The 70,899-nt window shown below is 49.1% G+C and overlaps 1 protein-coding gene across 6 annotated transcripts; it reads right to left on the bottom strand.

The window, feature by feature from the left end:
* Positions 1-28,217: 28,217 nt before the first annotated feature.
* WIPI2 (WD repeat domain, phosphoinositide interacting 2) lies at positions 28,218-69,597 on the bottom strand. Of its 6 annotated transcripts, none has more exons than XM_024241264.3 (13): positions 69,288-69,595; positions 66,640-66,693; positions 60,251-60,333; positions 45,304-45,473; positions 43,321-43,417; positions 42,793-42,890; positions 41,981-42,073; positions 37,279-37,349; positions 34,008-34,115; positions 32,597-32,761; positions 31,728-31,835; positions 30,192-30,322; positions 28,218-29,098 (listed from the first exon to the last, which is right to left on the bottom strand). In XM_024241264.3, exons 1-13 carry the CDS (start codon positions 69,359-69,361, stop codon positions 28,986-28,988), a joined length of 1,365 nt encoding a protein of 454 aa, XP_024097032.1. In that variant the 5' UTR covers positions 69,362-69,595; the 3' UTR covers positions 28,218-28,985. The 6 variants fall into 6 exon arrangements, with proteins under 6 accessions (XP_024097032.1, XP_024097033.1, XP_024097034.1 ...); XM_024241265.3 differs by having other exon boundaries at positions 30,225-30,322; XM_024241266.3 differs by lacking the exon at positions 66,640-66,693 and having other exon boundaries at positions 69,288-69,597.
* Between the last annotated feature and the right edge of the window lie 1,302 nt (positions 69,598-70,899).

Here is a 70,899-nt window from a genome sequence, read left to right as displayed (position 1 = left end):
CAGGGGGTTCCCAGGGTACTGGAGAAGGCAGGTGGAGGAGCCGGCAGGCCTGAGATGAGCAGGCTCTGGGGGCCAACTGCCTGCAGCTGCATCCAGGGTCTCCTGCTACTGTGTGAGTTAGTACCTCTCTCCATGCCTCAGTTTCCTCATTTGCAATGGGCACGATAAAAGCCTCCTTCTCAAAGGGCCATCGTCAGGCAGAAATGATTCCTGTGAAGCACCTCCGGTGGGGCCTGGCCCGTGGTCGGATCTCAGTCGCTGTGAGATGTCAGTGTTAGGAAGAGGGCATGGAGCAGGCCTGGAGCTGGGCCAGGGACCCCTGGGGAGGGCTGCAGAGAGTGGCCACCAGGCAAGGGCTGGGTGTGGCGGATTGAAGCAGGGTCTCCCCGTGGCGGCGGGGCCTGCCAGGTTCCTGGAGAAACTGCACTGAGTTGGTGATGAGATAGGAAAGCATGTTAAAATGAAATGTTTAATTAATTAATTTATTTATCTTTTATTTTATTTTACTTTATTATTTTATTTTTTTGAGATAGAGTCTCCCTCTGTTGCCCAGGCTGGAGTGCAGTGGCGTCATCTCGGCTCACTGCAGTCTCCACGTCCCGGGTTCAAACTATTATCCTGCCTCAGCCTCCCCAGTAGCTGGGATTATGGGCACGCGTCACCATGCCTGGCTTTTTTTTTTTGAGGCGGAGTCTCCCTCTGTCTCCCAGGCTGGAGTGCAGTGGCGCAATCTCGGCTCACTGCAAGCTCCGCCTCCCGGGTTCACGCCATTCTCCTGCCTCAGCCTCCCGAGTAGCTGGGACTACAGGGGCCCACCACCACACCCGGCTAATTTTTTTTTTTTGTATTTTTAGTAGAGACAGGGTTTCACTGTGTTAACCAGGATGGTCTTGATCTCCTGATCTCGTGATTTGCCCGCCTCGGCCTCCCAAAGTGCTGCGATTACAGGCGTGAGCCACCGCGCCCAGCCTGATTTTTGTATTCTTTAGTACAGACGGGGTTTCAGTATGTTGGCCAGGCTGGTCTCGAACTCCTGACCTCAAGTGATGTGCCTGCCTCGGCCTTCCAAAGTGCTGGGATTATAGGCGTGAGCCAGCGCGCCTGGACTAACTCTTGTTTTAGATACCGAGGGCACATGTGCAGGGTTGTTACATGGGTAAATTATGTGTCATGGCGGTTTGGTGTACAGATTATTTTATCACCCAGGTAATAAGCACAGTACCCAACAGGTAGTTTTTTTGATCCTCACCCTCCTCCCCAACTCCACCCTCAAATAGGCCCTGGTGTCTATTGTTTCTTCTTTGTGCAAATACATATAACAGAGTCTCGCTCTGTCTCTCAGGCTGGAGTGCAGTGGTGCGATCTTGGCTCATTGCAGCCTCGACCTCCCAGGCTCAGGTGATCCTCCCGCCTCAGCCTCCCAGAGTAGCTGGGACCACAGGCGTGCATCACCATGCCTGGCTAATTAAAAAAATAATAATAATAAGGCTGGGCGCGGTGGCTCATGCCTGTAATCCCAGCACTTTGGGAGGCTGAAGCAGGCGGATCACAAGGTCAGGAGATCAAGACCATCCTGGTTAACACAGTGAAACCCTGTCTCTACTAAAAATATAAAAAATTAGCTGGGTGCGGTGGCGGGTGCCTGTAGTCCCAGCTACTCAGGAGGCTGAGGCAGGAGAATGGCATGAACCTGGGAGGCAGAGCTTGCAGTGAGCCGAGATAGCGCCATTGCACTCTGGCCTAGGCAAAAGAGCGAGACTCTGTCTCAAAAAAAAAAAAAAATGTAGAGATGGGGGTCTCACTGTGTTGCCCAGGCTGGTCTCGAACTCTTGGGCTCAAGTAATCCTCCCATCTTGAGCTTCCAAAGTGTTGGGATTACAGGGATGAACCTCCTCACCTGACCTGCAAATTTTTTTTTTTTTTTATATAAAAGGAGTTTCTCCCTATCACTGATGCAAACCTGCTGGAGAGCTCAAGATACGCTGCATGGTTTTCCAAAGGAACGTGCTATATTTATGTGTGTCTATTTCTGGGCTTTCTATTCTGCTCCATTGATCCATCTCTGTTTGCTTGCCAATTCCACAGGGTCTTTATTTATTTATCTTTTAGACACCAGTTCTCACTCTGTTGCCCAGGCTGGAGTGCAATAGTGCAATCATAGCTCACTGCAGCCTTGACCTCCTGGGCTCAAGGGATCCTCCTATCTCAGCTTCCTGAATAGCTGGGACTACAAGTGTGTACCACAGTGCCTGGCTAATTTTTTATTTTTCATTTTTGTGGAGGTGGAGTCTTACTGTGTTTCCCAGGCTGGTCTCAAACTCCTGGCCTCAAGCCATCCTGCCATTTTAGGCTCCCAAAGTGCTGGGATTACAGGCGTGAGCCACGGTACTGGTTCCCCCACCCCCTTTTTAATTTTTATTTTAATTTTTATTTATTTGTTTATTTACTTATTTTTTGAGACTGAGTCTCGCTTTGTCTCCCAGGCTGGAGTGCAGTGGCACAATCTCAGCTCACCACAACCTCCGCCTCCCAGGTTCAAGTGATTCTCTTGCCTCAACCTCCCAAGTAGCCGAGATTACATGCGCCCGCCACCACGCCCAGCTAATTTTTGTGTTTTTAGTAGAGACAAGGTTTCACCATGTTGGCCAGACTGGTCTCGAACTCCTGACCTCAGGTGATCCACCCACCTTGGCCTCCCAAAGTGCTGGGATTATAGGTGTGAGCCACCGCGCCCAGCCCTGTTTTTATTTTTACTTTTTAAGAGATGGGCTCTCTCTGCATTACCCAGGCTTGAGTGCAGTGGCTATTCACAGGTGCAATTGTAGTGCACTGCAGCCTTGGACTCCTGGGCCCAAGCCATCCTCCCATCTCAGCCTCCCATATAGCCGGGACTACAGGTGTCCACCACTGTGCCTGGCTTATGTTTTGATTACTGTAGTTTTATAATAAATATTAAATCAGACTTCCAACTTTCTTCTTCAATATTATGTTGGCTATTCTGGCTCTTTTGTCTCTCCATATAAACTTGAAAATCAGTTTGTCATTATCCACAAAATAATTTGCTAGGATTTTGATTGGGATTGTGTTGAATCTATAGATCAAGTAGGGAAGAGCTGACATGTTGACAATATCAAGTTTTCCTATCCATGAACATGGAATATCTCTCCATTTATTTGGTTCTTCTTTGATTTATTTCATCAGACTTTTATAATTTTCCTCATATCAATCCTGTATATATCTTGTTAGTTTCATAGGTATTTCAGTTCCGAGGTGCTAATATAAATGGTACTGTGTTTTAAATTTTTTTTTTTTTTTTTTTTTTTGAGAGAGAGTCTTGCTCTGTTGCCAGGCTGGAGTGCAGAGGTACCATCACAACTCACCACAACCTCCGCCTCCCGGGTTCAAGCGATTCCCCCGCCTCAGCCTCCCAAGTAGATGGGATTACAGGCACGCGTCACCATGCCAGGCTAATTTTTTGTATTTTAGTAGAGATGGGGTTTCACCACGTTGGCCAAGATGGTATTGATCTCCTGATCTCGTGATCCGACCGCCTCAGCCTCCCAAAGAGCTGAGATTACAGGTGTGAGCCACCGTGCCCGGCCTGTGTTTTAAATTTAAGGCCAATTGTTCATTGCCGGTACTTAGGAGAGCAATTGACCTTTGTAAATTAACTTTGTATCCTGCAACCTTGCTATAATCGCTTATTAGTTCCAGGAAGTTTCTGTGTTGATTCTTTGTAATTTTTCCATATAGGTAATCATGTCATCTTGGAAAAATAATGAAGTCATTGGCTTTAGAAATATTTGTGTTATTGAAAAATTCAAATTATACAGAAGCCAAGAGAATAAAACAATGAACCCTTATGTCCTCACCACCTAGCTTTGGCAATTGTCGACTCGTGGGTGAGCTTGTTTCATCGATACCTGTACCTGTGTCTCCTCCCCTCCACATTCCAGACTTTGAAAATCCCAGATATCATATCATACCATCTGATTATATATCAGAATCTACTTCTAAAAAAGGATGCTTTTGAAAACCATCCCATAAGGCTGGGTGCAGTGGCTCATGCCTGTAATCCCAGCACTTTGGGAGGCCGAGGCAGATGGATCGCCTGAGGTCGAGAGCTCAAGACCAGCCTGGCCAACATGGCGAAACCCCGTATCTACTAAAAAAAAAAAAATACAAAAATTACCTGGGTGTGGTGGCGGGCACCTGTAGTCCCAGCTACTCGGGAGGCTGAGGCAGGAGAATCGTTTGAACCCAGGAGGCGGAGGTTGTGGTGAGCTGAGATCGCACCACTGCACTCCAGCCTCGGCGACAGAGGGAGACTCCATCTAAAAAACAACAACAACAACAACAACAAAAAACCATCTTATGATACCATTATCCCCCATTATCCCCCTAAAACAAATTAACAATGTTTCCTTAACAGCATTGACTATCCAACCAGTGCTCAAATGTTTCCAATTGCTTCACGAACTTTACAACGTTTTGTTGTGAAATTTTTCATTGTCACCACATGTCTAGAAGAACAGCATGATGAACCCCTGCAGGTGCTTCGCCTGTTTTCACTAGTTGTTGAGATTGTTACCTTTCATTATTGATGCAAGAGTTTTACTGGTAGGGACACATTGTTTTTAGCCATTCCAAATGAGTCATTACCCATTGCTTTGATTTCTTTTTAATAGTCAAGTCTTTTTTTGTTTTTGTGTTTTTTTTTTTTTTTTTGAGATGGGGTTTCACTCTGTCCCCCAGGCTGGAGTGCAGTGGCATGATCTTGGCTCACTGCAACCTCCATCCTCCGGGTTCAAATGATTCTCCTTCCTCAGCCTTCTCAGTAGCTGGGACTACAGGCACCTGCCACCACACCTGGCTAATTTTTTGTATTTTTAGTAGAGATGGGGTTTCACCATCTTGACCAGGCTGGTCTTGAACTCCTCACCTCGTGATCCACCCGCCTTGGCCTCCCAAAGTGCTGGGATTACAGGCGTGAGCCACCACTCCCGGCCTCTTTTTGTTTTTGCTTTTTTTTTTTTGAGACAGTCTCACTCATTGCCCAGGCTGGAGTGCAGTGGCATGATCATGGCTCACTGTAGCCTCCACCTCCTGGGCTCAAGCGATCCTCCCACCTTAGCCTCCTGAGTAGCTGGGACTACAGGAGTGTGCCACTATACCTGGCTAACTTAAAAAAATTTTTTATAGAGATAGGGGTCTCATTATGTTGCCCAGGCTGGTCTCAAACTCCTGGACTCCAGCAATCCTCGTGTCTTGGCCTCCCAAAGTGTTGGGATTATAGGCATAAGCCATCGTGCTTGGTCAATAATCAGTCTTTATACCAATAGGCTTATTCCAATGTCTTGGACTGTTACTGCTTTTTTTTCCTATAAAAAAGTGGTAAATATTTTCTTTTTTTTCTTGTTTCTTTTATATCCCTATAAAATTTGTAATTATTCATTTGTTTAACAAATATTTCCTGAGCCGCTCCAGATACTGTAGCTGTTTTTCATATAAATTGTATTCATTTCATTTAATTAATTACTCAGTGTTTTATGTCTTTGCTGCTATTGTGAGTGATTTCCTGCCAGTCTTGTGGTGCCTCCCCTCCACCACTGTTTTTTCTAACCTATCATTGCTGGCATGTAGAAAATGATTGAGTCGGCTGGGCGCCGTGGCTCATGCATGTAATCCTAGCACTTTGGGAAGCTGAGGTGGGCGGATTGCCTGAGGTCAGGAGTTCAAGACCAGCCTGGCCAACATGGTGAAACCCCGTCTCTACTACAAAAATACAAAAATTAGCCAGGTGCAGAGGCGGGCACCTGTAATCCCAGCTACTCGGGAGGCTGAGGCAGGAGAATCACTTGAACCCAGGAGGCGGAGGTTGCAGTGAGCTGAGATTGTGCCACTGCACTCCAGCCTGGGTGTCAGAGTGATTCCGTCTCAAAAAAAAAAAAAAAAAGATTGATTCATGAATATTATTTTCACAACTGGACACCTAACTGAGCATTCTTTTTTTTTTTTTTTTTTGAGACGGGGTTTCACTCTGTCCCCCAGGCTGGAGTGCAACGGCACGATCTCAGCTCATTGCAAACTCCACCTCCCGGGTTCAAGCGATTCTCGTGCCTCAGCCTCCCGAGGAGCTGGGGCTACAGGTGCCTGCCACCACACCCAGCTAATTTTTTTTGTATTTTAGTAGAGACAGGGTTTCACCACGTTGGTCAAGCTGGTCTTGAACTCTTGAACTAAAGCAACCTGCCCGGCTCGGACTCCCAAAGTGCTGGGATTATAGGCATGAGCCACTGCGCCCAGCCTGTTTTGGTTTTAATTGTGGGGAAATATACACAATATAAAAGTGACTGTTGCAGCTATTTTAAGTGAACAATTCAGCGGCATCGTGTGCATTCACGATGTTGTGCAAACCATCTGGTTACATAACTTTTTCACCATTCCTAACAGAAGCTCCCCACCCATGAAGCAAACCCTCCACATTCCAACTTCCCGCAGGCCCTGGCAAGCACCTGAGCTCCCTGGATACGCCAGACATCCTGAGCCTTCTTCAGGAATCTCTTTTGACTGGGCAGCTCTTCAATGATTTGCTTTTTTTTTTGAGTCGGAGTTTCGCTCTTGTTGCCCAGACTGGAGTGCAATGGCGCAATCTTGGTTCACTGCAACCTCCACCTCCCAGGTTCAAGCGATTCTCCTGCCTCAGCCTCCTGAGTAGCTGGGATTACAAGCGCCCGCCACAACTCCCGGCTAATTTTTGTATTTTTTTAGTAGAGATGGGGTATCACCATGTTGGCCAGTCTGGTCTCAAACTCCTGGCCTCAGGTGATCCACCTACCTCAGTGGCCCAAAGTGATGGGATTACAGGCGTGAGTCGCCATGTCCGGCCAGTGATTTGCATTTTGAACCATCTCTTTTCTTGCATCTCAAACAAATTCAAGGTCAAGTCTTAACTGGCGTGGATATTATACTGCAGCCCCAAACTAGGGCCTGGATCTGGGGTTCACGCCCCTGGCCCCAGGTGCCATAAGACAGCCTTCCTGCTCTCACATTTGAGAATTCGCCTCTCTTTCTTTTGAGCTCAGCCATGTGTTTATAGCTGGGGGATCTGTATCCACCTGGTTCATTTCTGTTGCTAAAACCCTCCACGTTTTTTCTCACCCTCCCACATAACCTCTGACGGCAGCCTTTCCATTTACAGCGCAGAAATAATGGTGCCTACCTCCCCCAGACGTGAGCTGGGACCGTAGGCTGGTGCGTCGCCTCTGAAAAGTGAATACCGAATGTATTCCAGGTCCGGCTGAAACGCAAAGTCAGGCCACCGCTTAAGAAGATTGGAGGGTCGAGCGTGAATTTAAAATGACCGCTAGGTAATCGCACCTTCTCTTAACTGGCCTGCTTCTTTGCCGGGTTTTATTTTAAGCACTTCGGAGCATTTGTGTTGCTTTTGTGATCCTTCGTTCGTTCGTGGCTCTTTTGCAGCCAAGCCCTCCCCCGGCTTATGCAAATATGAGTCCCCCAGAAGGCAGCCCCCACACCAACTGCGAGGGACAGAGATAGTAAATTCCCCAGTCAGGTTCTCGGTTTTGCCACCATCAGGAGAGATAAGGCCTAGAGTTCGGGGCTGGGGGCAGGGAACAAAGCCCCACCTAAAATATCCCCACTGCCCACAGAGCCCCCCTCCATCAGCTCTTCTGCAACAGACGGCACATGCCTTTGGACTGTTGTTACCAAACCAGAGTCTGCCCGCCTCGCACAGCAAAGCCTAATTCTGACATCAGGGCTGCAGGGAAGAGAAAATGAGGCGTTTCGCGCAGGACTCCAAGCAGGGAGAATCGGGCAGCTCAGCTCGTGCTTAAAACCCAGAATCCCCGACAGCTTCCCAATGGCTTATGGGTTTTTAAAGCTGGGGAGGGTCCGGGCACCGCAGCTGAGGCCTATGATCCCAGCACTTTGGGAGGCCGACACGGGTGGATCACTTGAGGCCAGGAGTTCGAGGTGAGCCTGGGCGACATGGTGAAACCCTCTCTTTACTGAAAATACAAAAAATTAGCTGGGTGTGGTGGTGCGCGCGCACCTGTAATCCCAGCTGCTCGGGAGGCTGAGGCGGGAGAATCGCTTGAGCCCGGGAGGTGGAGGTTGCAGTGAGCCAAGATCACGCCATTGCACTCCAGCCTGGGAGACAGAGCGAGACTCCATCTCAAAAATAAATAAATAAATAGAAGTGGGATATTTCGAAGCCGGGACCCACAGGTCATAGGAAGATTTGAAGTGTGTTTTTTTTTTTTTGATGGAGTCTCGCTCTGTTGCCAGGCTGGAGTGCAGTGGTGCGATCTCAGCTCACTGCAACCTCCACCTCCCGGGTTCAAGTGGTTCTCCTCTCTCAGCCTCCCGACTAGCTGGGATTACAGGCATGCACCACCATGCCCAGCTAATTTTTGTACTTTTAGTAGAGACAGGGTTTCACCATGTTGGCCAGGATGGTCTTGATCTCTTGACCTCATGATCCGTCTACCTTGGCCTCCCAAAGTGCTGGGATTACAGGCGTGAGCCACCGCGCCCGACCTCAAGATTTTCTAATTTGCAATTGCTTTAAGCAGGCGAAGCTTTGTCTAAAAATCTGGGACCAGTAGAAAAGAATGTTAGCTCTGGCCTGTGGACAGGACCTCCTCCAGGCCCCTCGGGAAATAATTTAGAACAAAGAACAGGGGTCAGAGTTCTGTCCTCAGCTCCCCCTTATCTGAGGTCTACCTGTCAACAGATCGTTTGGTAGGGGGGTCCAGGTTTCTGAAAAACAACTCAGGGACATATGTTAAGATGTCATCTTTGGGAGGCTGAGGCAGGAGAATAGCATGAACCCGGGAGAGCTTGCAGTGAGCCGAGATCGCGCCACCGCACTCCAGCCTGGGCGACAGAGTGAGACTCCGTCTCAAAAAAAAAAAAAAAAGAGAAAAAAAGTTGTCATCTTTAGCTGGGTGCGGTGGCTCTCGCCTGTAATCTCAGCACTTTGGGAGGCCAAGGTGGGCGGATCACCTGAGGTCGAGAGTTCGAGACCAACATGGAGAAACCCCGTCTCTACTAAAAATAAAAAATTAGCCGGGCATGGTGGCGCATGCCTGTAATCCCAGCTACTCGGGAGGCTGAGGCACGAGAATTGCTTGAACCTGGGAGGCGAAGGTTGCAGTGAGCCACAGTCACGCCATTGCACTCTAGCTTGGGCAAAAAAAGCGAAACTCTGTCTCCAAAAAAAAAAAAAAAGAGTTCGAGACAAGCCTGGCCAACACAGTGAGACCCCCCCACCGTCTCTACTAAAAATACAAAAATTAGCTGGGCATGGTGGCATGTGTCTGTAATCCCAGCTATTAGGGAGGCTGAGGCAGGGGAATCGCTTGAATCCAGGAGGCGGAGGTTGCAACGAGCTGAGATTGCACCACTGCATTCCAGCCTGGGTGCTAGAGTGAGACCCTATTTAAAAAAAGAAAAAAAAAAAAAAGGATGGGCTCACACGTGTAATCCCAGAACTTTGGGAGGCTGAGGTGGGCGGATCACCTGAGGTCAGGGGTTCAAGACCAGCCTAGCCAACATGGCGAAACCCCATCTCTACTAAAAATACAAAATTAGCTGGGCATGGTAGTGCATGCCTATAATCCCAGCCATTCGGGAGGCTGAGGCAGGAGAATCACCTGAACCTGGAGGTGGAGGTTGCAGTGAGCCGGAATTGCGCCATTGCACTCCAGCCTGGGTGACAGAGCCTGACTCCATCTCACAAAAAAAAAAAAAAGAAAAAAGAAAAAGAAACAGGATGAATGCAGATGCAATTAGTTAAGGGTCTTGAGATGAGGTTGTATTGGATTTAGGGTGGGCCTTAAACCCAACGACAGAGGAGAAGACAGAGACACAGAGAGGAGACAGCTGGGTGACAACAGAGACAGAGCCTGGAGCGATGCAGCCTCAAAGCGAGGAACGCCTGGAGCCACCAGAAGCTGGAAGGGGCAGGAAGGATCCCCACAGAGTCCTTGGAGGGAGCATGGGTGGCCCTGGCAGACACCTCAGTCTCAGACTTGTGACCTCCAGAATAGTGAGAGAATCAAGTTCTGTGGCTGAAGCCACCCATTCTGCGATACTTTGCCATGGCAGTCCCAGGACATTAACCCAGCTGGCATGTGGTGGCGTGGGGATTTGAACTGTGAAGGTTGATCATCTGAACTGGGTCATTCTTGTCATACTCAACTAAAACAGCGTCAAGAGGCCAGGGCGGAAAAACTGACACAGAACCCTGCTCCAAAAATGTCATTCTCTGCAAGCCCCAAGGCTGGCATTGCTGCTGTAATTTGAGGCCAGTTTTCTGTACAGCTGCTGAGATAGCTCACTGCAACCCTAGGACTAATTTTGCCCCCCTCCATCACCTGTCAATCAGAGCTTCCCAGGTTCCCTTCCTGGGAACCTCACTAGCACCAAGGATCTTTCTCAAAGAGCAGTATGTGCTGGGTGTGGTGGCTCACACTTGTAATCCCAGCACTTTGGGAGCCCTGAAGCAGGAGGATCACTTGAGGCCAGGAGTTCAAGACCAGTCTGGGCAACACAGCAAGACCTCATCTCTACAAAAACAAATAAAATTGGGCTGGGCGCTGTGGCTCACGCCTGTAATCCCAGCACTTTGGGAGGCCGAGGTGGGTGGATCACCTGAGGTCAGGAGTTCGAGACCAGCCTGGCTAACATGGTGAAACCCCGTTTCTACTAAAAATACAAAAAATTAGCTGGGCTTGGTGGCATGCGCCTGTAATCCCAGCTACTCGGGAGGCTGAGGCAGGAGAATCACTTGAACCTGGGAGGCAGAGGTTGCAGTGAGCTGAGATCGCGCCATTGCACTCCAGCTTGGGCAACAAGATCAAAACTCCATCACAAAAAAAACAAAAACAAAACACACACACACACACACACACGCACACACAAAACAAAGAAAATTAGCTAGCGTGGGCCGGGCATGGTGGCTCACGCCTGTAATGCCAGCGCTTTGGGAGGCCAAGGCAGGTGGATTACCTGAGGTCAGAAGTTCGAGACCAGCCTGACCAACATGGAGAAACCCCCATCTCTACTAAAAATACAAAAATTAGCTGGGCATGCTGGCACATGCCTGTACTTCCAGCTACTTCGGAGACTGAGGCAGGAGAATCACTTGAACCTGGGAGGCGCAGGTTGTGGTGAGCCAAGATTGGGACATTGCACTCCAGCCTTGGCAACAAGAGTGAAACTCCATCTCAAAAAAAAGAAAGAAAGAAAGAAAATTAGCCAGCATGGTGGTGCGTGCCTGTAGTCCCAGCTACTTGGAACGCTGAGGCGGGAGGAGTACTTGAGCCTGGGAAGTCCAGACTGCAGTGGGCTATGATTGAGCCACTGCACTCCAGCCTGGGCAACAGAGTGAGACCCTGTCTCAAAAAAAAAAAAAAAAAAAGTTAATTCAAAGAGCAATACGTAACATTTCCCTTCTCTCTCTCTCTCTCTCTCTCTCTCTCTCTCTCTCTCTCAAACCGCCTACCTCCATTTTGTTCTTGGACATACCTAGTCAGTGTGCCCCGAATTACAGTTCTGTCTTCCCAAATAAAACATTGTATTTTATTTATTTTTTTTTTGAGATGGGGTCTCGCTTTGTCACCCAGGCTGGAGTGCAGTGGTGCAATCCTGGCTCACTGCAACCTCCGTCTCCCGGGTTCAAGCGATCGTCCTGCCTCAGCTTCCCGAGTAGCTGGGATTAAAGGTGTGCACCACCACGCCTGGCTAATTTTTGTATTTTTGGTAGAGATGGGGTTTCACCATGTTGACCAGGCTGGTGTCGAACTCCCGACCTCAAGTGATCTGCCCACCTCGGCCTCCCAAAGTGCTGGGATTATAGGCGTGAGCCACCACACCCCGCCCAAATAAAACATTTTAATTTCAGGGATTCGTCTCTGCATTTTTCTTTCTTTCTTTTTTTTTGAAATGCAGTCTTCCTCTGTCGCCCAGGTTGGAATGCAGTGGCGTGATCTTGGCTCACTGCAACTTCCACCTCGTGGGTTCAAGCAATTCTCCTGCATCAGCCTCCCGAGTAGCTAGGGCTACAGGCATGCTCAAGTGATCCGCCTGCCTTGGCCTCCCAAAGTGCCTGGCCCTGCATTTTTATCGTGACTTCAAAGAACCCTGATTTACCAAATCAGAGTGGACACAGGTCTTGAGCTCCTCAATACTGAAAAGAAGCCCTAAGAATCGAGCCTCTTACCTCTGCGATGCTGCCTGCAAAATTCTCCCTGCTCTCCAAATAGCCCAGGACCCTCACTTTGTCCCCTGGGCCTGCCCTCAGCCTGCAGGCTAAGGCCCCGAGCCTGTGGCCTGGAAGGGGCTGCCCTGGGCAGAAGATGAGGAAGGAAAGCCCTGGCCGCTCCTTCTGGGCACACTTCCTCCACGGTGACAAGGCAGCCGCGTGGCCAGAGGGGCAGGGACTTAGGCTGAGTGTGTTTTCTCCTTGCGGTTCAGGGCGAGGTCTGGATTTGCCACGGCTGCGGCCTGCAGGGCTTGTGGCCAGCAGGCTCCCAGGAGGCCCTGCTGGGTGGTACTTAAGTGAGTGATAAATGAGATGGACTGTCTGCATCGATCCAGCCCGGGCCTCACAGAATGGGAACTGTCGGATAGATACTGTGGCTGCCCGGGAGACGGGGCCTCCTGGGAGCAGCTGTTGTCGTGGCTGCAGCTGCCTCGGCCCCCACCATCCAGGTGGGTCTTGGCCATCGTCACGGCGGGGAAGCACCCAGGCCCTGTAGCTTAAGGGCTCCAGGCCGCCCAGCCGGATCTGCGTGATCAGTTTCGCAGCGGCCCCTCCTCCTCCCGGGGAAAGGCTGGAACTCAGCATCATCTGCTGACTCAGCGGATTCGGGGGCGGGGGGGCGGGGGGGGGGCCCTGCTCCACTGGCTCTAGGATAATCCTCTCCAAGCAGGACCAAGTCCAGGAAGTATGTTCCTTTACTTCTCACTCTCTCTTTTCAAAATGGCTTTATTTAGGCCTGGCGCGGCGGTGGCTCACACCTATGATCCCAGCACTTTGGGAGGCCGAGGCTGGTAGATCACTTGAACTCAGGAATTCGAGACCAGCCTGGCCAACATGGTGAAACCCCGCCTCTACTACAAATACAAAAGTTAGCCAGGTATGGTGGCGCACGCCTGTAGTCCCAGCTACTTGGGAGGCTGAGGCATGAGAATCGCTCAGACCCAGGAGGCGGAGGTTGCAGTGAGCTAGGATCGAGCCATCGTACTCCAGCCTGGGTGACAGAGTGAGAACCTGTCTCAAAAACAAAAACAAAAAAAAGGCTTTATTGGTCGAGCACGGTAGCTCACACCTGTTATCCCAGCACTTTGGGAGGCTGAGGCGGGTGAATTCCTTGAGGTCAGGGGTTCGAGACCAGCCTGGCCAACATGGTGAAACTCTGTCTCTACTAAAATTGCAAAAAAAAAAAAAAAAAAAATTAGCTGGGCGTGGTGGTGCATACCTATAGTCCCAGGTACTCGGAAAGATGAGGCAGGAGAATCACTTGAACCCAGGAGGCAGAGGTTGCAGTGAGCTGAGATCATGCCACTGTACCCCAGCATGGGCGGCAGACCCAAACTCTTAGCTCCAAAAAAAAAAAAAAAAAAAAAGACAGAGTCTCATTATGTCACCCAGGCTGGAGTGCTGTGGTACAATCACAGCTCACTCCAGCGTCGAAATCTTTGGCTGAAGCAATCCTCCTGCCTCAGCCTCCTGAGTAGCTGAGACTACAGGTGTGCACCACCATGCCTGGCTAATTTTTGTATTTTTTGTAGAGATGAGGTATTGCTATGTTGCCCAGGCTGGTCTCAAACTTCTAGCCTCAAGTGATCCTCCTGCCTCAGCCACCAAAGCACTGAAATTACAGGTGTGAGCCGCCATACCTGGTCTGCACTTGAAGCTTTTGAACTGTTTACTGCTTGATGTCCAGAAATGGCCACATTCTCAGTATTGGTGCTTTCGCTCTTGTCACTTTGCCACCTCCTCTTCCTCTTGGTCATCTTGGGGACTTGAACATAGGACAGAGGAGCCGAGGCTGTCTTTCTGGTTCACACACTTTCCTTGTCAGGGGGCAGTAGGCTGTGTATTTGAGTTGCTAACCGCTAAGAAGGAATACAGCAATGACGGGAGGGGGTCCCTGAAGATTTAGCTAACACAGTGAAGCTGGCTGGGCGCTGTGGTTGACGCCTATAATCCCAGTACTTTGGGAGGCCGAGGTGAGCGGATCACTTGAGGTCAGGAATTCGAGACCAGGCTGGCCAACATAGTAAAACCCTGTCTCTAGTAAAAATATGAAAATCAGCTGGGGATGGTGGTGCGCACCTGTAATCCCAGCTACTCGGGAGGCTAAGGCAGGAGAATCGCTTGAACCCGGGAGGTGGAGGTTGTGGTGAGCTGAGGTCACGCCACTGCACTCCAGCCTGGGCAACAGAGTGACAGACTCCATCTCAAAAAAATAAATAAATAAAAAATAAACACAGTGTAGCTGCGGAGCACGGCGGGGCACTCACAGGGGAGCAAGAGCCCCCAAGACCTATTTCTGCAGTAAGGAAGGTGTTGGTCTAAACGGAAGAGACAGAAAATCGCCAGGTTCCCTGGGAAATGACTGTGTTCAAAATCAAACAAGCAATCTTGGTCAAAAAGACAGGGGAGCTCCTGATAGGGTCAGGCTTTGGGAGGCTGTGAGAATAGTGAGTTCAGAGTTTGCATGAGCAAATTGGGTTTACACAGTTCTGCATGGCAGATGATGGGAGTTTTCTGAAAAAGCCAGGAGAAAATTATATTTAGGTGTCATATTCTAAATACATCCTCTGGGATCCTGTGACTGTCTCTGCAAAAATGAACGAAAAATCTTTTCTTTCCTTCCATTCACGGGTCCCGTCAAATATCTGTGGATCGTAAAGTGTCCCACGCTCAAGAAAACTGTGGAGGATCGTAAAGTGTCCCACGCTCAAGAAAACTGTGGAGTGGACCTCGAAGGGCTTCCCCACCTGTGCAGGAGGGAAGACTCGGGACAAACCCCAGGGTGACCAGAGAGGAAGCACCCCACCAGGCAGGGTTAGGGTGTGAAGGAACAATACAGTATGCCCTTTAAAACATACATTGGCAGGGCTGGGTGCAGTGGCTCAAGCCTATTAATCCCAGCACTTTGGGAGGCCAAGATAGGAGGATCGCTGGAGGCCAGGAGTGCAAGACCAACCTCAGCAACATAGGAAGATGCCCTGTCTCTAAAAAATTTTTAAAAATTAGCCAGGGGTGGTGGTGCACACCTGTAGTCCCAGCTACTCAGGAGGCAGAGGTGGGAGGATTGCTTTCCCAGGAGGTTGAGGTTGCAGCGAACTGCCCTGTCTAAAACAAACAAACAAAAAATAAATAAGTAAACAAAAAACAGGCCGAGCGTGGTGGCTCACGCCTGTAATCTCAGCACTTTGAGAGGCCAACGCGGGTGGATCACCTGAGTTTAGGAGTTTGAGATCAGCCTGGCCAACATGGTGAAACCTCATCTCTACTAAAAATACAAAAAATATTAGCTAGGCATGATGGCAGGTGCCTGTAATCCCAGCTACTCGGGAGGCTGAGACAGGAGAATCGCTTGAACCTGGCAGGCAGAGGTTGCAGTGAGCTGAGATCGCACCATTGCTCTCCGGCCTGGGGGACAAGAGCAAAACTCCATCTCAAAAATAATAAATAAATAATAATAAACAAATAAAACATCCAGTGTCTCCAATGTTCAGGACCTGTGATGACTCCACGGACATTAGCACCATGGCCACATTAATGCAGGACATAGCGTGCTTGGCTTCCGCATCCACCCATCCGCAGCCACACAGCCACTTAGAGCCCAGCTGGAATCCTGGTCTGGGACAAAGGCCAGTGATCTTTCCAACACTGATGCACAGGAATCACACACATCTACACACATGTGCACACATGCATGCAAGTCAACATGACACCCCGGCTCCACGCCATCCTCCATGCTTGCCGGCAGGGTGGACACGGTCTTGCATTCAGACACCCTGCTCTGTGGTCTCGAGCTTTTCTTTTTTATTTTTATTTATTTATTTATTTATTTTTGAGATAGTCTTGCTCTGTTGTCAGGCTGGAGTGCAGTGGCGCGATCTTTGCTCACTGCAACCTCTGCCTCCCGGGCTCAGGCGATTCTCCTGCCTCAGCCTCCTGAGTAGCTGGGACTAATGGTACCTGCCACCACACCTTTCTAATTTTTTTTTTTTTTTTTTTTTTTTGAGACAGAGTCTCGCTCTGTTGCCCAGGCTGGAGTGCAGTGGCGCAATCTCGGCTCACTGTAAGCTCCGCCTCCCAGGTTCGTGCCATTCTCCTGCTTCAGCCTCCTGAGTAGCTGGGACTACAGGTGCCCGCCGCCATGCCCAGCTAATTTTTTTGTATTTTTTAGTAGAGATGGGGTTTCACTGTGTTAGCCAGGATGGTCTCGATCTCCTGACCTCGTGATCTGCCCACTTCGGCCTCCCAAAGTGCTGGGATTACAGGCGTGAGCCACCGCACCCGGCCCGTTTCAAGCCTCTCAAGTACCTCCTGCATTCCTATCACTCAGCACGCACCCTTTCCAGGCACCTCTTTTTGTCCAACACACAAATGTGTTGTCAGACAATGGATTCCAATTTTGGGACTGGAAAAAAAAGATTCCCGTTAGTAACGCAGGGAGAACACAGAATCATTGTGGGGCTACATACTAATGTAGATAAATCAGCTCCTAACAGGATCTCTCTGTTAGGAAAGTCACGAGAAGGAAACGCGCAGCAGTGTTAACCCCAGGTTAGCTCTGGCACTGGCAGTTACAGGTGATCCTTCTTTTCTTTTCTTTTTTTTTTTGAGATGAAGTCTCGCTCTGTCGCCCAGGCTGGAGTGCAGTGGCATGATCTCAGCTCACCACAACCTCTGCCTCCCAGGTTCAAGAGATTCTCCTGCCTCAGCCTTCCTAGTAGCTGGGACTACAGGCACCCGCCACCACGCCCGGCTAATTTTTCTATTTTTAGTAGAGATGGGATTTTGCCATCTTGTCCAGGCTGGTCTCGAACTCCTGACCTCAGATGATCCACCCACCTTGGCCTCCCAAAGTGCTGGGATTACAGGTGTAAGCCCCTGTGCCTGGCTAGAGACTGTTTTTTTGTTGTTGTTGTTGTTGTTGTTGTTGCTGTTTTTGAGACAGGGTCTCACTCTATCCCCCAGGTTGGAATGCGGTGGTGCGATCATAGCTCACTGCAGCCTTGATCGAGCCCTTGGGCTCAAGTGATCCTCCCACTTCAGCCTCCCCAGTAGCTGGGACTACAGGTGCATGCCACTACGCCCAGCTAGGGGCAGGGACAGTTTGTGAACAGAGCCACTTGCTACCATGCAGGACGAGCTCTTTCTCCCCGATGACCCCATCCAAATCCTTCTGGAGGACAGGGCCCGGGGAGGGACCTGTGCTCCGAAGCCCCAAAGCCCTCTCTGATGGAAACTGCCCAGTGATGGGCACAGCCCTATGTGTCTTCATCTTTCCAGGAGCCCAGCGGTTCTTCTAGATTTGCGGGTGCCTCCTTAAGAGGGACCCCCAGAACACTGACACAGTCTGACCCCTGGAGTCAGGGAGCGGGGACAGGAGCTAATCCCTTGAACTTCCTTAAAAGGAGCAGAAAGCCGAAAATAACCAGAAAAGATGCTCCCCAGAGCCTTAAGCAAAGGAGCTCGTCTGAACAAATTGGGGGTTTTTCTCCTTCGCTGGCAACGCGGCAGCCACAGCCCTCAGCCCTGCCTGCGGTGCCCACCTGAAGCAAACGGAGTGACTCTGCCAGCCACGGTGACGTTCTGCATTGCTGTAGGTTTCAGGACAGAATGGAGCAGCCTGGGCGCTCCCACTAAGGTCAAGAAGGACATAAATGACGGAGCTGGCCAGCGGCCAGGATGCAGGGCCCATGGTGGGTTCTGGGGCAGTGGCCAGGCACCCTCTTGGGGGCCATTTATCAGCACCAAGGAGGCTGCAAGGACCTGACTGCGAGTCTGTCAAGAAGAGGGGCCGCAGGCAGCCTGGGGCACGGTGCCATGGTCTGGGCTTGGGGGTGGATGGTGGCCAATCCCAGCATGCATCTCTGCATCTCAGAAGGGGCCCAGGGAAGCCAGGGTGGGGTGGCTGAGGGTGGGGAGCTATGCAGATCCTGGCTCTTCCGACAAGGACAGCAGGGGCCTCCCCCGGCCCTGTTCCTTCAGCCTCTGCCGGGAGCAACTGAGCCCTGTCCTGCCCTGTGCCACCAGCTGGGATGAGTTCCCTTGCCCAGGAGAGTCTTCTATTTGGGGAGGGGTGTTTTGTGAGTAAAGTGCCCTGAAGCCAATGGGTCACTGTGCACACCATGAGGTGTTTCTTTCATTCTAAGATGTCACTTAGTTACGGATTTCCAGGGGACAGGTGGCCAAATTAATGACCCTGGGCTGTGAAACACTCCAATTTCTTTTTCTTTTGTTTTTTTTTGAGACAGTCTCACTCTGTCGCCCGGGCTGGAGTGTAGGGGCGCGATCTTGGCTCTCTGCAACCTCCGCTTCCCGAGTTCAAGCAATTCTCGTGTCTCAGCCTCCTGAGTAGCTGGGATTACAGGCACGCACCACCAAGCCTGGTTAATTTTTGTGTTTTTTAAAGGAGACGGGGTTTTGCCATGTTGGCCAGGCTGGTCTCGAACTCCTGGCCTCAGATGATCCACCTGCCTTGGCCTCCCAAAGTGCTGGGATTACAGGCGTGAGCCACCGCGCCCCGCCCCTAACACTCTAATTTCAAAAACACCCACCACACGGAAGGAACAGTCTTGGAATGAGTAGGTGGCTGCGTGCGGTGCCTCATGACTGTATTCCCAGCACTTTGGGAAGCTGAGGTAGGAGGACTGCTTGAGCCCAGGGGTTTAAGACCAGCCTGGGCAATGTACCGAGACCCTGTCTCTACAAAAAGGCATGGTAGTGTGCACCAGGAGTCCCAGCTACTTGGGAGACTGAGGTGGGAGGATCACTTGAGCCCAGGAGGTTGAGGCTGCAGTGAGCTGTGATCCCACCACTGCACTCCAGCCTGGGTGACAGAGTGAGACCCGAACTCTAAAAGAAAAAAGAAAGAATGAGGCTGGGTGCAGTGGCTCATTCCTGTAATCCCAGCACTTTGGGAGGCCGAGGCAGGCGGATCACCTAAGGTCAGGAGTTCCAGACCAGCCTGGACAACATAGCGAAACCTCATCTCTACTAAAAGTACAAAAATTACCCAGGCGTGGTGGCACGTGCCTGTAATCCCAGATACTCGGGAGGCTGAGGCAGGAGAATCACTTGAACCTGGGAGGCGGAGGTTGTGGTGAGCTGAGATTGTACCACTGCACTCCTGTTTTGGGAAACAGGTCGTTTAGAGGGGAGGGGTGGGTGACAGAGTGAGACTCCGTCTCAAAAAAATAAAAAAAATAAAATAAATAAAGGAAGGAGGGAGCGAGGGAAGGAAGGAAGGGAGGGAGGGAAAAAAGAGAGAGAAAGGACCATGTCTTGCCCGGGCAGAGCCTTATGGTTTACACTCACTGCTCTCGAAACTCTCTCCCCGTACCTGCTGTTATCTCCGTGGGATGGAGGGAAGCCAAGGGCCTCTCTAGCACTTTCTCTGTCCTGGGATGCTGGACAGCTCTCTCCTCAGGCTCTCGTGGGAGCTGTCTGTGCTTGGCCGCAGTCCTTCCCTGGGGACACATCAGACTACACAGTGCCTGCTTCAGAGCAGAGAGCGTTTGCTGGTGCGGGGTGTGTGTGTGTGTGTGTGTGTGTGTGTGTGTGTGTGTGTGTGTCTGTTGGGAGAGCTTCTGTCTCAAGGCTGAGGTCAGGAGCTCAGAGTCAAGCTCTCTGGGGGTGATGCTCTGGTTGCCCTCCCTAGGTCTGACTGGCTTTTTCTTTTTCTTCTTCTTTTTTTTTTTTGACAGGCACTCTCACTCTGTCGCCCAGGCTGGAGTGCAGTGGCGCGATCTCGGCTCACTGCAACCTTCGTCTCCCAGGTTCAAGTAAGTGTTCTGCCTCAGCCTCCTGAGTAGCTGGGATTACAGGCGCCCGCCACCACGCCCAGTTAATTTTTGTATTTTTAGTAGAGATGGGGTTTCACCATGTTGGCCAGGCTGGTCTCAAACTCCTGACCTCAGGTGATCCGCCTGTCTCAGCCTCCCAAAGTGCTGGGATTACAGACGTGAGCCACCTCGCCCGGCCTAACGGGCTTTATCGACTCACCATTTTAAATGGTGATGAATCGGCTCTCCCTTGGGGAATGGTGTGATTGGGAAACAGGTCGTTAAGAGGGGAGGGGTGGCCAATAAGAAGGCGGGCTGTCAGGAGGCCGTGGGGCTACAGACGGGGGAGGGAGCTGCCGCTGGAATGGAGTGCCACTGTGGCAAGGTCGCCCTCTCCCCAGAGGGAGAGGAGCCCTCCGAGACCCACACTCATCCACAGGCAGTAACGAGAACAGAGTGAAATTCCCATTGTCGGAGGAAGCCAGGTTTCTCCACGGGCGCCGCTTGCCATTTTTGCATTGGGAGTTCATTCAAACTAGTGCATTGGCAAAACTCCCGGGTGCGACCGCCCAGCCCCCAAGGACACAGTCTGACCAGGGCACCCTCCCCCCCAGCTCGCCAACCCACCAGCCCCGCAGATGTCTGCACAGTTGAGAGACTTCCACCACCTAGTGGCCGTGAAGAAACCCATCCACCCTCCGCAGAGCTCGGTGTTGGGAGACTCAGGTGGCTCCTGAGGTCCTGATGGTCTCTCCGTCTGTCTCTAGCAGTGTTAGGGTCCAGAGAGGCACAGGAAAGGCAGGGCGGGGGCGGGGAGGGGTGCAGGGGAGCTCACCTGGCCAGGCCTGCCTCCCTTGTCTACCCAGCTTGCAGGGCCTCAGCAGCTCCAGGAGTCTGACAACAGCGCTCTGGGAAGGAAAATCTTACCAAGGAAGAGTTTGTAACTGTAGCATGCTTGTAAACTAGAATATTATTATTATTTTTTTGGTAGAGGCTGCAGCGGGTCTCAAACTGTTGCCCAGGCTGGTCTCGAACTCCTGGCCTCAAGTGATCTTCCTGTCTCAGCCTCCTGAGTCGCTGGGCATATCAGCACACCTGGCTAATTATTATTATTATTATTTTTTTTTTTTTTTGAGATGGAGTCTCGCTCTGTCGCCCAGGCTGGAGTGCAGTGGCATGATCTTGGCTCACTGCAAGCTCCGCCTCCCGGGTTCACGCCATTCTCCTGCCTCAGCCTCCCGAGTAGCTGGGACTACAGGCGCCTGCCACCACGCCCGGCTAAGTTTTTGTATTTTTAGTAGAGAGGGGGTTTTACCGTGTTACCTAGGATGTTCTTGATCTCCTGACCTTGTGATTCTCCCGCCTCGGCCTCCGAAGTGCTGGGATTACAGGCATGACCCACCACGCCCGGCCACGCCTGGTTAATTTTTAAATTTTTTGTAAAGACAGGGGTCTTGCTCTGTTGCCCAGGCTGGTCTTCAACTCCCAGCCTCAAGCAATCCTCTCACCTCGGCCTCCCAAAGTACTGGGATTACAGGTGTGAGCCACTGTGCCCGGCCCCTAGGATACTATTTTATATTTCTAAAGATATCTGCATTATTTATATATTTTTTGAGACAGAGTCTGACTCTGTCGTCCAGGCTGGAGTGTGGTGGCGCCATCTTGGCTCGCTGCAACCTCTACTTCCCGGGTTCAAGCAATTCTCCTGCCTCAGCCTCCTGAGTAGCTAGGATTACAGGCACGCACCACCACGCTCAGCCAATTTTTTGTACTTTTAGTAGAGACGGGGTTTCACCATGTTGGCCAGGCTGGTCTCGAACTCCTGACCTTGTGATCCGCCTGCCTCCGCCTCCCGAAGTGCTGGGATTCCAGGCGTGAGCCACCGTGCTCAGCCAATTTTTTGTATTTTTAGTAGAGACGGGGCTTCACCATGTTGGCCAGGCTGGTCTCGAACTCCTGACCTCGTGATCTGCCCGCATCAGCCTCCGGAAGTGCTGGGATTCCAGGCCGGACCCACTGCGCCCGCCGGGTGCTTGGCTTTAAAGGTGACTTGTCCTCCCGCCCACGCCATTCCTCAGAGTCACTGCAGGACTGACTGAATGGCGAGGGCAGGTGGGTGGGAGGCGCCAGGACTTCCTTCAGAGCCCGTTTCATTTTACTTAGGGCTTCTGCTAGTTCCCGTGTGCTCTGGGATGCTGGTTTAAGCAGGAAATCCCAGCCGTTATTTCCAAAGCTGGTGGCGGAGTTTAGAAGGTTCTCGACTTAACATGCACCGTGCCTCCTCACACCGAGCTCCTTCATCCCTGCAAATCCGCGCCCTGCAGACAGAGCTGTGTGCGCAAGGGAGCCAGTTCCCCAACCCTGCCATTCTGAGGCCCTCGGTGGACTTTGGTCCGAACTCTCCCAGGTCCCCAGGCTCAGGCACAGGCTCAGCACCAGGGAGGGTCAAGAGGAGGGCGCTGAGGGGACCTCCCCGAGGGAGAGGAAAGGCAGGGAAAAGTCTTCAGATTCCCTTGAGGAAAGGTGCTTTGCTGTCGCAGGGAGCCCAAGCATGTTTCTTCGCTGACCCCCTAAAAAGTCATGTTGCACAGGAAGAAAAAGCCACTTCCAAAAGCAGCAACAGGGCCGGGCGAGGTGGCTCACGCCCTTAATCTCAACACTTTGGGAGGTCGGGTCGGGTGGATCACCTGAGGTCAGGAGGTTTTTTTTGTTTGTTTTTTGTTTTTTCCTTTGTGACAGTCTTGCTCTGTCGCCCAGGCTGGAGTGCAGTGGCGTGATCTTGGCTCACTGCAACCTCTGTCTCGCAGGTTCAAGTGATTCTTCTGCCTCAGCCTCCCGAGTAGCTGGGACTACAGGGGTGCACCACCAAGCCAGGCTAATTTTTCTTTTTCTTTTTTTTTTTTTTAGTAGAGACAGGGTTTCACCATATTGGCCAGGCTGGTCTCGAACTCCTGACCTCAGGTGATCCTCCCACCTCGGCCTCCCAAAGTGCTGGGATTACAGGCGTGAGCCACCGCGCCCGGCCGAGGCCAGGAGTTTGAGAACAGCCTCGGAAACACGGTGGAACCTCATCTCTACAGAAACATGCAAAATTATCCAGGCTTGGTGGTGCGCAACTGTAATCCCAGCTACTCTGGAGGCTGAGGCAGGAGAACTGCTTGAACCTGAGAGGTGGAAGTTGCAGTGACCCGAGATCATGTCATTGCACTCCAGCCTGGGCGACAGAGCGAGACTCCATCTCAAAGAAAAAAAAAAATTAAAATTAGAAGCAGAAGCAGTAACAGAAACAGAAATCAGCACATGGAATAGTGGCTAGTCTTGTGCGTGTTCGAGGGATGACACGATGCTCAGCGTCTGCTCAGACAGACGGTGGCTGTGAGAAGCCCTGATGGGAGAGCTGCCAGCCTGGACAGTCGCCTGTGAAGACTCCACGCCAACCAACGCCCTTCAGGCCCCACAGAGATGGGCAGGACCGAAACACACAAGGCTTGGCCTTTGATGTAAAGGAACTCCCCAAGCCAGAAGGAAGTGTGTGATGAAGCAATTCAGCTCAGAGAAGGATGTGCTTCTAAAAGAATCGCCACATCAGCACTATGTTTAAACTCACATGCTAATCCAAACATGGTCCTGCAAGAATGCAGGCGGAACAGGTCCACCGTGTCCCGGCTCACGCACAAGCAGGCCAGCTGTTCCACCAACACAATCATTCAGCTGCAGCGACACCCGGAGGGGCTCCCCTGTGTAATGCCCCCAACCCTGGGAGAATTGAGTTTTTTTTTTCTTTTTTCTTTTTCTTTTTTTGAGACGGAGGCTCACTCTGTTGCCCAGGCTGGAGTGCAGTGGCATGATCTTCGTTCACTGCAAACTCCGCCTCCTGGATTCAAGCGATTCTCCTGCCTTAGCCTCCTGAGTAGCTGGGATTACAGGCATGTGCCACCACGCCCGGCTAATTTTTGTATTTTTAGTAGAGACGGGGTTTCACCATGTTGGTCAGGCTAGTCTCAAACGCCTGACCTCGTGATCCACCCGCCTTGGCCTCCCAAAGTGCTGGGATTACAATAGGCATAAACCATCGCGCCCGGCCTCATTTTTCTAAATTAGAGACTTTCCTAGCTGGTTATTAGGGAAGGGTAAGAACTGGTCACATCTCAAAACCCTGAGATTGGTTTTGTTTTGTTTTTGTGCTTCAGAAAAACCCACAGATTGAAAAGGTATGACATAGGCGAAGGGTTATGACTTGGGTCAGAACTGAAAGATACGTCAGAAAAACCCTGTCTGCTTGGCCAATGATTATCATGATACATTTTCAGTAAGAAATAAGTCATAAAAAAGAGAATTCTATGTAAAGCAGGGAGGAGACCCAAACAGAAGACCCACGGTTTCCCTGCACGTTCTTTTTACATCTCCATCACCATAGAGCTGAAGCCGAATGGTTCCACCTCTCTCTTAAGTACACTTGTAAAATAATGCATTTGGATTTCCTGCTTGCTGGCCATGGTGTCACATGTCCGTTTCTTTTTCTTTTTTCTTTTTATTTTTTGAGACAGTCTCACTCTGTTGCCCAGGCAAGAGTGCAGTGGCATGATCTCAGCTCACTGCAACCTCCACCTCCTGGTTTCACGCAACTGTCCTGCCTCAGCCTCCAGAGTAGCTGGGATTACAGGTGCACACCACCACACCTGGTTAATTTTTGTATTTTTAGTAGAGACAGGTTTTGCCATGTTGGCCAGGCTGGCCTCGAACTCCTGACCTCAGGTGATCCGCCCGCTTCTGCCTCCCAAAGTGTTGGGATTACAGGCATGAGCCACCTCATGTACATTTCAAACAAGTGACTCGGTCATTCCTTGCATGCAAAGGTCTGGTCTACAAAGATGTAGGGCAGGGGACACACGAAACAACACGCCTGGCCCATCCCCACCCTTTGCCAATGTGGTTATGAAAAACACGAGCAGCTAGGTGAGGTGGCTCATGGCTATAATCCCAGCACTTTGGGAGGCCGAGGCGGGTGGATCACTTGAGGACAGGAGTTCGAGACCAGCCTGGCCAAAATGGTGAAACCCGGTCTCTACTAAAAATACAAAAATTAGCCGGACATGGTGGTGCGTGCCTATAGTCCCAGCTACTTAGGAGGCTGAGGGAGAATTGCGTGAACCCAGCAGGTGCAAGTTGCGGTGAGCTGAGATCGTGCCATTGCACTCCAGTCTGGGCGACAGAGTGAGACTCCGTCTCAAAAAAAAAACCCAAAAACCCCAAAACGAAAAACTAAACCAAAAAAACCAGACAAGCAACAGGGATGAGTCAGGAACGTGTTTTCTGCCACCCCTCGTCCCGTTTCCTTGGCTAAGCTGTGGCCAAAGCACTCCCGGCCTTTTACACGTGGAGCCCGCTGCTGGTTGTGGAGGCAGGAAGATTCTCTCTCTCCTCTCCAAATGAAACTGCGCGTGGGAAGAATCACCCAATTCTCTGTGGCAGGGAACGGCAGCCGTGGAGCTCCTGGGTCCCCTGACAGGGGCAGGGCCTGCTGTTCCAGGGCGCCCACCACCTCCCAGACCAGCTTGCACCACCTGCCCGTTAAGCTTGGTGTTAAGAGAAAAGGCGGGGATTAAAGAGACCCACGTGTAATCTCCATGTGATTACACTTTTTTTTTTTGAGACGGAGTCTTGCTCTGTTGCCCAGGCTGCAGTGCAGTGGCACAATCTTGGCTCACGGCAACCTCCGCCTCCCAGGTTCAAGCGATTCTCCTGCTTCAGCCTCCAGTAGCTGGGATTACAGGCGTGCACCACCACCCCCCGCTAATTTTTGTATTTTTAGTAGAGACGGGGTTTTACCATGTTGGCCAGGCTGGTCTCGAATTCCTAACCTCAAGTGATCTGCCCACCTTGGCCTCCCAAAGTGCTGGGATTACAGGCGTAAGCCACCGTGCCCAGCCTCTGAATTACACTTCTTACCCGTATTGTCACCTCCCTCCTGCCTGGCTTGTTCGAAAACCAGAACTGAATAAAAATCGTGTTTAATTGCAGAGACACATTTATGTTGTAGCGTTTATTGGGTGCCCACCGCCGGCTGGGCACCGAGCTCGGCATTTGCAGGACACGCAGTCACACACCACCTCACAACAGCCCTGTGAGGTAGGGATGAGTCCCGCAGAACAGTCCAGAAAACGCAGGCTCCCAGGCGCCCTGCCTGCTCCCACAGCTAGGCAGGCAGTACAGCGGGGACTGAAGCAGTTCTTTTTGACTTTTCGACTCCGGGTTCCATCCAGCTCTTGGTCACATTGTTTTAGAGATTACAGAAGGTTTGGTCCCAGAGTCCACTGAGCCCATTCACAACGTTTACAGGTTTTGTTTCCTATCCCCCACCCTCATTGTCCTTTTTGAAGTTTGGAAAAATATAATTTAAAAATGAATATGAGTGTACAGTTTGGAGTTCGGCAAATCAGCACACATTCTGTTTGGTTCAGGGTCCCTCTCCATCTGGGTCTCTGGCACAGCAGTAAGAGTTCTAATGGGCAACTCAGCGGCCTCCCTCTGTCCCCGTCACTCCTGAGCATGTCTGAGGCCGCCAGTGAGGCTGGGACTCATGGGTTCGAGCAGAGGAAGAGGAGCTGGTGGCAGTGAAATGGGCAACAGGAAAGTGGAGGTGGGTAACCCTCCACAATGGCTGCTCAGCAAACACAGAAATCCCCTTCATTCTTCTCGACCAAGAATCTGCAGTCCTCCTCCCTTCTCTAGGGTGCACAGCTTAGCCCTGACCCAGGCAAGGACAGGGCTTCCTGTGGTCTGCAGGGAAAGCACCCAGCCAGCCCTGCCAGGGCCACCTGAGGAGGTAGTGTGGGCCGAGGGTCACAGGACATCCGAGGCCTCCTCTGCAACGGCCTCATCTTAGAGTGCGGGAAGCCGAGGCTGAGCGAGGAAGAGAATTCCCAGCATCTTCTATACTACCAATCCCAAAGAAAGACAAAAGAGACCTGGCAAAGGAGATTTGAGTCTCCAAATCACCACCACAGGCAGGCACCAGAACAAACGATACTTTAACACAGAACTGGAAATGCAGCTCACTCTTTGGTGACAGGAAACCCTAGCTCAGGGTTCCATATCTCTTGTGCACACTTTTTTTCCCCCACGAACACTCACTCTAGCCAAAAGTGCCTCCCAGGAGATGGAGTGCACGGTCAGGTTCTAGACACAGCCCTCTGGCCTTGCACCACAAGACGCGAGCGTGGGTCAAGGCTGCGTGCTGCCGCGGCCCTTCTCAAGATCCCTGCTCAAGCATAGCCCGCTCTGGCCTCGGCGGTCCCCACTGTCTCAGCCTGCGTGACCGGGATCCCATTTCAGCAAAGGTCCAGGACAGACAAGCAGGTTTTGAAGGAAAAGTTCAATCATCCCACTTGCACCTCTGCCTAATGCAGATGCTGTGTGTGCCGCACACCAGCGGCTGGGAGGAAGCCAGTGTAGGTGAGTTGGACTCCAGCGTCCCCTGCATTTAGGAGTTTGCCGTAAGGCCAACCCAGAACACTGGGGCATTTCACCGCAGCCGCTCGGCTGAGGGGACAACTCCCTTCCAGCTCTTCGCCCAGTGTGACCACGACAACCATCTGGAAACAGGTGTCCCAGCCTTCCTCGGTTCAAAAACCCGAGCCTGCAAAGGCAGGGTAAATAGTTTTTGCCTTTTCCCTTCTATCCCGTAACTTACACCACTCCAAAGATTCTAAAACCATCTCTCCTGCCATCAACGCCACTTAAATGCCCTCAACACTTTGGCTGCTGGGTGTCTTGGTTTGGAATGCAGAGTCTGAGGTACTTGAGGTTGTTTTAATTCCGTAAATATGAAAAGGGAAGCGAGGCAAATACTGAAGCTTGCAACCACAATCTCTCATCGGTTTGCTGAGGAAATTTTCTAAGATGAAAATAGAAAGGCACATGTCGCCCTGTGAAGGACGTGGCCCAGCCGCCTTCTCTCTGTCGCTGTCTCCCGCTACGACCTCTCACACAGGTAGGAAGCCCCTGCGGACAGCAGGGCCAGCGAAAGGACAGCTCAGACGGCCACCACACTTGAATTCTGTGCTTTCCTGGGCATAGGAGTAGCTACAAACTTTCCTTAAAAAAAAACAAAAAAAAAAAACCACACAGTTTTTCAACAGGAAGAGTAAAGTAGAAGAACAGATCATTTAATTATACAAACAAGATCGCTTTCTTTTGCTCCAGCGAGTCCAGGCAACCTTTCAAGTTCATTTGCTGCCTGAAAGAAAGGTTTTTAGTATCAGAAAGAACCTCGCTCTCCTCCAACGTCCACATGGAAAACAAGATCAGAAACAAAGGTCCACCATGGAAGAAATCCCAGAGTGATCCAATTTGGAAAGAATTTAACAAAATAAAACGGAGGGAAAATGGTCCAGGTGGGGCCCTAGGGAGAGAGGACTCCTGTCCCAGCCAAAGTCTGCCCTGCACACCTGGTGGGCAGCCCCTGGGCCTGTCACCGCAAAACTGGCCTTGACAACCAGACCCACTGTGCACGACGCCATGGCTTCCTTACGCACTCGGCATTATGTACAGATATTAAAAAACCCAATGGCAGGTGGCTGGAGAGTGGCTTCTAGCTCCCCTATGCTGGCTTGGCACGTTCATGCATGCAAAGCGAGGAGGTTTTGCGGGCTTCACCAGTTAATTTTGGCAAAAAGAGAAAACAAACAAACAAAAAGCTAAAATTCATAAGCAGGATTTAAAAGCCATTGAGGTGAAAATGACGTATTTCCTCAGCGTTATGGAGTTAGACTACCACTACAATCTTTTTTTTTTTTTAATAAAGTCTCTGCCATCCTCTCCCCCGACTCAGGTCAAAGTTCATAGCAGCAATGCACAAAGTCTTCTGTGAAGCCAGTGTTCTCTGCTCCCCGGGTCAGGGTCACAGGTCAAGTTCAGTCAGTCCGAAGAATCATGGGTGGGTGCTCGCTGTCCTCATCCAGGCGCAGGGCACTGGCCTCATCCTCCAGGCAGGCGCCACCCACAGCACCCAGGTCGTCTGTGTAGCCTGCAAAGAGATGATGAAGTCATCCTTCAAAGGCTGGGGACACACCACAGACCCCCTGACACAAACTGAGGACTGTGGTTTGGAAACGCTGGTGTATATTTATAAACTGCAGCCTGTATTAAGACGTTCTGAATTCTGATTGCTTTCTAATGAAATCTTTGCAGCCTTAGGCAGCTCGAGATGAAGTCATTTGTTCTCTGACATTCATAAATGTCAAAACGATGCCTGCACGGTAAACAGGGGCTCCCTAAATGGACAGGCCACAAACTCTCTCAAGCTGGTTAAGAGCTCAAAAATAACGCCGGGGAAAAAAATGACACTAGGAGACTCTCAGGGTGGGCTCATGAGCTGGCAGCGCCGGTTCACGGATGGGAGTGGCAGCGAGCAGGCACAGCCCCGCGTGGATGCAAAACCACAGGCTCTCCCACTGGAGTGCGAGTTGGCTTTTTTGAGAAGGTGGCTCACATAGCCAAGGCTGTGGCTGGAGGATCTCGTGCATGGGTCTTAGAGCTGCCGCCGGAGGGGAGCCCGTTGGCCTCGTTCCCCTACAGCTTCTGCACTTCACAGGCCCAGCATGAAGGCAGTACTTGATGCAGATTTGCTGAAGGACGAAAAAGGTGAGAAGGAAAAGACTGAGGCGAAACCCTGGCAGTACTTTTCAGGGTGGTATCTTGGCTGAGAGGTGGCCAGTCTGGGCGCAAGTCACGTGCCCCCAGAATCACCTGAGCCAGGATGACATTTTCTTTAAAAACGGAGAAAATGGGCCTGGTACGGTGGCTCATGCCTATAATCCCAGCACTGTGGGAGGCTGAGGTGGGAGAATCACTTGAGCCCAGGAGGAGTTTGAGACCACCCTGGGCAACATAGGGAAACCCCATCTCTCCTTTAAAAAAAAAGAAAAAGAGGAAACGAAACTGAATTCAGCCTTGAGAGGCCTTGGGAACACCCATTCACCAACCTCACCTATGTTCTGAGAACCAGTCCCCATCTCCCCCAGTGAGGAGCTGGTGCAGTGGCTCCAGAGCCAGCAGGAGGCAGGGGCACTCGGGGCTGTGGGGCTAATTACCTTCCAGGTTTGCGTCACGCCCCTTACCAAGTCTCGTTGGGGATGAAGGCACGTAAGTACCTTTTGCTGCAGCTGCGCCGTATGTCTGAGTGACTAAGGGGCAGTCGTGAGAGGCAGAGTCCAGGATCTCATTGGTCGTTTCCAGACTGCCGTCCAGCCTGGAGGGGAGAAAGCGACACAGCTCAGCGTCTCCACACAGGGCGGCCTCGCAGGCAGCACACATCGGCTGCCCTGCGGCAACAGAGCCAACGCACCACTCACGACACAGGACGCCAGGCATTCATCACACCGTGGCAACTTTAATCTCCTTGTGTATCTGCACACATTTTTACATGAAGAGTTTTTACATGGAAAGTCTAAAGAGGGAGTTATACCTAAGAAGGCAATATTTCACTTTTACGATGGAAGAACTAATAACTACGATTCACTATTTACAAAAAAAGTCAGACTAGCCTGGGTGTGGTGGCTCACGCCTGTAATCCCGGCACTTTGGGAGGCTGAGGCGGGCAGATCACGAGGTCAGGAGACAGAGACCATCCTGGCTAACACAGTGAAACCCTGTCTCTACTAAAAATACAAAAAATTAGCAGGGCATGGTGGCATGCCCCTGTCGTCCCAGTTACTCGGGAGGCTGAGGCAGGAGAATCGCGTGAACCCAGGAGGTGGAGACTGCAGTGAGCCGAGATCACACCACTGCACTCCAGCCTAGGTGACAGAGTGAGACTCCATTTCACAAAAAAAAAAAAAAAAAAAAAAAGCTAGGTGCAGCGGCTCACTCCTGTTACCCCCAACACTTGGGGAGGCCAAGGCAGGAGGCTCACTTGAGCCTAGGAGTTCCAGACCAGCCTGGACAACCTAGCAAGACCCTGCACAAAAAACTAATTAGCTGGATATGCTGTGTGCCTGTAGTCCCAGCTACTGGGGAGGCTGAGGTGGAAGGATCCCTTGAACCCGGGAGGTCAAGGCTGCAGTGAGCTGTGATTGCACCACTGCTCTCCAGCCTGGGTGAGGGTGAGACCCTGTCTCTAAAATAAAAAATTATATGTTGTTAGAACTTTTTGATCATTAAAAAACATGTAAGACAGAATGAAAATGCATTACTTGCCGATGAACAAATGTTAACTCCCTGTTTTCCAAGAACAAACCTGTACCTCACAGTGACACAAGAGGCTCTCAACCACGTGCACTGAATTGTGGAGGCCACCACGCCGTGCCCTTCCTTTCCAAATGCGAAACTCCACCCTGCGGAGGAGGGCCTGGCCTCCCAGCACCTCTCCCCTAGCTAAGAACAAATGCGGCTCCCGCCACCCCTGCGTCGCCTCTGTGCCCAGTCCCTGAGGGAGCCCTGACACCGGCAGCCGCAGCCCGGGGCTCCCTGTCCTGCAGCGGCATCGATTTCACCTGGGAAAGCGAAGCTCCCGACCTGCGCGGCATGGGCCGCCATGCTGGAATCTGCCCCTCTATGTCACTGGTTTGCAAGGAAATAAACAAACATTCGCCAGGTGCCCCGAAAGCCCCCCACCAGCGCGGAGCAGCTCCGTGAAGCGGCCGAAGCAGACTCACCGGTGCTGCTTCATCAGGGCGCATTCGCCACCCTCCTGGGGGTCCAGGTTGTACATGTACAGGTACCCGTCGGCGGCACCCACCAACAACCGTGGGATCTTCTGAATTCTGGGGAGAATAAAGAGCAGCCAAATTCTAGAAAACTGTCACAGAAGTGGTCTTACTACATGGCAGCCTCACTTTTGGCAGGCGAGGGAAGAGACCCCAGCAAGATGAGCACAAGGGCAGCTGCAGGCGTCTGGCGCCCCACTGGCCTCGGCTCATGGGGCCAAGGCTACACTCGTGTGCTGAGCCCTGAAGCCCACAGGAGACGAGAGCGGGATGAAACCAGTTTTGTGGCTTCCGAGATTATTATGGGTAGTCGTCGTCAGACAAGTTTTCCAGGATGCTAGTCAGATAACAAAACCGGAAAATGATGTTTAAAGACCCACGGAAGCCCAAAGCCCTGCCATCACTGGATGCAATGACAATCTTTCCTGCACGCAGCACAGAACCTCCACAGGCCCCGTGTGTGTTCTGAAGCCAGACCCTGGAGCCGGACGGACGCCTGAGACTCGGCAAGTACGGTTTCTGTGGCCCCAAAGGGTTAACTATGGCACGCTCACGAGATTTGACTTAACGTCTTTCATTAACACTGCAGACTGTCCACAAAAACAGAACGGGAGCCCGTATGGAAATGGACCCCCGCACAGAGCGGCAAGCCTAGTGCCTGCCAGGGGACCTCCCATCCCCGACAACTCTCGATGGAGTGTCGGCTCTAAGAAGCTGCTCCTGTTCAGGAGAAGCACGGAAGGGGTCACAAGCCGCCAGGACTGGGCCCCTCGGCCTGAGGCACACGGGGTGGGGACGGAGGCGCCGGCTCTACTCACGTGGCGAGCGAGCAGATGTTTTTGTGGCCGCAGAATGGCAGGCGGACCGTGGCGAAGGCTCTGCCCTGGTTGAACATTTCTGTCACTTGGGAAGGCAGGTAGCTGGTGGAGGCCATGAGCACTTTCCCAAAGTACCCAGTCCAGGTGGTGGGCTCCTCTGGGGGTCTGGAAGGAAAGGCCGCCAGACACATGAAGCTGCACCCTCCCTGGGGGGACGGCCACCCCCTACTCACACAGACGCACAGCTCTGGAGCCGACAGCAAAAGTCTCCATTCTTCACAGGAAAATTAAACAGGGTTGGTTATAAGCAGACACTCAGGGCCCCAGGGGCGTCACGGAGCTTCCTCTGGGAGGTGTCGGGAGAGGGGGTGCTCAGGCTTCAGGGAGAAGCTGCAGCCTTTGGCCACGGACAAGACGTGGCAGGTGACCACACATCCCCTTTGCAAGGGTGTGAGGACGTCTAGGGCCTGACTGATGACCCCTGCTAGGTCTCTGTAACAGAAGTCTCCAAAAACCTTGAGTATAGACCCCAAAATGTTATTTTCCCGTATCCTGTTTGTGTTGCTATTCATCTTTTTTGGGGGGGAGGGCGGGGCATGTTCCATTTGTCTTTTTAAAAATTGTGATGAAATATAAATAACAAAATTTATTATTTTTGACCACCTAAAGTATGTTATTGTAATGCTGATCTGAGTGAGACGTTCTTTTTAAAATTTTTAAAGAGAGGCTGGGCACGGTGGCTCACGGGCAGATCACTTGAGCCCCGGAATTCCAGACCAGCCTGGGCAACATAGCGAAATTCTGTCTCTGCAAAATTTTAAAAATTAGCCAGGCACGGTGCATGCCTACAGTCCCAGGTACTCAGGAGGCTGAGGCAGGAGGATCGCTTGAGCCCAGCAGCTAGACGCTACAATAAGTAATGACTGTACCACTGCACTGCAGCCTGGGCAACAGAGTAAGACCCTCTTAAAAGATAAGACCCCCCTCATGCTACACATTCATTGCAATAATTCTTGTGGAAGCCGTCCATGTCTCTGCTTACCCCGTGGGCAGGTAAGAGACGAGCCATTCACCCTAGTGGGCTGTCTGATCACAAACGCTTTTGTTGTGAGGGGAACCTGAGGAGGGGCCACCTGCACTGACTAAAGGATGTCCCCCTGGGCCCTCCATGCCCTACGCAAGGCCTCTGTCTATCCTGCGTGCTGGCCGCGGGAGAAGCTCATCTGCTGGGGCCCATCCTCCTCACTGCCAAGCCTGGACACGAAGGTGCTCGCTCCAAGGCCAGCTCCAGGGTCTTCACTGGCTAATGATGTCAGAGGGTGGGCGGATCTGTGCTTACCTCTCATCCCGGCAGCAAGTGGGGACAAAGGGTTTTGCATCATTTTTAAAGAAACGTATATTTGCAACTCACTTTTCTTTCACAGTTTCGAGTTTGAAGATGTGCACGGTCTCAGTGTTGCTGGAGGCGGAGAGGAACATGCCGTCCATGCTGAAGGCCAGGGAGCAGATGCTCACGCACCTGGGGAGACGCGCAGGTTGGGGCAGGCCACTGGAGCCTGCAGCTGCCCCAGGGGTTCAACTCAAGTGGCGGAGAAGAGTTCCTGTCACGGGCACACTTGGGCCTGCTGGTAAGTTTTATTCCCCTCCAGCCACCTTCTCAAACATTTTCCTTGAGAGAGGAAAATGTTCGAAAGGAAATACTAAGAACAATTCGTTAGCACAGCTGCAACCTTCCAGATGACAAAAGGAATAGGATTTCACTAAACCACTTTTAGCTGAATTAGGATGGATTTATAGCCCTAAGGTGAGTAAAAGAAAACTCAGTAATTTAAGTTAACAGCCATTCTTTGCACACCAGAGGGTAAATCGGCAACCTCAGTAAAGTTTAAGAACAGAGCAAAGGGCTGGGCACGGTGGCTCAAGCTTGTAATCCCAGCACTTTGGGAGGCCGAGGTGGGCAGATCACGAGGTCAAGATATCGAGGCCATCCTGGCCAACATGGTGAAACCCCCGTCTCTACGAAAATTACAAAAATTAGCTGGCTGTGGTGGCGGGCGCCTGTAGTCCCAGCTACTCGGGAGGCTGAGGCAGGAGAATCGCTTGAACCTGGGAGGCGGAGGTTGCAGTAAGCCGAGATTGCACCACTGCACTCCAGCCTAGGCGACAGAATGAGACTCTGTCTCAATTATTTAAAAAAAAAAAAAAAAAAAAAAAAAGAACAAAACTTTCAACAGGCAAAGTGGCTCAAGTGTGTCTTAAAAATCAATCGGCATCCCAAAGCCACTAAATTCCTGTGAATTTCTTCATAACCCTAGAAATACAAGATAGTTTTAGCCCTGTCCATAATAGCAAGGGGTTTTCCTGGAGTCAGTGTTGACCATGTGTATGAATTAGGTATGGGTATGAATTAGGAATGTTCTCGCCTTAATGCAGCATCCGACAATGGGGGTGGGCTCAGGGAGGTGCAAATGAAACTGCCTTTGCAAAATTATGACTGAGACGGTGAACGAGATCTAACTTCACTGACTCCATCTTGCTTCTCATCTCCAAGCTGTCCTTGTTCATTCCTGGGCATAGGCTGAATTAACTTTGGGAGAAAGTTTGCTTATGATATTTTGCAGACCCTGCACTTGATGGATCCGCTGACCCCACACAGATCAATGAACTGGCTCATCTGATCTTGTGGACCCCAGCCCACTGAGTCCAAGAAGACAGCTCCGACTCCCTAAGATTTCATCTCTGACCAATCAGCCCTCCTGGCTCACTGGCTTCTCCCCACCCAAGTTATCCTTAAAAACTCTGCTCCCTGAATGCTCAGAGAGACCGATTTGAGTAGTAATAAAACTCCAGCCTCCCGCACGGCCGGCTCTGCATGAATTACTTTCTCTACTGCAATTCCCATCTTGATGAATCAGCTCTGTCTAGGCAGCAGGCAAGGTGAACCCCTTGGGCGGTCACCCAAATATTCCATTTGCTACAGGCAAAGGAATGTGAGAAAAATACACGTGGAAGGCACTAGAGATGCATGGAGAAAGGGATTTAACCCAAGGATCAAAAAAGGCCTCCTCGAGGGCGACACTCGACTTGGACTCCCAGGGTTACAGAAGCCGGCCAGGCCACCAGATCCACCAGCCCACGCAAGACCCTGGTGGATAAAAGAGGCCGGCTCTTCTGAGGATCTGAAAGTGTGGTACTGCTGGAGCCAGGACAGGGACAGTGAAACAGAATCAGGCTGGGAGGAAGGGCTGGTGCTGGGAGGCCTGCTGAACCAAGGCAGGGGCCTGGGGCTAATCCTGCAGGACAGAGGTGTGGTAGATGTCAGGTGGGGTGTGACTGGATTATATTTACATTTTTCAAACAGCCTGGGTGAGAGTCTGAAGAACAGCCTGACGGGAATCCAGGGCAACAGCAGAAACCAGGCAAAGCCTGGATCAGGTGGCGTGGCGGGAGGGGCACAGGGCAGGCCCACAGCCAGGAGCTCCCTGGAGGCACCATTCAGGCGAAGGATGCAGGGCCGAGTCCCTCTGGCTCGGGTGCCAGGGTGCTGGCAGGGGTGGCAAGTGGCGCTATTTACCAAGATGGGGAGTGTGAGGGACGAGGGGCCAGAGGCAAACTGGCCTGGGTGGCTTGAGGTGCCCAGTGCCCAGCAGGCAGGAGGAATATGGGCACCTCAAGAAGGAAGCCGGGCTACACGTCTGGCCCCGGGATCAGCACACACACAGGCCATGGGGGTGAAGAAGGGGGTTGGGTGAGGAGCGGCTCCAGGGCAGAAACAGGCACAGGAGGGGAACTGAGCAGAAGCAGCAACACAGGAAAAATCCAGAAAGGTGTGGTGTGAGGAAGACCAAGGGACACGAGGAGGCAGGAGCTGGAGGAGCGGTGACATTTGGGGATACTGAGGTGCACCTGCTACACCTGTGGGGATCCCATGAGGAAGGGGGACCAGATGGCGGGAGAGTCCCCGAAAGACAGCCCCTCCTCTTTCAACGGCCACCCTCAGGGAGGGAGGTACTGATCCGAGACGAGGAGCCAGAGACCTGAGGTTGGGTCCCGCCGACCACGGCCATGCGACTGAAAGTGGTCCCTAGGGCTCGGATCTGAGGCACTGGCTCCAGAGCCCGAGGCCTCCCCTGCTCTACTGTCCAATGAGGGAGGGACAGTCCTGCCTCCAAAGCAGGTGCCACAGGAGGCATGTAAGCACAGATGAGGGAAGCTTTGCAGCCTGGAGGGAGGAAGACAAGGGAACTCCAGGCTGCGGCTTCTGGGTTAAAAGAAGGGGCCAACACCATTTGCTGAGGGTGAAAACGGAGCTGGAGAGCTGGAACAGGTTCTCAGAGCGTGGCCTTTAAAGGGGAGGGTGTGCTACCCATGAGGTCACTGCCCCGTCCTTGAGAGCAGGCTGGGAGCTGCCGGGCACTGGAGGGCCCACCTGGTTGCGCGAGCTCTTCACAACTCTCACGCTAGCTGGTAGGATCGCAAACAAAAACCCAGTTTGCTTTTCTGAAAGTGCTCTTCAATGCCCATGACAAGACCGACTCCCAGATCTTACCCGGTGACTCAGTCGGGCTAGAAATGCTCGTGTAGAATTCTCCTGTGGGTTCTGCTTGTTTGTTCGTAGATAACATAAAACTGAAATCTAAATACAACCTCCAGAATCCATTCTGGACATTCATATACTTTACCTCTTCACTCCTCTCCGAAACTCAAAGAGTTTTTGTCCTTCTGGAATGGAAAATACCCTAATCACGGTCCCCTGTGGAAGGAAAAGAGAAAAGAATTTGAGCTGAGTTAAAACAGAAATTTCTGATCTTTCACAGCAGACTGCAAATGCGCCACACGGCGATCTCCAGGACAGCTCTGCCCTGGGCCACCAGGGAGTTTGGGGTCCCCCAGGGCCCCCCTTGAACATCACCTCCACACTTTTTGCCACGAGCATAGAAAAACACTCCCCTGTTCTGTTGTTGACTTAATGTTCAATCTTTTCTTTAAACCTATTTTAATTGACTACTTACTCTCAACACTAACAGTCTTGAGGGCAAAAGTGGCATATCATTCTATTGTTCTGAGTCATTTGAAGTTTAAACTATTAAAAATAAAAGCCTGGGCCGGGCGTGGTGGCTCACGCCTGTAATCCCAGCACTTTGGGAGGCCGAGGCGGGCAGATCACTAGAGGTCAGAAGTTTGAGACCAGCCTGACCAACATGGAGAAACTTTGTCTCTACTAAAAATACAAAATTAGCTGGGTGTGGTGGCGCATGCCTGTAATCCCAACTACTTGGGAGGCTGAGGCAGGAGAATCGCTTGAACCTGGGAGGTGGAGGTTGCAGTGAGCTGAGATCGCACCATTGCACTCCAGCTCTGGAGCAAGACTCCGTCTGGGAAAAAAAATAAAAAATAAATAAATAAAAGCCTGGACTTGTGTGTGGCACATGGGCAAGACCTTGTGGTCTGACGAGGCTTCAGACCCCACCAAGGTCTTTCCTGCCACTTTAAATTCAGTTACTGACCAAGAGAGCCGATTAGCTGGAAATCTCAACTACCTTATAAAGAGTCAATCCCAACTCACGAAGTGGTAAGATGCACATGAAGAAAATCTTACTAAGACAAAGAACTAGGAATACAAGGGAGCTCGGCATGTGCCTGCTTTAATGGGAAGTGTCCTGAAGATGCCAACTTCCCCCAGTAAATTAATATCAGATCTGCGGATGATGAGACAGACATCAACATCTGGGGGTATCAATAGAGAAGCGCCAAGAAAATAACGAGCAGGACTTTGAATGCTTGAATATTAAAAGAATACTATCAAGTGATATAATGGTATTAAATTAGAACAAAAAGAAATAGACTGATGGAAAGAAAGGCCTTAAAATGGGTAGCATTCCAAATTTGCAGGGCAGGAAGAATTATTCAACATTCACCCTCCTACTATACAAATTTTAGGAGGTTCAAACTGTTAAATATAAAAACTGTTAAGAGTATCTAGGCTGATGGAAGGTCAAGGTGGGCAGATCTCCTGAGGTCAGGAGTTCGAGACCACCCTAGGCAACATGGTGAAACCCCATCTCTACTAAAATACAAAAAAATTAGCTGGGTGTGGGCCGGGTGCGGTGGCTCATGCCTGTAATCCCAACACTTTGGGAGGCCGAGGTGAGCGGTCACCTGAGCTGAGAAGTTCCAGACCAGCCTGACCAACATGGTGAAACCCCGTATCTACTAACAATACAAAATTAGCTGGGCGTGGTGGCGCATGCCTGTAATCCCAGCTACTCAGGAGGCTGAGGCAGGAGAATCGCTTGAACCCAGGAGGCGGAGGTTGCAGTGAGCCGAGATTGCACCACTGCACTTGAGCCTGGGTGACACAGCAAGACTCCGTCTCAAAAAACAAAAAACAAACAAACAAAAAAATTAGCTGGGTGTGGTGGCACACACCTGTAGTCCCAGCTACTTGGGAGACTGAGGCATGAGAATCACTTGAGCCCCAGAGGTGGAGGTGCAATAAGCTGAGATCGCGCCATTGCACTCCAGCTTGGGCTACAGAGAGACTCTGTCTCAAAAAAAAAAAAAAGAAAGAAAGAAAAAAAGAAAAGACTATCTAGGCCGAATGCAGTAACTCATGCCTGTAATCCCGACACTTGGGGGAGGCCAAGACAGGAGAAACACTAGAGCCCAGGAGTTCAAGACCAACCTGGGCAACATAGCGAGACCCCATCTCTACAAAAAAACCAAAAAAATCAGCCAAGCCTAATGGTTCACTCCTGTTGTCCCAGAAGTGGAGGCTGCAGTGAGCTATGATCGTGCCACTGCACTATCTCTGTGTTTATAAATAGTAAAAAGTGGCTGGGCGTGGTGGCTCACTCCTGTAATCCCAGCACTTTGGGAGGCCAAGGCGGGTGGATCACGAGGTCAGGAGTTCATGACCAGCCTGGCCAACGTGGTTAAACCCCATCTACTCAAAATACAAAAATTAGCTGGGTGTGGTGGTGTGCGCTTGTCATCTCAGCTACTCAGGAGGCTGAGGCAGGAGAACTGCTTGAACCAGGAGGCGGAGGTTGTGGTGAGCTGAGATCACACCACACTGCACTCCAGCCTGGGGGACAGAACAAGACTCCGTTTCAAAAAAACAAAAACAACAAAAAAGTAAAAAGCAGCAGATGACCTAAAGTGTAGAACACCAAGGAATTGTTTACATAAATTATGGTAAACTCATACAATGGGATAGTACACAGCTATTAGAAATCAGGATATAGGCCAGGCACGGTGGCTCACTCCTGTAATTCTAGCACTTTGGGAGGCTGAGGTGAGTAGATCGCTTGAGCTCAGGAGTTTGAAACCAGCCTGGCCAACATGGTGAAACCCCATCTCTACAAAAAATACAAAAATTAGCCAGGCGTGGTGGCAGGTGCCTGTAGTCCCAGCTACTTGGGAGGCTGAGGTAGGAAGATCACTTAAGCTTGGGAGGTGGAGGTTGGTTGCATAGAGCAGAGATTGTGCCACTGTACTCCAGCCTGGGCGACAGAGCAAGCAAGACCCTGTCTCAAAAAAAAAAACTGGTACTTGAGAACAGTTGGTTCTCTCTGGATGGAGGGACACAAACTGAGTTTGTAACATCGAGAATTAGAGAATGAACTATTTTCTGCATCCAAATACAAAAATAACCACAGCAAAGGTTTTGTCCTCTGCAGCCTAAACTTTTAGATGGAGACATAATTTTTTGGTGCACATCTACCGTGCAATACTAATTAAGAGTTGTTTTGTTGCCACATGACCGCAAGATTCTTGAAAGCAGGATTAAGTCACAGGCCTCAGTGGGGCCTCAGCACCTGGGACAGAGCAGGGCTGGGAAGGCCTTGCTGCTCTTCACTCCACAGATAAGAGGATTCCATGTAAAAGCAATCAAGTTTCCTTTTTATAGTACAGAAAAAAAAATTCTATTTTTATGGGCCTTAAAATTCCATCAAGTCCTTTTGGGCCTTTATAAGAGCTACTAAAAAAATGTAACAGTGAGACTTTGATTAGTCAAAGGGTAACAGAATTTCAGGGCCATTTCAAAGGGAAAAGAAAAGGACAAGGTGATATTGGGATAGTCTAGCATAATTAGAATCAAAGTCAGGCTTGGAGTCTGACCCCTCTGTTGCTGCCGACTTGGGCAGCCCCGGGCACACTGCTTAACCTCTCTGAGCCCTTGCTATGAAACAGAGAAATGTTTACCTTGCTGAGGGGAAACAAATGAGGTAATGAAGATAAAAGATCCAGGATAATTCATGACACAGAAGTGACCCATAAGCGGTGACATCATTATTACAGAACTCGGGTGTGAGACTGAAGAACAAAGGCCCAGGCAGGAAAGCTAAGGAAGTGAGCCGACGTTTTATTGTATCTTCTCTGGTCGATAGTTTGAGGGGAGAGATGGCTTGAAAGGGGAGGCTATTTTAGGATTTCAATGAGAAGCAAAATCATATCCAAATCAAAGTAAAGGTCATCGGTGGGCAATGAAGAGCAGACTGGCATCCAGAGGAGACAACGGAGGCGGGAGAGCAGACGCGACCTCAAGACAGAAGAAGAGAAGACGGAACTTTCAAGAAAAGAGGAACTGAAACGAAAAGAGAGGCACAGTCCAAGTGAGGAAGAGAACGAGGAGCCTTCAGTCTCCTGGGGGCCAGGGAGCCTCGCCACGCGGTCACAGGTATACGGGGACATTTAGAGGCCATCTCCTTTAAAGCCAGACATTCTTCTTACTGGAATCTCTTGAATTCATAGTTAGAAATACATATAAAAGATTGATACATGACTTAAATACACTACTACCTACGGCAGCAACATATTAGAAACAAAGTCCCAAAAGGGTGATGTTGACATAAATCACAACTAAATACTGCACGGCCATTACAAGTGTTTTTGAACTTAGACAAATGTCATGCAGAGTGAAAAAGGATAAATTATACCCATAGTAAGATCCCAATTTTGTTGACTAAAGAGAAAATGAAAGGAAATACACTGAAATGTGTTCAGACGGGCTGGATAGAATTCTGGCCTTGCTTTTTCACGTTTTATCACTGTCTGGGTTCTTTACTGTTACGTGTTAGTTTCATCATTTAGAAACACACTGGGTGAGCGGCGTGGTTACACACGGCACTTCGTCTCCTCTGGACATTTCTGTATTTTCTACTACAAACGTGGACCAGCTCTCCCGTCCCAGTGACACACCGCAAGCTCCGCTCACTCTCGGGCAGCACGAGCCCATGGCCTGACAAGCGGGTGGCTGTCTTCGCTTCTCCCGGAGCTGGTAAGTATAAGACCTTGCCTCTAAGCTGGCTGTGTGAACAGAACTGAAAAAGTCTCTGGACGCCTTGGCACCAGCGCTCCCCCAGGGAAAAGCAGACTCACCTTCTCCGAAGCCGTGGCAAGTTTAGTTCCACTTGCGTCAAAGGCCAATGCCGCTAAAGGACTGTCGTGAGCCGGAATCATGTTTGCAGCTCTCTGAAAAAGGGACACCAATAAAGCGTGGCCGCCGCACAGTGACCGCCCACGCCCCAGGGCTGGCACTTGGTCCGCAAGTGCCAATTAGCTATTCCTAAAACACCATTACGGTCCAAACAAATGCCAAACCCACTTGATTTACTGGGGCTGGGCATCCAAGGAAATGCTGCTCCAAATTTAGAAAAAGCAAAGCAGTTTATCCCTAAGGTTTTCTATGTTCCTTCAAACATTCCCATGGCGAGGAGCTCAGCACTGGTCTGAACGCTGCAGCAGATCCAGAAGCAGAATGAGCCAGACCTGCTCTGCTACTGAGAAGAGAGTAGCGGGGCTGGGCGCGGGGCACCCGCCTGTAATCCCAGCACTTTAGGGGGCCAAGGCGGGAGGATGGCTTGAGGCCAGGAGTTTGAGGCCAGCCTCGGCAACCCAGCAAGACTCCATCTCTACAAAAATAAAAAATTAGTTGGGTGTGGTGTTGCATGACTGTAACTCCTTGGGAGGCTGAGGCAGGAGGATCACTTGAGCCCGGGAGGTTGAGGCTGCAGTGAGCTAGGACTGCACCACTGCACTCCAGCATGGGCGACAGAGCAAGACCCTGTCTCAAAAAAAAAGTGCAGCGGTTGTATTGCTGAGCCAAGTCAGGATGCCAGGGACACCACAGTGCTCCTCTTCAAGAAAAAGCCACACTTTAGAGAGCTATTCGAGCAGGAAAGGCATCTCACCAAATTAATGGTATCGAAGACCTGCACCTCTCCGATGGTCGCGCTCCCTGGGTACGCCAAGTAGCAGTTGTCGTTGTTGATTGACAGCGCACACAGGCCTGCAAATGACACACGGAGGACGAGATGCAAACTTCCACCTGAGAGTTCCCTCTTGGATGTCAGAAATAATTCAGCATTCACTTAACAGAGCATTAGGAACAAATAATAGCTTGGATACAATCTTGTTTGCTGTGTTAAGAAAGTTCTGCAACCCCAAATCCCCACCTTAGGTGATACCAGTATTGTAAAGAGATTAAAAGCCTTTGGTTTGAACTGATCAATAACCTTAAACTTGAAAGCTGATCAAACCAATGAGTTTATGTGGTCACATGACCAGCATCAGTAGGAAGGCACCTTGGTTTGGGATCAATACTTTTAAAATCTGTCTCATCTGCGGAACCTATAAAAAGAAAAAATCTCTCTCACCTATAGCTATCTTTCAAGGGCAAAATCAGAAAAATGGGATTCTCTCCTCACAAGTTAGCTCACCTGCAGGGTTTGGAGGCGTCTCCCTGATCGTATGCAGCACCTTCATGTCCCGAATGTTGTGAATGTACAGGGACTCCTCCAGGCATACTATCAGCCTCTAGGCAAGAGACAAAACAAAACCAAACGTCAAGCAACAGCCAGTGCAACACCTGCCCCAATCTCCAATTGACTGACTGCTGGACTATGACGCTCTCGTTCCTTCTATTGTTATTGTATTTTATTTTTTTGGAGTCAGTGTCTCGCTGTGTCACCCGGGCTGGAGTGCAATGGTGTGATCTCAGTTCACTGCAACCTCTGCCTCCCGGGTTCAAATGATTCTCCTGCCTCAGCCTCCCAAGTGGCTGGGATTACAGGTGCCTGCCACCACGCCTGGCTAATTTTTGTATTTTTAGTAGAGATGGGGTTTCACCATGTTGGCCAGGCTGGTCTTGGACTCCTGACCTCAGGTGATCCACCCCTGCCTTGGCCTCACCATCTTAGTTCCTTCTAGAACACCATGCAGACCAATGTTAGAAGCGCCAAGGATACAGCTGCTTTCCATCAGCAATCAAGAAGGAGCCCGGCAGGGTGCACCTCTCCCTCATACTCACCCCAACTTTACTGGGAATTCTAACCAGGCCATTTAGTTCAGTGTTAGGCAAATGCTAACCTACAGCTAAGACAAGTGTGCTGTGAACAGATTTGGAAAGATTTGCTTTTTAAAACTGATGCTGAGTGCAGCACAAGTAAAATGAAAATAAGGGGGTTTTAAAAGGTCTAACATTTTATTGCACACTCAGATTACTTTGCAAGTTCCTGCTCCATTTGGAAGAAAATGAATGTAGACATGCAGACGATGCATTGCTGAGACGATTTATGCAAGAAAGATGACAGGCACGCACCCAGCTCTACATTAGTTGGACGTGAACACAATTTGTATGCTTTACAATTTTTAAATGCTCAAAATATGATGTCTTATAATTTCCCATTCTAACCAACTATGTCAGTTAACAGACCAGTTCCTAGTTTCAACTGCATAAGGTAAGAGCCTCTCTACTGTGACTTCACCTAGTCACCATATCTCAGAGTGCAGCTACTGCCTGTCATCATGTCCACTCTACAGCCAGCAGCCTAATGAGCTTTCCCTGCAGGGAATGTGGGCAGAATCAGATTGCCAGGGGTCTCCCAGGTGGTGCTGTTACCCTGGGCGTGAGCATAAGCTGGGAGACAGCCTCATGAAACACGCACACGTGCCACCCACCACGTCCTTCCTCCGTGCCAGACAGTCTTATTAGTTTAGGGGGTGATAAAGCAATAAATCCTTCATCTTGAATTCAAAGTTAAACTAACAATTTACAAAAGGAAAAAAAAGTCTAAAAGATTTTTTTTTTTTTGAGACGAAGTCTCGCTCTTGTTGCCCAAGCGGGAGTGCAATGACATGAGACCTCAGCTCACTGCAACTTCCAACTCCCGGGTTCAAGCGATTTTCCTGCCTCAGACTCCCGAGTAGCTGGGATTACAGGTGCCTGCCACCACACCTGGCTAATTTTTGTATTTTTAGTAGAGACAGGGTTTCATCATGTTGGCCAGGCTGGTCTCAAACTCCTGACCTCAGGCAATCTGCCCGCCTCGGCCTCCCAAAGTGTTGGGATTACCGTCATGAGTCACTGTGCTCGGCCAAATATTTTTTTCTTTAAGTAACATTTATAAAAGCAAAACCAGGTAATGAGTGAAAGAGACTGCCATCCACCCTCTAGGTGGGGCCGGGGACGCCTGTATGGGAGCAGTGTGGCAGAGGCCCAGGCATTTGTCGTGAATGGAATGGGTTGAGCAAAGCTGGTGGGTAAGGAAACAGAGCTGGTCTCTGTAGGCAAGGATCTGTGCCCGGCAACGTGGGGCCAGGCAGCAAGGGAATGACGGAGGGGCATGCCGGTGGGGTGGGCTTGTCCCAGAGTGCTGGAGGGAGCAATAGACAAGCCCACACCCAGCTGGGGCAGCGCTCACCTGCCTGTTGAGCTTCACAGCCAGAATCGTGTTGGAGTAGCTGTAGTTGCAGATCTCAGTTCCCTTCTTAAAGTGGCAAACCTTTAGCTTCCTTGGTGCTTTAAGGCTCACAATGGCCACTAGGCTGCTGGAGAACAATCTCTCTACGATGCACACATCTTCCGTATCGGCTGAAATCACAAAGGGAAGTACATGCGTGAACATCTCCACATGGCTATGGCCACAGGCAGAATCTGCGCTCGAAAACAAACACCTGCCTGGGTGACACGCAGGGCACAGTGCTGAGGGTGCCTGTGGAACATGTGGTCATGGGGTGGGGACAGCCCGGGGGTCTGAGAGTCTTGATTCGCTGGAGCCTCAGGAGCGTTTCCACTGTAAGGATGGCCCCTCATGAGCATTCACACAAAAGACAAAGGTTCCTTTCAATCAGTTCTGTTGCTGGATTTGAATGGTGAGTTTAGGAACCAAACTCCTAGGTAAAGTGAAAGAGTAAGGTCTCGGGGCTCCCTTAATTAAGACACAAACTACTAGGAAACTGCAGTTGCTTCCCCTGGGTTCCACAGACTCACGTGTTGAGCGCTAGCCTACATGCTCGCATACCGAGGCTGGCCAAAGAATCACACATGTCCAAAGTGGCATGACACATATTTATTAAAAAGATGTTGCTATTACACTCATGTGTCACAAAACGCTGACATACATTCTAAGAAATGCCCTGAAGGGGCCGGGCGCGGTGGCTCACGCCTGTAATCCCAGCACTTTGGGAGGCCGAGGCGGGCGGATCACAAGGTCAGATCGAGACCGTCCTGGCTAACATGGTGAAACCCCATCTCTACTAAAAATACAAAAAATTAGCCAGGCATGGTGGTGGGCGCCTGTAGTCCCAGCTACTCAGGAGCCTGAGGCAGGAGAATGGTGTGAACCCGGGGGGCGGAGCTTGAAGTGAGCCGAAATCGCGCCACTGCACTCCAGCCTGGGCCACAGAGCGACTCTGTCTCAAAAACAACAACAACAACAAAACAAAGAAAAGCCCTGTAGGCAATTCTGCCGTGCAAACACAAATCTAGATGGTAGGCCCACTACACCCCTAGGCTGTGTGCTGTGGCCTGGGGCTCCTGGCTACAGACCTGCGCTGCATCAGACTAACTGGATACTGTAGCTGCTGCAGCACAGTGACAAGTACTTGTGTGTGTAAATGAAACATGGGAAAGCTGCAGCAAAAACATGGCCTGCTCCTCTCACAGGACCACCATCGCACCTGCGGCCCCTTGCTGACCTACGCGCCATCGTGGAGTGCGACACCACTTTGAATGGAACAGGCCACAAACAACAAGCGCATCATCCTAAGCTCTTCACAGCGTCCATTCAGTGTCTTTTCAGTTGCTTTTACCAGAAAGCTGCCATAAACCTTTCTGACAACAGCAAGTGACCTTCATTCAAAAGGAACAAATGCAAGCGTCTGCCACAAATGGGGAGACGGTGGCGGGGTGGGGGGGCCGGGGAGGACAGGCTCTGTCTGCAGCTTCTCTGCTCAGCAGCATCTCAGACTAGGGGCCACCGTCTTCCAGGAACTGTCAACGAAAGGCACGATCAGGAAGGGATCATGCCAGTGCGTGGACACAGGAATCTTTGTCAGCGGATGCACCCCTAGCACCTGGCACGCAGCACCACTCAGACACGAGGCCAACCCAACTCAGAAGAGATGGTGCATAACCCGGAATGTCAATTATTTGCAGTAAAATAATTTCCCTAAAGATCAGACCCTGGTTCTCTGACTAGTCCTCTCTTTCCCCTCAGGAGATCAACATGGACACCAAGTCATGTTGCTTGCTAGGCGGTGGGTGAGAAAGAGGGCTGGGGCCAGATGCGGTGCTTTGCATCTGTAATCCCCGCACTTTGGGAGGCCAAGGTGGGAGGACTGTTTGAGGCCAGGAATTCGAGACCAGCCTGGGCAACATAGTGAGGTCCTATCTTTACAAAAAATACAAAAATTAGCTGGGCGTGGTGGTGCATGTCTGTGTAGCTGAAGTAGGAAGAGTGCCTGATCCCAGGAGGTTGAGGCTGCAACGAGCCGTGATCGCGTTCTTGCACGCCAGCCTGGGCAAAAGAGCGAGACCCTGTCTGTAATACCAGTCCTGCCCCAAAAAGGAGGGTGGGACTGAATGATGATCATGGCTGGTGTCCTGAGGCTGCCACCCTCAATTCTCGAATCCGGCAGCCAGATGTGCAAATCCAGGGGCACAAGGCCCTTCCCCGGCCACTGTCCAGCCTCTCACTCTCCAGGCACCCCGTTCTCAGGTAGTACTTCATAGTATTTGGGGCTGCACGCACTGGCCCAGTTGCATCCTGTACCTGTTGCCTCTAGCAGTCACCGTGCTTACCACTGAGAATCAAGGCTATGGCTGAGCGACAGAGTTCCCTGCTGGACCGGTGGTCTGAGGACAGGTGCCGTGTTTGGCCCATTCACGGCTGCACTCCCAGGTCTAATGTCGCCTCCCGTGGAGGAGGAGCTCCTTCCACACTGGCTGAATGGATGGAATGGACCTTATGACCAGATTTTGGATATTCCCCAAACTCCCCAAATGGTGTTATTTTAAAAACATCAAAAAAAAAAAAAAAAAAAAAAAAACACCACAAAACTCAATCTCTGTGCCATTCAGTTTCAGTGGTGAAATGCTGTTAACCCCAGTGCTACATCCAAGAGGCAGAAGTGCTCTTGGTGAAGCTCAGTGGCACGCGTCCTAACACACGCACTGGGCGTGTGTGCGGCACCGCAACCTTGGTGAGTACGGGGTGCGACGGCGACCCTGCAGGAACGTGAGTTTTAACAATCACATTCCAGTCTCAGCTCTGCTCTAATTAGCTGTAAGGCCTGATATCTACTTCCTGAATGGTGAAAGAAGAGTTGGACTCTCAGCTTCATTAACTCCAGGGTTGGGACACATAGGAAAACCTGGTATACAAAAAACTGGTTTTTTATTAAGTACAATTTTATTTAAATCCACTGGCCTCTCCACTGGCCTCCTAAATCCAATCAGTGGTGAAAAGAACTTACTTCCAAATAGGGCTGCTCCTCAACATGCACAGGCTCAGTGTCTGTGAACTCACCTGCTAGGTAAGGTTTATTTGTGACCCCACATAAACACTCATGGTGTTTTACAGCCGTCCGTGGACACATGCAAAGTGGGATTTTTTTTTTTTTTTTTTTTTTGAGACAGAGTTTTGCTTTTGTTGCCCAGGCTGGAGTGCAATGGTGCGATCTTGACTCACTGCAACCTCTGCCTCCCGGGTTCAAGCAATTCTCCTGCCTCAGCCTGGTGAGTAGCTGGGACTACAGGTGCATGCCACCACGCCTCTCTAATTTTTCTGTTTTTAGTAGAGACAGGGTTTCACCATGTTGGCCAGGCTGGTCTTCAACTCCTGACCTCAGGTGATCTGTCCACCTTGGCCTCCCAAAGTGCTCGGATTACAGGTGTGCGCCACCGCTCCCAGCCTCGGGAAAAGATTTGAGTCACATGATGCACATGTTCCTGGCTGAGATCACACAGGGCAACGTCCTATCTTCTCGTGTTGATTCTGAAAACAACTGTCCTTTTCATGGTCTATATAGGGCTACTGAGTGTCTGCTTTTTGTACTTTTGTGCTTTTTGTTGATTTCACTGTTATCCCTGGCACAGTGCTGAGCGTCGTCCAGTGTCCCTAAGCACAAGCAGCCTGTGATGTACCCCACGGAGAAAGCACATGTGTGGGCTGAGTTCTATGCGAGCCGCGAGTTCAATGTTAGTGAACCAACAATCCCCCATTACGTCAGCATGTCTTGAGGCAGGGAAGCACACACAAAACGAGGTTGTCTTTTGATCAGCTGATGAAAACGCTGCGACCAGAGGCCACCTACCAATCCTTCCCCGGGAACAACACTTCATGATTCACTAATCCAGTGTCCCAGAGACTTACAGACTAGAACTCTGAATATAACAAGAATCAACTGTATTTTTATTTTTTTTCAAAGAATACGTTCTTACTGCTTTGCCTGGTAAAACTTGACTTATTTACTTCACCCATTCAACACAAACAGCAGATCATACCAGGAGAGACCATTCCAAGTATACAGTGGTAAACAGGGCAGTGCCTGCCATCACGGAGGAGAGGCCAAAGAGATGTGGGCCCAGGGCCCTGTGTGGCACCGAAACTGCCAAAGGTCAGCAAAGGAGATTGAGTGAGAGAAAAGCCAAGACCGTGTATGAGATGGAAGCCAACAGAAGAGGGTATCTGAAGAACAGCAAGCAGGCAACTGTGCCCCGCGCTGCAGAGGAGGGAAGAGGAAACGAGACGCGTCCCCCAAGTCTGGGAACGAGGAGCTTATCTGGAGACCTTGACCTATTTTGATGGAGATATGCAGCAAGAATGGCTGAAACATCAAAGAGAATGAGGAGTGGAAAAAAACTTAGGCAACTATCTACAGGAGTTATGCTACAGGCCAGGCGCAGGGGCTCACGCCTGGAGTCCCATCACTTTGGGAGGCCGAGGCAGGCAGATCACCTGAGGTCAGGAGTTTGAGGCCAGCCTGGCCAACATGGTGAAACCCCGTCTGTAGTAAAAATACAAAAAATGAGCCGGGCATCGTGGTGGGCGCCTGTAATCCCAGCTACTTGGGAGGCTGAGGCAGGAGCATCAGCTGAACCTGAGAGACGGAGGTTGCAGCCAGATGAGATGGCACCACCACACTCCAGCCTGGGCAGCAGAGCGGGACTCCACCAAAAAAAAAAAAACAAAAAAAACAAAACAAAAAAAGAAGTTATATTCTGGAGAAGTAGAAATATGGGAGGGGCTGGGGGATATGCATGGGCAAGGGAAGTTTCTGTCTTCAAATACAGGAGCTACTAGATATACTGAGATGGATTTATGGTTGAGACTGCTTGCCTGGAGGAACAAACCACTTAGGGGGCCGGTCACGTCAAGAAGGAAAGAGAAGGGAGCCCCAGGCCGACAGCACCAACCTCTCTTGAAGCAGCAGCAGGTGTTAACTGTGATGGGATGGAGGTGGGAGATTTCAAAGTGAGGACAGTATGAGACGATCATCTCAAAGAGCAAGTCGCCCTTAGAGGTGGTGATAAATTCCAATTCAACTGGACAGAGAAAGACTGTGCCAAGCCAACAGATGCAGAAAAGGCATGAGAAAATGCAATGCTCATTCATGGTAGAAACTTAAGAAACCTGGAATTAGGAAGAACCTTCTTTCACTGATGAAGAACAGTTAAGAAAATCTACAGCTGACACTGTAGTTAATGGTGAAGATATTTGAACTCTTCCCGTTAAGACTAGAAACAAGGCAAGGATACTCACTCTCCTTACTTTGTGCTGGAGGTCTTATACATTGCAGTGAGGCAAGAAAAAGAAATAAAAGGCACAAACATTAGAAAGCAAGACATCAAACAGTCTTCACTGCCATCTTAAGGAATCTATGGAGCAACTATTTAATATATGAATTTAGCAAAGTCATAGGACACAAGATTAAAATATAAAAAATTAATTATATGTTTAGGCCAGCAGCAAACTGGAAAAGTAAATGAAATAATTTTCTTTTACGATACTGTCAAAATCCAAAGTATTAGGCATAAATTTTACAAAAGATGTGAGACCTCCATACCAAAAAAAAAAAAAAAAAAAAAAAATCACAGATTATTACCAAAACAAATTTAAAAAGAGCTAAATAAATGAAGAGATATATCATATTCTGGGTACTCAATATTATTAACATATCAACTCTCAAACTGATCTCTAGGTCCAATCCCATCCTAATCATAATCCCAACAGGCTCTTTTGCAGACAAAGTGGATTTTAAATTTTATATGGAAAGGAAAATAAACCAGAAAATGCAAAGCTATCCTGAAAAAGAATAAAGTTGAAGACTGACAAACAGATCATCAGAAGAGACTAAAGAGTCCAGAAACAGACTCACAGGTCACAGAACTGTAAAGCACCAAAGCAATCCCAGGAGGGAAGAAAAATCTTCTCAACAAATGATGATGGAATAGGAATCCATTAGGAAAAAAACAACCTTGATTCATACCTCACAACATACATGAAAATTAATGAGATGGATTATTGGCTTAAATATAAAAACTTTAGCTTTTATGTATAGTGTTAACTACATAAGCTTTCACGGAACACATAGGAAAACACCTTCCTGACTCTAGGGTAGGCAAAAGTTTCTTGGACAGGGCCTAGAAAGCAAAAACCATAAATTGAAGAAAAAAAAAAAACATAAATACGACTGCATCAAAATTTAAACCATTTGCTCAAAGAAAGAAAACAGGCAAGCCACCCACGGACTAGGAGAAATAGTCACAAAACATATCTGACAAAGGACTGGTATCCAGAATATCTAAAGAGCTCTAACAACTCTAAAATAAAAAGATAAACAACCAAACCTAAAAAGCAACAAAAGACTGGAACAGACACATCACAGAAGATATATAAACGGCCAACAAGCACATGAAAATGTTCAACATCATTAGTTACCTGAGAAATTCAAATTAAAACCACGAAGATATCATTACACACACATCAGAAGGGCTAAAAAGAAAAAAACTAATAACATCAAAAGTTGGTGAGGAGGCTGGGTGTGGTGGCTCACGCCTGTAATCCCAGCACTTTGGGAGGTCGAGATGGCCAAATTGCTTGAGGTCAGGAGTTTCAGGCCAGCCTGGCCAACATGGTGAAACCCCGTCTCTACCAAAAATACATAAATTAGCCAGGTATGGTGGTGCACACCTGTAATCCCAGCTACTTGGGAGGCTGAGGGAGGAGAATTGCTTGAACCCCAGAGGTGGAGGTTGCAGTGAGCCGAGATTGTGCCACTGCACTCCAGCCTGGGTGACAGAGTGAGACTCTCTCTCAAAAGTTAGTGAGGACATAGAGCAATCAGAACTCTGATAAAGCACTGACGGAACCACAAATGGCATAGTCACTTAGGAGAGGGTTATGGCGGTTTCTTACAAAACTAAACACATATCTACCCAACAATTCCACTACCATATTTATCTAAGTGAAAATATGTGTCCATTAAAAGACTTGTACGAGAATGTTCATGGTAGCTTTGTTCATAATAGCTAAACTACAAAGAGCCCAGATATCTGTCATGAAGAGAATACATCAACAACTGTCATATATTCACATACTCGGCAAATGAGATATAAGATGTGGATAAATCTAAAAAAAAATGCAGAGCGAAAGACACATCATCAAAAGAGTAGATGCTCCGTTCATATCAAGTTCTAGAAAAGACAAAACTAATCTATAGTAGAAAAAAACCAGAACACTGGTTGGCTCTTGGTGAATGTGGGCAGAAGGGAGCTGAGACTGGAAGGAAGTATGAGAGAACTTTCTGGAGTGACGGTAAACCTTGATAGGATTTCAGTTCACAGAGATGCAGGCATTTGTTAAAACTCACATAGTGTTCACTCAAGATAGATGCATTCCACTGTAAGTAAATTTTATCTTACAAGAAAAAAACAAACATTGAACTCTACTCAGTATTGAGGAGAAATGTACTGATGCCTACTGTCTACTCGGAAATGCACACACAAAATAAAGCCAGGTGTGGTGGTTTGTCTGTAATCACAGCACTCTGGGAGGCTGAGGTGGATCACTTGAGCCCAGGAGTTTGAGACTAGCCTGGACAACATAACAAGATCTTGTCCCTACAAAAAAAAATCGAAAAATTAGTTGAGCATGGCGGTGCACTCCTGTAGTCTCAGCAACTCTGGGGGCAGAGGCAGGAGGATCGCTTGAGCCCTGGAGGTCAAAGCTTTAGCAAGCTATGATCGCACCACTGCACTCCAGCCTGGCAGCCTGGGTGACACAGCTAGATGCTGTCTCAAAAAAAAGAAATAAAAATAAAAAAGATGGATGGTGTCTGCGTGTGTGTGTGTGTGTGCGTGTGTGCGTGCGTGCGTGTTAGGACAAGTATAGTAAAATGTTAAGGGAAGAATCTAAGTGGTGGATACACAGGTGTTAGCTGTAAAATACTTTCAACTTTTCAGTTTGAAAATTTCCTTTAATAAAATGTTAGAAAGAAAAATGATGTCTTCAGTTGCTTACGTGCAGGTGCTGAGAAGGTAATACCACCAACCAACACTTGGAAATGGTTTTTCTAAAATGTTAATGGGAAAAAGCAGAGCTTTCAGAATGTTTTAAACAGGAATGGGAGGATGAAGGCAGAAAAGCTCATTTTTAACTGCAACTATTCATAAAAGAGAACAGTAAAATGAACCTCCATATACTCACCACCTAATCCAACAAATACTAACTTTCTACCATTTTGCTTCAATGATTTTTTCTTTACTGAAGTTTGGAAGAGAAGCTCCTTCTGACATTCACCCTAAATGCTTCAGAGTAAGCCCCTCTGCATAAGTAAGGACACAGGCAAGCATCCTTCCCAGCCCCTGAATGCAAGGGATTCCTTACATCCAATACACTCCAAGTACTGAAGGGAAAACATGACTCCAGAGTATTAGAGGACCACCTTGGGAAATGTTTTATGTACATGCTGGGAGCAGGAAAAACCCTTTCTAGTACTTAGAAGCCTTACAAAAAAAGATCAATGCATTTGAATATACAGAAATTCAAGACTTCAGAATGGTGAAAAGAATCATAAACAAGGTCAAAAGGCAAATGACAGTCCAGAAAAAAAAATATTTGCAACCCCTAACAAATGGCTAATTTGCTTTAAGTCATGAGGAGATAAATAACCCAACAGAAAAACAGGCAAAGGGCAGAAACAGGTAGTTAAAAAAACAACAGCAGCAGCAAGACTGCATGGGAAAAAAAAAAAAGAACTCAGTTTGAGCTGATTTAAGAATTGTAAATAAGGCCAGGCACGATGGTTCATGCCTATAATCCCAGCACTTTGGGAGGCAGAGGCAGGTGGATCACTTGAGGTCAGGAGTTCAACACCAGCCTGCCCAAAATGGTGAAACCCCATCTCTACTAAAAAAAATACAAAAATTAGCCAAGCGTGGTGACACATGCCTGTAGTCCCAGCTACTAAGGAGGCTAAGGCAGGAGAATCACTTGAACTGGGGAGGTGGAGGTTGCACACAGTGGGCCACCTCCTCCTGTGGGGACATGGGCAGCAGCAGAGGCAGGACAGAAACTAAGTGTCAGGGCCAACTGCAAAGACCAGGTGTCCGTGGATAACTGGATGGGCTTCGTGAGTCTCTAACGTCGCTGAAACCATATGCTAAACACTGAGTGTTCCGGGGGAAATGGATCTATAACTCTTATCTCATTTAGAAGAGTCAGTAACCAAAAGTAGAAGAGGTGGCTCTGCAAAAGGCAGAAATGAACCACCAATCACTCTGGAGTGAACACATTTTTGTCATTACTTAAGACTAATAGGCCAGGGCCGGGTGCAGTGGCTCACGCCTGTAATCCCAGCACTTTGGGAAGCTGAGGCGGGTGGATCACCTGAGGTCAGGAGTTCAAGACCAGCCTCGCCAACATGGTGAAACCCCGTCTCTACTAAAAATACAAAATGTAGCCAGGCGTGGTGGTGCATGCCTCTAATCCCAGCTACTTGGGAGGCTGAGGCAGGAGAACTGCTTGAACCCAGGAGGCAGAAGTTGCAGTGAGCTGAGATCTCACCACTGCACTCCAGCCTGGGCGATACAGCAAGACTCTGTCTCAAAAAAAAAAAAAAAAAAAGACTAATAGGCCGGGCATGTTGGCTCACACCTGTAAGCCCAGCACTTTAGGAGGCTGAGGCAGGAAGACAGCCTGAGCCCACGAGTTCAAGAACAGCCTTGGCAACACAGTGAGAACCCAACTCTTAAAAAAAAATTAGCTGGGCATGGTGGTGTGCACCTGTAGTCAGTCCCAGCTATGCGAGAAGCGGAGGGCCACTCGAGCCCGGGAGGTTGAGGCTACAGTGAGCCGTGCTGACAGCGCTGCATGAGCGACAGAGCAAGACCCTGTGTTTTAAAAACGCAATAGTAGTAGTAGTGGTAACAGCCCTAACACAAAAGGATGCACTTCGCAGTGACATTAAGTTCTACGGACCAAATCTGACTAGATCTTTTCAGGAATACACCTTTCAGAAAGCAACCTACTCTTATATGTTGCTAGTAGTTTAGGTTTGTTGTCATTTTGCTACTGTATTATTTCAAGATGCTCTAATATTTTTCGATTACACTTCACATACAGATGAACTTTCTTATTTTTAATTTTTTTGAGACAGCCCAAGCTGGAGCGCAGTGGCACAATCTTGGCTCACTGCAACCTTTGACTCCCAGGTCCAAGTGATTCTCCTGCCTCAGCCTCCCGAGTAGCTGGGATTACAGGAGTGCGCCACCATGTCCGGCTAATTTTTGTATTTTTAGTAGAGGTGGGGTTTCACCATGTTGGCCAGGCTGGTCTCAAACTCCTCACCTCAGGTGATCCACCAGCCTCGGCCTCCCAAAGTGTTGGGATAACAGGCGTGAGCCACTGTGCCCGGCCCAGATGAACTTTCAAACACATAAATATACATGGAACCCACATACCCAGAACAATCACTTTCCAGTAAACTGAAGTACAAACCTGGCTCAGCCCTCCCATGAAATAATGGTGGACAGTGGATCAGGCTGCTAGGTGAAACATGCCATAATAATCAAATGAAAGCAAAGAAACCAGATTGCACAGATGCATTGACTCAAGATGGCACGTCCCAGGACAGTAGTGCCAAGAGGCACTCAGGCTGATGCTAAGAAAGGCTGAACGTGGCAGGGTGCGGTGGCTCACACCTATAATCCCAGCACTTTGGGAGGCTGAGGCGGGTGGATCATGAGGTCAGGAGATCGAGACCATCTTGGCTAACACGGTGAAACCCCATCTCTACTAAAAATACACACACAAAAAAATCAGCCGGGCGTGGTGGCGCTACTCAGGAGGCTGAGGCAGGAGAATGGCGTGAACCCAGGAGGCAGAGCTTGCAGTGAGCCAAGATTGCGCCACTGCACTCCAGCCTGGGCTACAGAGCGAGACTCCGCCTCAAAAAAAAAAAAAAAGGCTGAATGTAAACTTTAGTGACCTCCAGTGTCAAAGGCCTTGCTTTTAGCACTCATTCTAGGTGGCCTCAGCCACAGTTTCTGCCAAACTTGCCTCCTAGAGATTGCCTGACTAAAATTTAAGAAATTAATTACTTGATTTAAAAAAGAATGTTGCTTTTTGCTTCTGCTGGCGTGGTTTATAGCTGGCAACGATGAAGCTCTGGAGTGGGAAGGGAAGAATGAGGCCATGAAATAACTGCTTGAATCCATTTGTGTGTGTGCCTGCGGCTCCGCCAGGATGCAAGGTAAGAGCCCAGCATTCCAGCACCACACATTTAGGCCAAGAGACGCTCGTGGTTTCTCCTCTGTAGGATCCATTACTATAAATCTCACTGAAATTAATATTCCAACCAGTGCACTGCCTGTCAAATAAGACTAACGTCAGAAAACACCATTTCTCAAACCTTAAGATGCAGATGATGGCCCATAAAGTAAATGATTAGTTTCTTGGCCAAGTAGGAAGGTTGATAAAAGATGTTATATGTCAACGGCTACACTTCCATAATCAATGCAGGCTCTAGTCACTTTTGCTGAGCTAAGGAGCAGTCTGCTTGTGCTGGGTTTCAGAACGGAATGTTTATGAGATGTTTTCCTAGCTCAGAATCCAGCTTAGCAAATGCAAAGAAAACACACAGTGCAGCTTTTGAAAAAAGCCAACTTCTAAACTTTTGTGATCTTTTACAAATAATAAACCCATACCCTTCATTTATTTTGCCTAACAGTGTAGGATATTGTTGTACAATATTTTAGGGAAAAGATACCACATTTTGGGCATTATGTATATTCAAAAAACAACAACAACAAAAATGCACATGGAGAAAGAAAATGATCATATGAGAGGCCGGGCATGGTAGCTCACGCCTGTAATCGATTCCAGCACTGATCATATGAGAGGCCGGGTGCAGTGGCTCACGCCTATAATCCCAGCACTTTGGGAGGCTGAGGTGGGAGGACTGCTTGAGGCCAGGAATTCAAGACCAGCCTGGGCAACATAGTAAGACCCCGTTTCTACAAAAATATTAGCCAGGTGTAGTGGCATGTGCCTGTGGTCCCAGCTACTCAGGAGGCTGAGGTGGGAGGATCGCTTGAGCCCAGGAAGTCAAGGGTACAGTGAGCTATGATTATGCCACTGTACTCCAGCCTGGGTGACAGAGCGAGACTCTGTCCCCATATATATACATATATGAGGCGTCCATAAACAATGGGCAAAGCCTATCTGGCAGCTCCTGCAACTTTCAAGTTTGAAATTACAACATTGATGGTAGAAAAATCTATCTTCCGGTACGGCTAGACCAAGTTCTTGTGTGTGTATGTGTGAATTTTCTTTTCTAAGTAAATAAAAGAAGAACAAGTAGCTGTCCATCTTGTTTTTCTCTAAGACCAGCTCTGGCTCATTCTTTCTGTAACAGCCACAGTGAGTGACAGCAAAGATCTGATTTTATGATGGATTGTTAAAGAGTTTTGAGGGTAGACGTCAATACTGAGCTTGAAATATTGAAACATGAAGAAACACTCTTTCCTCTGAGTCTACCTATAGAAAAATGCTAGAAAACAACCTTGACATTTCACTTAGTAGCTAACCTGTTTTCTAAGAGACATCCTCTTATCTACTAAAAAAAAAAAAAAAAAAAAAATGTGAAAGAGGAAAGGCAGATAATATTCTAGGAATAGAACAATGTAATAGCTTCAGTTTAAAGTGTTAACTAAGCCTCAAAACATTCTTTGTCCATTTCATCATCTATTTTTAAGGGCCCAAGTTCACTAAGAGGAACACAGAGATTCATGCACCCACCTTACCATGTTGGTCAGGAAACATCCACTCTTTATTTTTTATTATTTATTAAGACAGTCTCACTGTCACCGAGGCTGGAGTACAGTGGCACAATCTTGGCTCACTGCAACCTCTGCCTCCTGGGTTCAAGTGATTCTCGTGCCTCAGCTTCCCTAGTAGCTGGGATTACAGGTGTGCGCCACCACGCCTAATTTTTTTGTATTTTTTTAGTAGAGACAGGGTTTTGCCATGTTAGCCAGGCTCGTCTTGAACTCCTGGCCTCATGTGATCCGCCTGTCCTGGCCTTACAAAGTGCTGGGATTACAGGCATGAGCCACTGTGCCTGGCCAATATCCACTCTAAAAGATACTATCAAGACATCCCATTTTGTTCCACTAAAAATCTCTGGGAAATAAGGCACTAGAAGCCAGTAACTAAACTTCAATTTGAAGAAAAGGAAAGACCAGGTTTTGGCATTCTTCTACTCTTTATAAGCACTGGCCCCCAACAGGGGAAAAAAATTCTGTGCATTTCAAAACAGATGACTACAGTGACCCCAGCAACAATTTAATAGCACAATTCAGGCGCTTCATCTGGATCTAGACTGAGTTTCAGTCATTCATAAAAGCCTGGAGACAGGGCTGCCCTTCACTGCAGAAACCCCCATGGGGAGCAATGCTGTGTGGCTCACGTGAAGGCAGCCAGGTGGCAGGACTTCAGGAAGGCGGGTGGCGCCTGGGATAAACAGCCCTGGCTCACACCGATGTTATCGCCCAGATCACATCTCCCAGCCTCCATGGCAGAAGGAAGACTTTTTTGGAAGATTTAGTAAGTACCAGCAGGCAAATCTAAGGACAAAGAAAGGAGTAAAACCTAAGCCAGCCACCAGGAGCCATGAGTCAGGGACGCTGATCATGGAAATTCTGCTGCCCCACTCTCTCCCTGCAAAGGGCCTGGGTACTTGCTCTTGGGCACAGCAACAACAAAGAGACTGCTGGGGAGAATCAGACACATCTCCTGATGGAGGTAAGGGGCACCTGCAGGCTCACCTGCAGAGAGGAGGCCAGGGCCCAGGAGGGAGTCTGAAAGGCCGCACCTGCTGGCGGGCCAGGAGAACACCATAATTTCAAGTCACCAGCACAAAGTTCAGAATCGCTGGAACCTGGGGGAGACGGAGGGTGCGGTGAGCCAAGATGGCACGACTGCACTCCAGCCTGGGCAGTAAGGGTGAAACTCTGTCTCAAAAAAAAAAAAAACAAAAAAGACTGCACAGAACCTATGCACACACAAACGAGCACAAGGAGGGCTGGAGAGTGTGCTCAGGAGAGGTGGATGTCAATATCCCGGCTATGATATTACACTGGGGCTTTGTGAGATGTTACCATTGGGAAGAACAGGGTAAATGATGCAAGGGACCTGTATTACTTCCTACAACTACATGTGAATCCATAATTATCTTTATTTTTGCATACTGTTAAGTACACACATACATAATCTCTAACCCTGGCAATAATCTTACGGACGTGCATTATTTCTGTTTTGCAAAAAATAAAAGAAACTGAGGCTCAGACATGAAGTAATCCATCTAGAACCACATAAAACATGACTGAGCAAGAGGCCAAAGCGCATGACCTCCCACTGTTCCATGAGCCTCTCCGACACGCGGGCCACTTCAATGCTGTAAAATGCCAACGCGGGAAAATAAATTGTTCCTACAGGGGCTGTAAAATGTTCAATTTTCTGGAAGCCCTTTATGACAGTAATCTAGACGGTTTAAATGGCATTAAAAGGGAGAGAAGTTACAGACCAGTACATATGGTATGTGCTCATGTACTGAAGACTCTCATGAACAGAGCTCCCTCGGTACCTGCACTCCTATGTAGGCAAATGCACAGATTGGGGCAGACAGCCACAGGTGTCACTAGCTGCCACCTCTTGCAGAGATGAAGGTGGAAGCAGAGGACTGGTCAGAGGGTGTCTGGACTTCAACCACAGCGTCTGAATTTTAGATCGCATTCCAATTCAAGTACAACTTGTTTTTTTTTTTTTTTTTTTTAAGAAGGGGAAAAATAAAGCAAACACTTACTGCATTCATAGATCTGTTCCAGCTTATCCACAGAAGAAAGGGAGAAAAATTTATAACCGGACTTACTACCAACAGCTAGGGACCTGCAAAAAAGCCAAATTCAGAAATAAGAGCTGATACGTGCAGACAGTACAATGTAGAAACTAGCTCCCACGTTCCCAGCGAGTTCCCAGCAAGTTCCCCACGTGCCCTCCACAAATCAGCACAGAGCAAACCATTTCACACTGTTTTTATCAAGTGCTTGGCACAGGAAGATGCCACAAGGTCAATAAAATACAGACAATATTATTACTTAAATCCTATAAAACTTTTCTGAGGCTGGATGTGGTGGCTCACGCCTGTAATCCCAACACTTTGGGAGGCCGAGGCAGGAGGACTGCTTGAGCCCAGCAGTTCAAGATTAGCCTGGGCAAAATACTCAAACTCCATCTCTACAAAAATGACATTAAAAATAAAACAATTAGCTAGACATGGTGGTGCCCTTGTAGTCCCAGGGAGCCTCGGGAGGCTGAGGTGGGAGGACAGGAGGTTGAGGCTGCAGTGAGCTAAGATTGATCCTGCTACTGCACTCCATCCAGCCTGGGAGACGGAGTGAGATACTGTCTCAAGAAAAGAAACCAAAAAACTTTTTCTGCAGATCTAACATACAGCATAGTAACTGTAGTTGATAATAACATATTGTGCACTTGAAATTTGATGAGACAGCAGATCTTAAGTGTGCTTGTCACAAAAAGGTAATTTGAGGTGATAGATATGTTAATTAACTGTGGTGCTCACTTCAAAAGACGTGTATATAAAACATCACACTGTATACCTTAAACAGATACAATTTTAATTATACCACAATAAAGTGGAGGGAAAATTAAAATAAAAATACAAAAAACAAACTCTATAAAACTTCAAATATAAGTTTGGGATATAAGCACAAGGAATCAGCCTTACTGGTTCCCTCAAAACAAACTGGGGTTTCTCAAGTGGTCTGATATATACACATAGTATATGGTAGAGTATGAGAGTTAAGTAAGCTGGCCAGGTGCGGTGGCTCACGCCTATAATCCCAGCACTTTGGGAGGCTGAGGCGGGCAGATTACTTGAGGTCAGGAATTTGAGACCAGCCTGGCCAACATGGCGAAACCCTGTCTCTACTAAAAATACAAAAATCAGGCATGGTGGAAGGCGCCCTGTAATCCCAGCTACTTGGGAGGCTGAGGCAGGAGAATAGCTTGAACCTGGGAGGAGGTGGCTGCAGTGAGTGAAAATTGTGCGACTGCACTCCAGACTGGGTGACAGAGCGAGACTCCATCAAAAAAAAAAAAGGTAAGTAAGCGAATTTTCTAAATTTTAAACAAAGGTATTTACAATTGAGGTGGATGCAGGCATCTCTGTGCTTCTGCAGGCCTTTACGACCTGTGGCTCCATCCCCTACACTGTGCCATGGCTGAGCAGGGGGCTGGAAACGAAACGGACTCAAAAGCTACCTTAGAGTCTGGCATCAAAGGCCCCATCGTTGGCTCACAAGGAAAAAGCAGAGGATTGGTTTGATGGCCTTGTGCTTATGATTCCATACTCATCACCGGCTTCTGCAAGGAGGCTCAAGGAGCCCACAGCTCAGCAGCCCCTCCCAGCAGGGGCCTCGGGGACACCACAGAAGGGGTTTCCTCATCAGAAGAGTGCCTCTCCAGAACCCAGTTGACCAAAGAAAGCAAAACAAGAAGCAAGTCCAGCTTTCAGCAAAAGAAAGATGAGCGAACAAGCAGGAAGCAATGGGGTACGGAGGAATCAGATACGAGGATCACTTTTAACATCTGGGAGAACATGAAAAATGAGGAGGTAAAACAGAAGGCTGAAACAGGGAAGGGGCACGTTTCACACTGAGTATTTGTACCCCAAGATAGGATCAGGGCTATTTTAATAATCATGTCATTTATTAAAAACTTGAGATTTCCAACTACTCTTTCACATGTATGTGGAAGAAATGTATTCCAGGAAGAGAGTTGTTATAATCAGTATTAATCTGTAAAATCACAATGATTCATCTTAGAAGTATAAAAAGAACAGAAACAAAACTCTACCAGCTCATATAATTTTTCTTTGCAAAAATTTTTTGCTTCTTTACTATACTGAATTAATTATATCAATTGTTATATCAATGAAATAATTAGGTATTATTACCTGTAAATATTTTGAAAATTAATAAAAGAACCAAGAAGAATAGAGTAATATCCCTAGGCTAAAATTAAAACGAAACCTCAGCAACCCAGAACTTTTGGGAAACTGATGTTCAGGAAAATATTTTCCAGATAACTAAGGGTTGCTATTTTAAGCATGACTCCCCCACTCTCATTTTCTGATTAAAAAAACAAATTGTTCTTAAACTGTATACCTTCCTGTGTCCTTAAAACAACGGATGACAAGTTCTTTTGAGTTTAGGGTTTGGTGTACCCCATATCGAACAGCCAGACTGTAGTGCCTATAGTGCTGAGTTTATTTATTTTATGTTTTTTTTTTTTTTTTTTTGAGATGGAGTCTCGCTCTGTCACCCAGGCTGGAGTGCAGCAGCGTGATCTCGGCTCACTGAAACCTCTGCCTCCTGGGTTCAGTCAATTCTCCTGCCTCAGCCTCCTAAGTAGCTGGGATTACAGGCACCTGCCACCACGCCCGGCTAATTTTTGTATTTCTAGTAGAGATGGGGTTTTACCATGTTGGCCAGGCTGGTCTTGAACTCCTGACCTCAGGTGATCCACCTGCCTCAGCCTCCCAAAGTGCTGGGATTACAGGTGTGAGCCACCGTGCCCGGCCTGTAGCACTGAGTTTATAAAAATATTTTTCTATCTCGTTTTACCAACAGCTGTCACTTTTCCTAGTGACCATCCTGCCATCATTAACAGCCCCTGTCCTTCCTAATTTCTTGGTGACTTGGAAACCAAATCACCAAGCTTATTAGCACTATGTATAAAATGAGCTTAGAGGGGGCTTCTCCCATGGGCAAAATTAACGAGCCTTAGTCCCTGATCCTTGGGTTAGACATCCCAGTTCTCTGCTGTGCTCCCTACACAGAGAATTTGTTAAAACTGGACTTTGCCAATCAAGTTCAGATATTTGGAAGCTGATTTAGGATATTAAATATCTCAGCTAGAAGTTTAACCCCACAGTTTACAAAACCGTGCATTCCAATCCGTTAAGAAAGGGAAACAAAAATATTCCAAATATTTTTTGAGATGTATATATACTATAGCATGAGTACACTTTATCAGTAAAGGTAAGTTTTTTTTTTTTTTTTTTTTTTTGAGACGGAGTTTCGCTCTGTCACCCAGGCTGGAGTGCAATGGCACAATCTTGGCTCACTGGAACCTCCACCTCCCGGGTTCCAGCGATTCTCTTGCCTCAGCCTTCCAGGTAGCTGGGATTAGAGGCATGCACCACCATGCCCAGCTAATTTTTTGTATTTAGTAGATATGGGGTTTCACCATGTTGGTCAGGCTGGTCTCAAACTCTTGACCTCAGGTGATCCACCTGCCTCAGCCTCCCAAAGTGCTGGGATTACAGGTGTAAGCCACCACGCCCGGCAAAAGTTTTTTTTTTTTTTTGAGATGGAGTCTTGCTCTGTTGCCCAGGCTAGAGTGCAGTGGTGTGATCTCAACTCACTGCAACCTCTGCCTCCCGGTTCAAGCGATTCTCCTGCCTCAGCCTCCCGAGCAGCTGGGATTACAGGTGACCACCATCGCACCTGGCTAATTTTTGTGTTTTTAGTAGAGACGGGGTTTCACCATCTTGGCCAGGCTGATCTTGAACTTCTGACCTCGTGATCTACCTGCCTTGGCTTCCCAAAGTGCTGGGATTACAGGCGTGACCACCGCGCCCGGCCTAGATGAGTATTTTTAAAGAATGGTATTAAATATAAATACGACTGATATTTTCGTCTCAACATCAACAATCAAGTTCAACACCCCTTTGGAGATTTTGCTTTAAACAATTTCAAAATTGACCTGACCATAAAATGGCAGACATACTAATGGGAGAGGCAGAGCAACAGGTAAGCAGGAGATTTTCCCTAATATATAGCTTTATTGCCAAAAAATGTTTATTTATTTTTAAGTCAACAGAGTGGGATTTACTTATTTTTTTTTATTTTTTTGAGACAGGGTCTCACTCTGCCACTCAGGCTGGAGCGCAGTGGTGTGATCTCGCCTTACTGCAGCCCCAACCTCCTGGGCTCAAGGGATCCTCCCATCTCAGCCTCCCTAGTAGCTGGGACCACAGGTGCGTGCCACCACACCTGGCTAATTTTTGTGTTTTGTGTAGAGTCGAGGTCTCCCCGTGTTGCCCAATCTGGTCTTGAACTCCTGAACTCAAGGGATCCTCTCACTTTGGCCTCGCATAGTGCCGGGATTACAGGCGTGAGCCACTGTGCCTGTCCCCATTAGTGGGCTCTTTCATTGACAAAGCGGAAAACTAGCAAATCACAACCAAAAAAATATGTATTGGCTCAATCCCCCATTTTGCCAGTATCCCCACCTTCAACTGTGCCTGGTGCTCAAACCCAGAGACCCTGCTCTACCCTCCCCAGAGAGTAGGCCCATCTTTCGCTAGGGAAGGACAGAGTCACTGCTTTTTAAACGCACTTGAACACATCCTCCTCATTTCACGGCCCCACAAGCCCGCCTCTGGAGCCCTGGACTGCCCATTCCTGAGCCTGGCGGGGATTCTGCAGTTTAAACTAGGTTGGTTCTCTGCTTTCTTCACTAGCAATTTGAGATCCCGCTTCCTTTACCACTCGCTAGCTTCCAAATTGGCTAATATCTCCTTTCTCATTCTTTCTATCCTATGAGTTTAAGCCTTTTAAAATATCTTTTTGAGGCCAAGGGTGGTGGCTTGTGTCTGCAATCTCAGCTACCCAGGCGGGAGGATCACTTGAAGCCAGGAGTTTAAGACCAGTCGGGGCAACAAAGTGAAACCCCATCTCTACAAAAATAAAAAATTAAGAAATGTTTAAAATTAGAAAATGTATCTTTTTGACATTTTACTGATTAACATTTTATTAGGGTGTGGGGATGGAACCAAAATAAATGCTTATGTTTGATCCAACATTCAACATCAAAGAGACAGTGACTGCCACTCAAAAATGAAGATGTGAGTCAGATTTTTTGCTTATCTTCCTTTTCTCCTCCGTCCCTAATCGTCAGTCCGTAAAGACACTCCTTCTCCATCATCTTTGCGGACAAGCCATAGTTGATTGCGAGCTTAGGTAAACCAAAAGCAACCTCAACTGTGGCTGCCAGCCCAGACCTGGGAGGCCTTGGTGCCCTCTCTTTCAGGGCTACGGACAGCCCACCCCCATCCCAGCTGCACCTCACATCCTCCACCTCCATATCCCCGCGGCCTTTCCAACTCATCAGTATCCCCAAGCAGACTTCTCTCCTTCTCGGCTTTTTCACCACAATGTTATCACATTCACCGAGAACCCAAGCCAGAAACTGGTCGTCACGTAAGTTCTCCCTTGGCTGCATGACGCACGTCCTATGGGTCACACAAGTCCTGATGGCGAGTCAGTCTCTTTCCCACTGGTCACTGCTGTTGGACAATATCCTTCTAAGTCACCCCCTGCCCTCCTCAAACATATCCTTTGCATAGCAGGCAGAATGACTTAAAACTTTAAGGGTGAAAGATCTTAGAAACCATCTTCAGGCCGGGCACAATGGCTCACGCCTGTAATCCCAATACTCTGGAGGCTGAGGCAGGAAGATCTCATGAGGCCAGGAGTTCAAGACCAGCCTGGTCAACATAGCAAGACCCTGTGCGTACAAAAACTAAAAAAAAAATTCGCCAGGTGTGGGGCTCATGCCTGTAGTCCCGGTTTCTTGGGAGGCTGAGGCAGAAGGACCGCTTGAGCCCAGGAACTCAAAGTTGCAGTAAGCTATGATCATTATAATTGTGCCACTGCACTTCAAACTGTGCAACAGTGAGACTCCATCTCAAAAACAAAAACCAAAATCCTTGATTTACAGATGAACAAAGACAGGAGAGCAGTACCTTCCCAGCACAATAAGCATAACCTAGAAGAGACATGGTGGAAGAAAACAACAGGTTTCTCCTATTGTCTCCAGACACTTCATAACATCAATTCTACAAACACAAGACTTGGAAAGTCAAGTCCCTTTCTTCATTCCATCCCTTTTAGACATGGCATTTAAAACAGATATTGCTACATCACTAACTTCCCACAAGCTGTGGTGTCCACTGGAAAAATGTAGTCCTTGATATTTCCATTTCAGATTCAAGTGATCCTCTGCCACTTATTAACTGGTTCACTTCAATTTCAAAAAGCCAAAAAAGTCCTCTAACATAAGCCTTCCAAGGTGATACTTTCAGAAACCAGGGTTGGAACTAACCAGACAACAGCGCGACGGCCAAGACCAGCTGCTCTTGATGCCCTTTTCACTTCTCTAGGTAAAAAAACAAAACAAAACAAAAAACAAATGGTAAAAAACAAATAAAACTTATGCACACTTTTAGGATAAGAATCATGAAAAAGTACAACATTGGAAATCATATTACCAGTACAAGAAGAAAGGCAGGACAGTTATAGTTTGGTATGTAACAAATACAAAAAGAATTTAAAAGACACAAAAAAAAGGGAAATGACCCTGTAACATATATATATTCTAGTAAGTGAACTGGCTTCCCAATTTTCTCACTGAATACAGTAAATGTGAGTTCTAGACGGACATTCTTTCTCTTGCTAAAAATTGTGCTCCTCAATAAATTCTGGAGATTAAGAAGGGAGGAAAAGGTATAAGCCATAAAAGCTCTCTCCGGGAACTTCTCTATTTCTTTCAAGTGTAGATTTAAAACAAATTACAGTTATTTTAGCCCAGTCAACTTCTAGTATAATCCTAGCTTACTATTCATTCCAATTTAGGTTTACCCTACATCAAGGTCTCTCTGGCAAGTCAAAGTTATGAAATCTCAAAGTAACAGAAATCTCTTGAACTGTAATAACTTCGGGGAGCATGGAGAAGTGGGTAAGTGTGAAAATGTCCAAGTATGAAAAGGTCCTATTTCAGGCCAGAGTGACACTCTTCTGTGACACAGGGAACATGGCAGTTCAGCTGAAGTAACAGCAAAAGAGAACGCTTTTCTCTATTTGATTTCATTCTGATAGAAATAATTAGTGACAATGTTTTGGAAACTCTCTAATTTATACAAGGCATAAACCCCCCTACTGCTATTGGGCTTAAAAACCAAATTAGAATTGGTTTGGGATGTGTCCTTTTCCCTATCTGGATTAACATAGTCTATCCCACTTCAACTGCAACAGGTTGTCCGAATTGTTTGTTGTTCTGGCTTTTGGCCACACAACACTACAGTACTTGGGAGTTTTCATCTTTACACGTTGTTATGCTATTATTTCTAAATTCACTGTCTTCAGAATTCTACTCTGTAAACAGAAAAAAAAAAAAAAACAAAACACCCAGCATGGCAGAGCAGAAAGAACACTGGAAGAGAACTCAGGAGGCTAGATTCTACTCCTGCTCCCCACTCCGCTATTAACCAATTCGAAGACCCAGGCCAGCCTGGAGCTTTTCGGAAGGATTTCCTCATCTGTAGTTGGATGAGGTGATTTGCCCCTTCCGACTCTCAATACAGTCCCACTGTACCACTGTCTTCACAGCTTTGGGGAGGTGCTACTGAGAGCCTGCTGTACACCACCCACTGAGTGTTGGCCATTCTACAATTCACTTTTAATTTCCTACAGAATCTCATCTTCTGCTTTGTTAATTCCACTCAGCCAGTAACAACTCAACCAATGACTTAGTAAGATGCCAAATGCCCCACTCCTTCTCTTTCCTCACTTCCTCTGACTCACTTCCAAGATGGCTGTCCTCCCTGCCAACCCCATAACTCACCCTTCTCTCTCCAGAAAGCTCGCTCATCTATTAACCATCCCCACAAGTCCTCCTCCCAGGCAGCATCCAACCCGTATCAGTGTGGACAAACAGCGTTCCCAATGCATGGGCTGGCATTAAGGCCTTCTCTTGCCCTGAGGATGACCCACCCGCTGGAGCTCTGAGACTCCTGGGGCACTGGTCTGTAACGCCTCTCCTGGCTCAGTTTCTCCCTAGCTAGGTCAGACGCCAAGGTTATTGCTAAGTTTGTTACTTGCTGGAGAAGACATCAAAGTTGATGTCCCAAAAAGAACAGTGAGGGCCGCGCACGGTGGCTCACACCTGTAATCCCAGCACTTTGGGAGGCTGAGGTGGGCGGATCACTTGAGGTCAGGAATTCGAGACCAGCCTGACCAACGAGGTGAAACCCTGTCTCTACTACAAATACAATAAAGTTAGCTGGGCACAGTGGCGCGTGCCTGTAGTCTTAGCTACTCGGGAGGTTGAGGCAGGAGAATCGCTTGAACCCAGGAGGCGGAGGCTGCAGTGAGCTGAGATAGCACCACTGCACTCCAGCCTGGGCAACAGAGCAAGACTCCGTCTCAAAACAAAACAAACCCCAAAAACAAAAACAAACAAACAAACAAAAACAGTGAGAAACGAAGAAAAAATCAAGAGAGAGAGAAGGGGCCTTAAGACGATGAAGAGACAAGGAGAAGGGCCTGATTCAAAGGACAGTGAGTGGGCGACGCTGAGCAAGAAGCGGGAAGAGGAGACGAGAGGAGAGGAAGCGACCCACTCTCAGCGCTCCACAGGCGGCCAAGACAAGTCAAGCCCCAAAGTTCGGCCCCAACTTTGCGAGAAGTAGTTAAGTCTGAAGCCAGGGGGCCTCCCCGCAAGAGGGTGAAAGCAGCCCCCTCTCCACCACCTCTCCCGCTCCGGGGCCGCAGCTCCAGGCCAGCACCCGAGGGTCTCCCCGGAGGGCGCCCCTCCCTGCGCGCCCCGGGCCCGCCCCTGGGGACGCCTCTGTCCGCCTTGGCCCGCGGGGAGGCCGAGCCTGCGACTCCGCCGAGCTTGGCAGCGAGGCCCTCCCCCTAGCCCGGGTCCGACCCTGGCCTCACCCCGACTCCGACCCCCGACCCCGGCCTTACGTGTTGTCCTGGTTGAAGTTGGCGAAGAGCAGCTGGCCGGCGCCGGCCTCCCCGCTCTGGCTCGCCAGGTTCATGGCTGGGCGCGCGGCGAGTGGGCCCGGCCGGGGAGGGCGCACGCGCGAGGGCGGGTCAGGCTGCACTCAGGGTCGGCGCCGGGCCCCGCTCGCCGCCTCGGTCGCCGCCACTCGCCACCCTGGGATCAACCGCCGCCTCATGCCGTCCCCGCTCTTGTTTATGCTCCAGAGCCGGGGCACCCGGTGCGCCTGCGCGGCCCCGCCCCCGCGACGCAGGCCTCGCGCGGCGCAGTCGCACTGCGGAGGCCCCGCCCCCTCACCTCCTGCCTGGGTTTGGGTTCCGGTGGATCACGCACGCGTGGGGACGCGTCTGGGCGCGCTGGGCCTGGCTGAGGGCGAGCCGCGGCCGCTCATGCGCATGGGGCAGAGCTGGCGGGAGTCTATTTTCTGCGTACCCTCCTCTTAATAACACTCAATGGCCGGGCACGGTGGCCTGTAATCCCAGCATTTTGGGAGGCCAAGGCGGGCGGATCACCTAAGATCAGAAGTCCGAGACCAGCCTGGCCAACATGGTGAAACCCCGTCTCTACTAAAAATACAAGAAAAATTAGCCGGGCTTGGTGGTGTACGCCTGTAATCCCAGCTACTCGGGAGGCTGAGGCAAGATAATCGCTTGAACCCAGGAGGCGGAGATTGCAGTGAGCCGAGATCATGCCGCTGCACTCTATCCAGCCTGGGCCATAGAGCGAGCCTCTGTCTCAAAAAAAACCAAAAACCAAAAAACAAAACAAAAAAAACCTCAATGGGCCCTCCATGTGCCAATCACTGTGCTGAATGCTTCTGCACATTACCTTATCATTTTATTATTTTTAAAGACAAGGTCTCGCTCTGTTGCCTAGGCTGGAGTGCAGAGGCTCAATCACAGCTCACTGCAGCCTCAAACTCACAGGCTCAAGCTGTCCTCCTACCTTAGCCTCCCAAGTAGCTGGGACCACAAGCGCATGCCACCAAACCCTGCTAACTTAAATTTTTTGTAGAGATGGGGTGGGGGCGGGAGGGGGGGCTCTTACTATGTTGCCTAGACTGGTCTCCAACTCCGGACCTCAAGTGATGCTCCCACCTCGGCCTCCCAAAGTACTGGGATTACAGATGTGAGCCACTGTGCCTGGCCACATTATCTTATTTGATGCCCATTACAATCCTATGTAGAGAATAGTATATCTTTATTTTACAGATTTGAAAATCGAGGCTCAGAAATAATTATTTGCCAAGCGCTAGATCTGAGACTGGAAACATCCTGTTTCTCCAAGGTCCATACTGTCTGGGTTCCTGGGACAGAATCTTCCCTTAAATTTATTCATTCATTCAACAGTATTTAGGACGCACCTCTCATGGGAACTAAATAGGTCTCCTCCTCTCCCTCAGAGAAGTTATAATGGGGAGATATTTAAATATAATTAGAAGGCTGGGTGCGGTGGCTCTTACCTGTAATCCCAGCACTTTGGGAGGCTGAGGCAGGTGGATCACCTGAGGTCGGGAGTTCCAGACCAGCCTGTCCAACATGGTGAAACCCCGTCTCTACTAAAAATACAAAAATT

The sequence above is a fragment of the Pongo abelii genome, chromosome 6, assembly GCF_028885655.2.
Source record: "Pongo abelii isolate AG06213 chromosome 6, NHGRI_mPonAbe1-v2.0_pri, whole genome shotgun sequence".
NCBI classification, from domain to species: domain Eukaryota; kingdom Metazoa; phylum Chordata; class Mammalia; order Primates; family Hominidae; genus Pongo; species Pongo abelii.
This window is presented reverse-complemented; position numbering and strand designations above follow the sequence as displayed.

What these genes read in the sequence shown, in the direction of transcription:
- WIPI2 (XM_024241264.3), bottom strand. Translation starts at nt 69,361, where the DNA reads ATGAACCTGGCGAGCCAGAGCGGGGAGGCCGGCGCCGGCCAGCTGCTC. An exon ending in CTCGAAACTGTGAAAGAAAA is followed by an intron (nt 32,762 to 34,007) that starts GTGAGTTGCAAA and finishes CTTTCCTTCCAG; the next exon opens with ACCCCCAGAGGAGCCCACCA. An exon ending in TTCATCCCCAACGAGACTTG is followed by an intron (nt 29,099 to 30,191) that starts GTAAGGGGCGTG and finishes ATCTCTTTGCAG; the next exon opens with GCTACACAGACGACCTGGGT.